This window comes from Nicotiana tabacum, chromosome 22 (genome assembly GCF_000715075.1).
Source record: "Nicotiana tabacum cultivar K326 chromosome 22, ASM71507v2, whole genome shotgun sequence".
Lineage (NCBI taxonomy): Eukaryota > Viridiplantae > Streptophyta > Magnoliopsida > Solanales > Solanaceae > Nicotiana > Nicotiana tabacum.
The window spans coordinates 26,620,758-26,692,846 of NC_134101.1; the positions used below are offsets into that span (position 1 = coordinate 26,620,758).

Below are 72,089 nucleotides of genomic sequence, written 5' to 3' on the forward strand. Positions count from 1 at the left end.
GGACTTGGACGTATGCTCAAAATCAAATTCAAAGGTCCCTAGCTCGAATTATCGCCATTTAACGGAAACTAGAAATCTAAAGGCTAGACTTTCAAAGTTTGACCACAAAATGACTTTTATTGATATCGGGCTCGGATTTCGATTCCAAAAGTTGGAATAGTTCCGTTATGTCATTTATGACTTGTGCGCCAAATTTGAAGTCATTCCGGATATGTTTAATATGTTTCGGCACGAGTTCTGTAAATTGAAAAGTTTAAAACTCAAAAGTTCGAATCGATGTGTGAATTGTAATTTCAACGTTGTTTGATGTGATTTGAGACCCAAAGTAAGTCCGTATTATATTACGAAACTTGTTGGTATATTCGGACGGGGGTCCCGAGTAACCCGAGTGTGATTCGAATCGAAATCTGATCAAATTTTGGACTTAAGCAAATTCTGGAATTTGCTGCTTCTGGTGTGTTCGCTTCTGCGAAGCCTTGGCCGTAGAAGCGGCTCCGCAGAAGCGTGAAGTCCATCACAGAAGTGGAAGCAGAAGAGCTAGGCAAGAAGCCGCAGAAGCGGAAAACTGGACGCTTCTGCGAGTCCGCAGAAGCGGACATTGCGTTCACAGAAGCGGAAGGCAACGCAGATGCGCATTTGCCATAGCAGAAGCGATTTTGCAGAAGCGAAAATGCCTCCTCAGATGCAAGGCTTCAGATGGCCAGTGCTTCTTCGCATAAGCGGCATTTTCAGATGCGGCCATTTCATCGTAGAAGCGAAAATTGACAGAAACATAAGGGATAAAAAATCAATCATTTTGCCATTTTTGTTTGAGTTTTAAAACCTCGGTTTTTGGGCGATATGAAGGAGTTTTTCATGACTTCGGACTGGGCAAGTGTTCATTATAATTTATTGATGATATTTCATAAGTCCATGTCTATATTCATCATTTATTTCGGATTTAGATGGAAGAAATTGGAAATTTTGTAAAACTTTTCAAAAACGAAAACTTAGGATTTGAAGGTCCATTTGACATCGGAATTTGATAATTTTTGTATGGTTGGACTAGGTTTGGAACGAGTGTTCGGATTTAGTGATTTTTTTAGATTTGAGACGTGGACCCCACTATTGATTTTTGTTTTAGATGAATTTTAGATTTTTAATTCGGAAAATTAGTAATTTCATATGGAATTAATTCCTAAGATTCGTATTAAATATATTGGATTGTCTGTGACTAGATTTGAAGCTTTCGAACACCAATTCACGAGGCAAAGGTTTATTGGAATCTTGCATTTGGTTGCGATGCGAGGTAAGTGTGGTGGTTAACATTGACTTGAGGGAATATGACCCTTGAATTATTGCTACGTGAATTTTATGTGTAACGACGTATAAGCGAGGTGACGAGAGCCTATACCTCATCAAATTGATTGTTTGCATATTTATCTGAAAATCATAAATTATTTTAAATCACGAATTAATTATTGTATTAATTATTTCTCTCATATTTCTTGTCCAATATTATGTCTTGAATTAATGCTATAATTGCTACATGCTTATTTGACTTATGTGTCTTAATTTCTACTTGACATTTAGCATATTAAATATTAAATTGCCTATTTTCTCTCTGATTTCCACAATTAATTGCTACTTGTCATTACTTGTTTCCAAAATAAATCATAATTTTTTAATGCATTGTTGCCTAATAATTTCTTATTAAATATGGTATTTATTGGAGTATTTTTACATTTAAGAATTTTTAAATTATATTGTTGGAGCGGGTTGCACGCCGCAACGGATTTATATTAAGTTTATATTGTTGGAGCGGGTTGCACGCCACAACAGATTTATTGAAAGTTTATGTTATTGGAGCGGGTTGCACGCCGCAACGAAATTAAATTGAAAGATTATATTGTTGGATCGGGTTGCACGCCGCAACAGAATTATTCTAAGTTTATATTATTGGAGCGGGTTGTACGCCGCAATAAAAATTAATTGAAGATTTATGGCTGCTGGATTGACTTTAATTATTGATATGATTTACCTGTCTAATCTCTATTCCTGTTATTATCATTATTATTGCGTACATGTTAATGTAAGCGATTTGCTTTAGCCTTGTCACTTCTTCGTCGAGATTAGGCTCGGCACTTACAGAGTATATGGGGTCGATTGTACTCATACTACACTATGCACTTCTTGTGTAGATACCGGAATTGGTCCCAGCGGCGTACTGTAGATTTGCTCGGATTCAACTATCAGAGGAGACTTGAGGTATAGTTGCACGACGTTCGTAGCTCTGAAGTCCCCTTCTATTTTATCTTAGTTGTACTTTCTTTCAGACAACTTTATTTTTATTCAGACCTATGTTTGTATTATTCTAGAAGCTCGTGCACTTGTGACTCCAAATCTGGGATGAGATTTAGACATCGTTATTATTTTAGTTTGTTCATTTAAATTCAAGTATTATTCTGGTTGATGGTTTCTTTACTATTTAATTTAGATGAATTGTTAAAAATGGTTTAAATTATTCTAACATTGGCTTGCCCAGCAAGTGAAATGTTAGCAAGTAAAATATTAGACGTCATCACGGTCTCGAAGGTAGGAATTTTGGGTCGTGACAGAATGTCTCGTACGAGAACTGTCTAACTTCATCTCCATTCTCTAGTTATATGAAAAATCAGAAATATTCAATAAAACGATTGTATTGCAATGTTAATGACGAATTAGTTCACCTTACATAAATTTTAGCCATCGATTCTATAATAGTAAGTACTCGTAGTTGATCAATTTTATTGACTAAATTTATGTATACTAAAAGACATATACATAGCACAAATTGTTTTTATAATTTTTATTCCATATAATTATTATAGAGAGGCTTCTTTCGCAGTTACCAACTTTTATACATGGACAGAGTTTAACTTTAATGCACTTGCAAGTTCTCCTTTCAAATCAAAGGGCCAAGGTCCAAGGATAACTTACTTTAATCAATATAGAAATAGGCGCCATATCTATTAGCATTAAGCTAAATACCAAAACATACAAGATCTTTTTGGTTTGTTACGTTGGTTTTGATAAGTACAACATTGAAAGTGAGAACTTAAACAAAGAACAAAAGAAGAATCAAACACATTTTCCCTTTTTACTCTTTCCTGAAAATTGATTAATTATTAATCTTAGCGAAAATTTATTCCTTGTATAGAAATTCAAAATTCACATTGCCGATGTATGTAACTAGTACTAGTAGGATTAAATCAAATATCAAATTGGGTCTAAAGTTAGATGGGTTGATAGCTAGATTGAGTTTAGTATTTCGCTACAAAACACTCATTCTATTAAGGGTGTACATATGACTAGTTGTATTATTAAGCGAGACAGAGTGGTTCAATTGAATTTAGACCATCAAAAGCGATAAGATCAATTTTGATAGTACAAAAAATAGAGAGTACACCAATATTTTTCTTCTTGTCATTATATCTAAAAGCAACATAATTAAGATTATGGGGTGGGTGGGGGGAATGGGGTCTTCATAGACTTCTAAATTCTAATTTTCTGAATGGTCATTATTGTCCGTGCGAAGTTGGCTTTTAGATGATGTAACACGTTAGAATTTAGAGTCCGCTTGGACATAAGGTTTTTTTTCATTTTTTTCGAAAATTTTTTACTTTTTTTTAAATCGGTCATAAATTTTTCAATTTTCACTTAAAGATAAATTTCAGAATTTTTAAAAAATTTGATCTCTATTTAATGATAAGGTAAACTCCAAATAAATCTCTTAAATATTTAGCCAAGAGTTCAATTTAGGCAAGACTTCAATAGGGGTGGACATCGGTCGGTTTAGTTCAGTTTTGTAGAATTTTGGTTCGGTTAATTCGATTTTCGGTTTGTGATTTTAATAACCAAAATCGAACCATAGTAACTTTGGTTCTGTTTTCGGTTTCAAGCCACAAAAATAGTACGAAACAACGAAAATAGATTACTTTTTGCAGCCGATGCAAGTGTTTCTACTGTCTTCAACTAACCCATATACGTATATATATCTTTAAAAAAATATGCATAAAATACGGAACAAATATTTTTGTTTATGTTGTTGTATCAAAGTTTATGTTGTGGTGTTGATGATAGTACAATTTGACACAGAAGAGAGAGCTAAAGTTAATGCCATTGGTGATGAAATCCGCCATTGTTATGCTCGTTTCCGCCACTACCAAAGGTTAATTTTTTTGATCTATTTCCCACTACCAAAGACCAACGAAGCAAGTAATAAATCGGCAAGCACAATAAAAATTCATATTTTTTTTTAAAAGAAATTGAAATGAAATGAAGCAAAAATTACATAACAGAAGAGAGAATTAGAAGCTTAGAGTAAGAAGAATGACTACGAAGAGCTATGCTTAGATAATTGAAACCCCTCATCTTATTTTCTTTTTCTCTTACCAAATTGTTTAAGATTTAACACTTTCTCGATATTTTCTAGCAAATCAGCTTAAAGCTATAGATCAAGTGAAGTGAGAATTTCAAGAATTATGTCAGATTTGTTATGGAAAGACTGTTAATTCCTGAGGATTGTAGGACGACAACTAAATAAGTTATGTTGCTCGAGAAGGGAATACATTTGGGGGAGGGGGGGGGGGGGGTTTATAATGAACTTGGTCCGTCCAGTTTTGTTTGATAAAGCAGTTACAATACTATTTATTTTTGAAAGCACTTTACGGGAACTCTACTGATAAGAACAAACGAAACAAAATCTTGTTGAGGTATGTAAGTAGCTCTAGATCCACTCTTTTAAATTCAGCGGCCGAACTAACAAAGATAAGGTCAAACTCTCAATAATTGAGGCTCATAAGAATACAAATGGGGGGGGGGGGGGGGAGCAGCACAAAAAAATGGACTCTGAAGTTTTAGGACCAAGTGCTAGATAATTTTGTACAAATTCCTTTTTTTAAATAATAGATTGGTTGTGGAATGCTTGTAATTTCTTGGTACTTGGTGAGAATTGTTAGATGGCAGATAGCTCTTCCCACTCTACATGCATTGGAAATGTTGGAAACTGATGTGTGTCAGTAGAAGTGTATTGATGAAATAAACAGTTAGCAGGGCAGGCCCTACCTTTTTAGGTGTTGATGTTATTTTCATCTCGTGGTGAGTTGGGTGTTTTGATAAAGTTTATCTCTCCCAACTCAAAACTGAGGGATGGGAAGTAAAGGAAAGTTATGAGGCTTTCTTTGCTTAAGTTTCCATTACAAGAACATTTTTTTTGTTCGTGTAGAAGGAGCAGTTAGAAGTTTCTTCTCATACCCAAAACTAAGGATATTACTAAAATCATTTCAAGTATTTACTGTTTAGTGATTGAAAGCTGAACAACCATTTTTAGTCACCATGCTGCCACTGCTGAGACAATACTGGAGCTGAGTGGTGAAAAGAAGTATCAAGTTGATTACTGTGCTTACGGAGTTGTTTCTGTTTGTTTCATTTCATTATGTTTCCAACAATTGATTGGGATATATCTTGAACTAGTATTTCTTTGGAGCTGGAAGTAATACCGAGAATTGAGATTACTTATGCAAAGCTGAGGGGAAGATACATTTCAAATTTGCGGTCTGTGCTATTTTTACGGCCGATGCAAGTGTTTTTACTGTCTTCAACTAACCCATATACGTATATATATATTTTTTTAAAAATATACTTAAAATACGGAACATATATTTTTCATTTATGTTGTTGTATCAAAATTTATGTTATGGTATTGATGATAGTACAATTTGACACGGAAGAGAGCTAAAGCTAATACCATTGGTGATGAAATCCGTCATTGTTATGCTCGTTTCCGTCACTATCAAAGGTTAATTTTTTTTGATCTATTTCCCACTACTAAAGACCAACAAAGCAAGTAATAAATCAGCAAGCACAATAAAAATTCATAATTTTTTTTAAGAAATTGAAATAAAATGAAGCAAAAATTACATGACAGAAGAGAGAAGCAGAAGCTTAGAGCAAGAAGAATGGCTACGAAGAGCTATGCTTAGATAATTGAAACCCCTCATCTTCTTTCCTTTTCCTCTTACCAAATTGTTTAAGATTTAACACCTCCTCAGTATTTTCTAGCAAATCAGCTTAAAGCTATGGATCAAGTGAAGTGAGTAGTGAAAACAAAGAATGTGAAAAACGAGTAGAAAATTCAGTTTTTCAGTTTAACCGAAAACCGAACAATTAAAGCCGACCACCGAACCGAACACCGAACTTTTTAAAACTATATACCGCAAACCGACCGAATAAAACGAAAAATCGAAACCGAATCGAAATTTTTGAATCGGCCGGTTTTTTCGGTTCAAGGACGAAGATGGTAGAGTATTGATGGAAGATGCCCAAATTAAGAGGAGATGGTAGACTTACTTTCATAAACTTCTGAATGAAAAAGGAGATCGGGATATTGTGCTAGGCGAATTGGAGCATTCCGAGAGTCACCGTGACTTTGGGTACTGCAGGCATATCGAGGTCGAGGAGGTCGTGGGAGCTATGCGTAAGATGAGTAGGGGCAGAGCGACCGGGCTAGACGAGATTCCGGTGAAATTTTGGAAGTGTGTGGGGAGAGCAGGTTTGGAGTGGTTGACTAGGTTGTTTAATATTATTTTTAAGGGGAAGAGGATGCCGGATGAGTGGAGGTGGAGTACGGTGGTTCCATTGTATAAGAACAAAGGTGATATCCAGAGTTATAACAATTATAGGGGTATCAAATTACTGAGTCATACCATGAAAGCGTGGGAGAGGGTGGTTGAAGCGAGGGTGAGGATGACAATGTCTGTATCCGACAACCAGTTCGGGTTCATGCCGGATCGTTCGACTACAGAAGCTATACACCTTGTTAGAAGGTTGGTGGAACTATACATAGAGAGGAAGAAGGATCTGCACATGGTGTTTATTGACCTAGAGAAAGCGTATGACAAGGTTGCTAGAGAAATTCTCTGGAGATGCCTGGAGGCAAAAGGTGTGTCGGTTCCCTACATTATGGCGATTAAGGACATGTATGATGGGGCTAAGACTCGGGTTAGGACAGTAGGAGGCGACTCTGAGTATTTTCTGGTTGTAATGGGGTTACACCAAGGTTCTGCGCTCAGTCCGTTCTTATTCGTCATGGTGATGGACGCGTTAACACACCATATTTAAGGGGATGTGCCATGGTGCATGCTATTCGCCGATGACATAGTTCTGATTGATGAGTCGCCAGCCGGTGTTAACGAGAAGCTGGAGGTTTGGAGACAGGCTCTTGAGTCTAAGGGTTTCAAGCTGAGCAGGACGAAGACGGAATACCTGGAGTGTAAGTTCAGCGCTGAGCCAGAGGAAGGGAGTGTGGATGTGAGGCTTGATTCGCAGGTCATCCCAAGTAGAGGCAGCTTCAAGTACCTTGGTTCGGTTATCCAGGGGGAGGGGAGATCGACGAGGATGTCACACACCGTATTGGGGTAGGATGGATGAAGTGGAGGTTAGCATCTGGAGTCCTGTGTGACAAGAGAGTGCCACCGATACTCAAAGGTAAGTTTTATAAAGCGGTGGTTAGACCGGCCATGATGTATGGGGCTGAGTGTTGGCCCGTTAAGAACTAACATATCCAGAAGATGAAAGTAGCAGAAATAAGAATATTGCGGTGGATGTACGGGCACACTAGGATAGATAAGATTAGGAATGATGATATCCGAGAGAAGGTGCATGTGGCTCTCATTGATGACAAGATACGGGAAGCGAGGCTTAGATGGTTCAGACATGTTCAGAGGAGAAGCCCAGATGCTCCGGTACGGAGGTGTGAGCAGCTGGTTATGGATGGCACGAGAAGAGGTAGAGGGCGACCTAAGAAGTATTGGGGAGAGGTGATCAGGCAGGATATGGCGAGGCTCCAGATTTTCGAGGACATGACACTTGATAGGAAAATGTGGAGGTCGAGTATTAAGGTTATAGGTTAGGAGGTAGTTGAGTCGTGCCTTACTTCGTACCATTGTGGGGCTAGCCATGTAAGATTTTTGTCTAAGATAGCTATTGGCAATGTTGTGACTTACTATTTCGCTTTTCAATGCATGTCCTATTTACTAGCTATCGCTTTTGCTTTGCATCCTTCTTCTAGATTTCATGGTGTTCCTGTTTTTCTTATGATAGTTGTGGTGATACTAATATTTACTAATATTGTCTCCCTTTGCTTTGCATCTTTCTTCTAGATTTTATGGTGTTCCTATTTATCCTATTATTGTTGTTGTGATACTAATATTATTTTCTTTTTGTCATTTTGTCTTTTTATTTTTTTTGAGTCGAGGGTCTTTCGGAAACAACCTCTCTACTCCTTCGGGGTAGGGGTAAGGTCTGCATATACACTACACTCCCCAGATCCCATTAGTGGGATTTTACTGGGTTGTTGTTGTTGTTGTTGGCCGGTTTTTTCGGTTCGGTCAGTATTATACCCACCCCTAGACTTCAATGCCTAAATTCTTCAAATGAATTAAAATTATATCTAAAATACTAAATTGGGTAAGGGGGATTTGCAGTCGTACCCTATATTTGTATCACCTTTTAACATGTACACTATATTTAAAAATTATTGATTTGGTAGCCAGCTCAAAAAAAATCTGTAATAATATGACAATTACACCCCTGACAAAAGATATAAAACCTGCATCACACACTAATCGCGTGATATGCAACCTCATTCGTGAAAAAAGATCTCCTCCTCTCCTCTCAACAGCTTTATCAAAAAACCAGAAACTTATCCAGATTCATCTTCAGAATCACACTTGCATGAAGTTGTTTCACGTTAAATCTAAAACTTCATGCTAATGTAGCATGAAGTTGTTTCATTTTGAAATTAAAACTTCATGCTAATATAGCATGAAGTTGTTTCACACTATAGCTAAAACTTCATGCTAATGCATGCTGAAATTATTTATCCTGCAGTCTACAGTTTTGTCATGAGTTTTATCCGAAACTTCAGTCTAAACATGCTGAAGTTATTTAGTTCATTTGCTAAAACTTCAGACTAAGCATGCTTAAGTTTTTTAGTTCATTTGCTAAAATTTCAGACTAAACATGCTTCAATTTTTTAGTTCATTTGCTAAAACTTCAGACTAAACATACTTAAGTTTTTTAGTTCATTTGCTAAAATTTCAGACTAAATATGCATAAGTTTTTGTCTTGCAGTATGTGATTTTTTAATAAGTTTTTGCTAATGCATGCCGAAGTTATTTAGTTCATTTGCTAAAACTCATACTAAATATGCTTAAATTTTTTAATTCATTTGTTAAAATATCAGACTAAATATGTTTAAGTTTTTTAGTTCATTTGCTAAAATTTCAGACTAAACATGCTTAAGTTTTTGTCTTGCAATATGTAATTTTCTAATGAGTTTTTGCTAATGCATGCTGAAGTTATTTAGTTCATTTGCTAAAACTTCATACCAAAACATGTTGAAGTTTTGTCCTGTAGTCTACAGTTTTAATTTGTCATGAATTTTATCCGAAACTTTAGTCTAAACAAACTGAAGTTTTTTAGTTAATTTTCTAAAATTTCAGACTAAACATGCTTAAGTTTTTATCTTATAGTATGTAATTTTCTAATGAGTTTTTTCTAATGCATGCTGAAGTTATTTAGTTCATTTGCTAAAAGTTCATACCAACACATGCTGAATTTTATCCTGCAGTCTACAGTTTTGTCAATAGTCTTTTATTAAAGAAGGACAAAATCGTCTTTTTAAAATACTTTTAACAAAAAAATTGGGTATGTATGCAAACGGAAAAACAAAACGGGTATAAGTTAAAAAAGGGCGACCAAATAGGGCGCCCCATGCAAAATGGTCAGAAATGCCCTTAACGTATTAGAAATGGCTCAAAAATACTCTCCTTCCACCTATGGGTTCAAATTTGCCCTTAATATTATTTTTAGGCTTAAAAATTCCCCTCTCTTAACGGAAAGATGACATGGCATTGATGAGCATTTTAATATTAAGGGCAAATTTGAACCCATAGGTGGAAGGAGGGCATTTCTGAGCCATTTCTAATACGTTAAGGGAATTTTTGACCCTTTTTTATTTTAATTAAACATGTAGCATTTATTTAGTCTGGAAAAAAGTGATTTGTTTTACTAAAAACTGAAAAAAATGAAAATATTTTTTTTCCAGTTTTTACAAAAAAACTGCTTTAAAAAAAGCTAAAAAATATTTTCTAAAATAATATTTTTGTAAAAACTGAAAAAAAACTGAAAAGCAATTTTCTAAAGCAATATTTTTGTAAAAGCTGAAAAAAAATATTTCCTATTCTTCTTCCTTCCTTGTTTGTCCATATGCTTTCTGAGTTCATTTTTTATTTATTTTAGTTCTTCTAATGAGTTAGTACATCAAAACTGAAATATTTTCGTTCTTTTCAGTTTTTAGTAAAAACAAATTCACTTTTTTCTAGACTAAATAAATGCTATATGTTTAATTAAAATGCCATTTTTTCAGAACTCAGAAAGCCAATCTATTCCTAAATAAATGCTACATGTTTAACTAAATAAATGCTACATTTTTTGAGACTAATGAATTTTTTTTAACTAAAAACTGAAAAAAAATAAAAATATTTCAGTTTTGATATACTGACTCATTAGAAGAACTAAAATATATATAAAAAATGAACTCAGAAAGCATATGGACAAACAAGGAAGGAAGAAGAAGAAGAACTATTTTTTTCAGCTTTTACAAAAATATTGCTTTAGAAAATTAATTTTCAGTTTTTTTTTTAATTTTTACAAAAATATTATTTTAGAAAATATTTTTCAGCTTTTTTTAAAGCAGTTATTTTGTAAAAACTAGAAAAAAAATATTTTTATTTTTTCAGTTTTTAGTAAAAAAAATTCACTTTTTTCCAGACTAAATAAATGCTACATGTTTAATTAAAATGACCATCAATGCCATATCATCTTTCCGTTAAGAGAGGAGCATTTTTAAGCCTAAAAAAATATTAAGGGTAAATTTGAACCCATAGGTGGAAGGAAGGCATTTTTGAGTCATTTCTAATACGTTAAGGGCATTTTTGACCCTTTTCCATTACAATATTGTTAATTATATATGGTCCTCCTGATTTATATCGGAAACACAACGAAAGTATAATAAATTATATAGAAAAGAACTAAGAATAACAAAAAGAGCCGAGGAAATTTCTAAAGAGTAACTAATTATTTTTGTAATTTCACAATTCTCAAAAACTCAGTATCACTCATGTCATACTAAAGCAATGAAAGAATTAATTTTTACGACCTCGTATTCCAACTTTGGAAATAAGGGAAAATCTCAGATGAAAATATTTATATTTCAGCGACCAAAAACAATGTAGTATCTTAAGATGCAAATTTAAATTCATAAAGCATAAAATATTTTAAAGTCAAAAGTTCTATTTAGGAAAATCTAGATGGGTCAAACAATGAAATAAAATAAAAATCAAGATAATCAGATTTAGATCCTAATCCTGGCAAGACTCTGAATTTTAATTTGACCCAGCCGTAAAAAGAAATTACACAAATGAAAAGATAAAAAAGAAACTTTATTAAAATGCACAACATAAGAAGAAAAATCTTCATTTTTTCCCCTACTTGTATATTATTTTAATCATTGTTATTTCCTCATATTTTTCAAATATATATATATATATATATATATATATATATATATATATATATATATATATATATATATATATATATAGAGAGAGAGAGATAAATTTTATGCACTTTTTCGGCAACCAAATATAAATAGTTTCTGATACGAGCTAAAAGTAAAAAATACCCAAAGATAAAAGTAATTGATGAGGAAATCGTCTCCACACTTTTGGGTGTAAGGAAAAATCTCAAAGGATAGATGATATTTTATTGATCTCTATTTAATGACAAGCTAAACTCCAAATAAATCTCTCAAATATTGAGCCAAGAGTTCAATTTAGGCAGGACTTCAATGCCTAAAATCTTCAGACGAATTAAATCGAATGAAGTAAAATCAAATCCAAATGTACTAAATTGGGTAAAGACTTTTAATTAGATGAAATGTACTATATTTAGACAATATTGTTAATTATATATGGTGCCCATAATTTAGACCGAAAACACAATAAAAGTAAAATAAAACATTTAGAAAAGAACTAAGAATAATTAAAAGAGCTAAGGAAATACTTAAAGAGTAATTAATTGTCTTGTAATTCCACAATTCTCAAGAACTCACTATTACTTGTCCTAAAGCAATGAAAGAATTAATTTTTACGACCACGTATTCCAACTTTGGAAATAAGGAATAATCTCAGATAGAAATATCTATCTAAATTTCAGTGACCAAAAACAATGTACAAGTATCTTAAGATACAAATTTAAATTCATAAAGTAGAAAATATTTTAAAGTCAAAGTTCTATTTAGGAAAACCTATATGAGTCAAACAATGAAATAAAATAAATATCAAGATAATCAGATCTAGATCCTAATCCTGGCACGAACTAAATTTTAATTTGACCCAACCATAACAAGAAATAACATAAATTAGCTAGAAGGAAAAAACAAGAAGAAACTTATTAAAATGTACTACTACAGAAGAAGAAGAAACTTCATTTCCCCCCTTACTTGTATACTATTTTTATGTAGCATATTTTTCTAAAAGGCTAAGCCAAACAATAAACAACATTCAACAAAGGAGAAATCAAAGTTCAGTGCCTATAAATACCATCTCTTGCCAAAGCTTTTCATCAAAACATCCAAGAGATTAATCTCTTTTTTCAACTAATTATCCCTAGAATGCTAAGCATGAAATTTCTTTCTCTCCTCTTCATTTGCATGGTGGCGGCGGCACCACCGGTTAAGGCGGAGCTAACATGCGACACGGTGTACAGCAACCTGCAACCATGCCTTACGTATGTGTTGTTTGGTTTTAGTTTGCCATCTGATTGCTGCGATGGGGTTAAATCCCTCATCGCTAGCGCAACAACCACCGCGGACCGCCAGATCGCGTGCTCGTGTGTGAAGAGTCTTGCCTCTCGTGCGACCGGAGATGAACTCAGTCGTGCCGCTGGGATCCCTGGAAAATGTGGTGCCAATGTTCCTTTTGATATTAGTCCAGATGTTGACTGCTCAAAAGTGAACTGAATTGTAGAGATTGATGAATAGAAAATAGTGACGTTGCTCTTTCTATATATAGCATATCAACTACATAAAGATAAAAACAGTGTTTTGCTTTTTTTTATGGTTTTTGTCTAAATTAAGGTGCTGCTCTTTCTATATATAGCATATCAACTACATAAAGATAAAAGCAGTGTTTTTTTTTTATTTATGGTTTTTGTCTAAATTAAGGTGCTTTGATCACCTCAAATTAATTATGTTATACTTATGTGTTTTAATTCCTAAAGTTGTATCAATGAGAATCATTACATTTTTTATCTCCATATAATTAAATAAATAATTTTAAGTTCGAACTTTAGGAACTTTAACTCTCCTAAAAGATCTTCTACAAAAAAAAATGACATCCTTTGGCCGTCAAATCATACACCACAAAAGTTTCTCTCTTTTTACTATAAATAGTTGTCTTGCCTCCCCCCTCCCACACCCCCCTACCCCGCTTTCCCCCCCCCCCCCCAAAATAAAAAGACGAAAAGAAGTAGGGAGAAGTTTGTGGTGGTCCCTAAATGTTGGTTGACTTTTCAATATAAGCTCAACTCTTCTAGTTTTGGTATATTGATTTACTCGGCATCTACATTTCTATACTTGTTATGTTGCTACTTAAATTGATTGCGTAAATTGTCCCAAACAATATTTTGTCTATAAAAAAAAGGCTTGTCATGTGATGACATTAAGGATGGAATTAAGGTGATTAAACTTTGCTAAATGAGTATTTAAACGTTTCCCAATAAAGTGTCACGTGTGCCTAAGGTTATTACATACTATCATCATAGATACTAATGTCCTAATAATGAACTAACGTAGTATCGGGCCATTTTTTGCAGTCGAGCTAACCAATATGATGACTTATCAAGTCCATTTACATTAGCAAGGATCGATAAAGATTCCGTTTGGATTGACTTATTTTAAGTGTTTTTAAGCCAAAATGCTTTTAAGTTATTTTGTAGTGTTTGAATAAAGTAAAAAAATACTTTTAAGCTAAAATAGTAAAAATAAGCCAAAAGCTAAAAACTAGAATTCTTAACTTATGACTTATGCTTAAAAATCGCTTAAAATAAGTCCATTCAAACGGAGTCAAAGCCCAATTGTTCATATGAGTGTTGTGGAAAAATTACACTCTCTTCAAGCTTAAGCCAGAAGAAAAAAATACCTTGATCCCAAATAAATAACGACTTTTTACCATAAATAGTTCTTGGATATTTACCAATTCAAATTAATTGAATTGATAATTTAAAATTAATAATGCGTAATAAGACGTGTATCCAGCCCTAGTTCAGATGTACCTCAAGACACAAGAAATAATACTTGTGTCAAACGTTTTCCTAGATGTTGGATTGTTAACGTTGAATTACTATAAATGAAATTATTGGTTGAGATATTCTTAGTTGCTTATGGATTAAAATTGATTAGTTGATAAAACGTGTAGGCAAATGCCAACGCTTTAAAGTTTAAACGTCAAATGCTATGACTCCCATTTTTTGATTCTATGTTCATCTTTTCATACTCTTATGGTTTGTTCCATTAGTTTTTCTACAAGATAATTAGTCGAGATGTTAGGTCTTGTCTTATTTGTAAAAAAAAAAATAGAGAGAAAGAAAAGTAAAATAAGTCATTACACTTCAAAGAGAACTTTATTTTTTAAAAGAAAAACAAAAGGTCACGTTGTTTTATATAATTTTCTATTTTAAATATTTATCCTTTTTTCTCAAGTTTTATAAATTTTAACAAGTAAAGAGTATAATTCTTGTGAGACGAAAAGAGATATACCCCATAACATTTGTGTTCACAATATATAATTATTGAGTTGAATTTCTATATTAATTGCTTATAAGACAATAATAGATTTGAACGAAAAATATAATTTTAGTCTATTGACAATATAGAGTTATTGAGCTTAAGTTCTATTATATACGATTTATAATTATTCATAATTATATTAATTAAGCACAATTATAAATAAATATTTATTTTAAAATGATTGATAATTTAATAATACTAAAAATTCACACTATATGAGTAACTTATATCATACGTAAGTTACATTTTCTACCTGTCAAGTAGTCAACCAAATCACCGCCTTTGTTAAGATCAGTCCCCACCTCAAAAAGCAACGCCTCAGAAATCCCCAATCTTTTCTCCTAAAACAGATCCCAAACCAATTGCATTCTATCCATCCCTAAATCTCTCTGTTTCCTCGCACACCCTACAATTTCCTCTTTTTCCCGCCCGTTAAAACCCTAAAAGAAACCTCTTTAATTTAAATAAAAACCCTAGATTCATCGAAATTGCACCACAGATCCCTAATTTTATAACAAATTTCTACATTGATTCATATATTTTGTTTCCGTACAGTTATGGTTGAGAATCAAAATGGAAGACAGTAAATTGATGTTTGATAATTGCAGAGAAAGTGAGAGCTCCAGTAATAGCAAGCCGCCGAACCCTCTTGCTGGTGGGCACCACCGTTTAGTGGCTTCTGCCACCAAGAGGTCCCTTGTTCGACACCCCTCTTTGGTAAATTGTCTACTTTAGCCTTTGCATTTATTGGATTTTTTAGTTTTTTAATTTAGTATAGTTGCAAAGTATTAATTTTTTTACTAGTTGGGATAAAGGCCTAGTTGTGTCGGTGCACTTTCCTTAGATCCGGTGTTAGAAAAACTTAATTTGTTGTAAAAAACTTAATTTCTTGAGTATTAGATGGAAATAGGTCTGAATAGAGCTCGTGGTCCAGGGGAGAATTTATACAAGGGGTTTCAAAAAAATACAACAATGTTTCACTAGGATTTGAATCTATGACCTGAAGCAATTTTGAACTCGCTCAGCCACTACACTAGATTTTTTTTTTTTTTTAGTCAGGGGGATTCAACCGTTTATATTTAACAAAGAAAACTCACTTTTTCTTTATTAGCTTAGTGTAATATTTCAAAGGAGGGGATTCAATTGCACCCCCTTACTCCTATTTAACTCCGCCCTTGAATAGAGCCTATGTAGCCGATCCTAACTAGTTTGGCATTGAGCTGTAGTCGTTATTGTTGTTGTTATAGTAAAGCTTATGCATCTTTTGGAGTGGTTTTAATAGATTATTTGTGCTAGTTGGCTTAGTGCATTAAACAAAGCAAAAGAAGTACTTCTCTATTGTTTTGTTCATTGGATATGTTATTATCATATGATTGCTTATATTTACAAATATTGGACATTTTCGTGGTAATCTGACTCTGCCCAATAAAGATAGCTGCCAAGTTAGAAAGGCTATCTTTATGTGTTTTAAAGCAATAGAAGCTGCTGTGTTCTTTGCAACTATCTCTTCTTGTAATCTGACAGTTTGTCATCTGACAGTTTGATTGTCTTATTGGGAAGATGTGTTCCAACCCTGTTTTATGGTTTCATAAGTAAAATGTTGAAATTTGGAATATACATGCATACGTTTTCAATATAACTAAAGAAAAAAAGTTGTTTAATGTTATGTTTTCTGGGAATTTTTATGGCTGTGGCGTCATGGTTGGAAGCAATGATGACTTTCTGCTGATTCAGTGAAGTGAATGATATTAATCCTTCTCTGATTTGAATAGCATCACCTAGGAGATGTAGTTTTCTGGTTTTGGGTTCTTCAGTGTTATTCTCTTTGAAGAGTATACCACTTTCATTAATTCTTATATGAATTTTATTCTTAGATCTACATGAAAAATCTTAATAGGATAGTATCTAAATTACTACAACAACAACAACAATGAGGTATGGGGGAGGGTAGTGTGTACGCAAACCTTACCCCTACCCCGAATGAGTAGAGAGGCTGTTTCCGAAAGACTCCCGACTCAAGAAAACAAAAAGACAAAAGGACAAAAGGAGACTATTAGTATCACCACAACAATCATAGGAAAAATAGGAACCCCATGAAATCCAGAAGAAAAATACAAAGCAAAAGCGATAGCTAGTAAATAGGTCCTGCACTGAAAAGCGAAATAGTAAGACACAACATTGCCACTAGCTATCTTAGACAAAAACCCTACCTGGCTAGTCCCACAATGGTACGAAGTAAGGCAAGACTCAGCTACCTCCTAACCTATAACCCTAATAGTCGACCTCCACATCTTCCTATCAAGTGTCATGTCCTCGGAAATCTGGAGCCTCGCCATATCCTGCTTGATCACCTCTCCCCAATACTTCTTAGGCCACCCTCTACCTCTTCTCGTGCCCTCCACAACCAGCCGCTCACACCTTCGTATCGGAGCATCTGGGCTTCTCCTCTGAACATATCCGAACCATCTAAGTCTCACTTCCCGCATCTTGTCATCAATGGGAGCCACGTGTACCTTCTCCCGAATATCATTATTCCTAATCTTATCTATCCTAGTGTGCCCGCACATCCACCTCAACATCCTCATTTCTGCTATTTTCATCTTCTGGATATGCGAGTTCTTAACGGGCCAACACTCATCCCTATACATTATGGCCGGTCTAACTACCGCTTTATAGAACATACCTTTGAGTATCGGTGGCACTCTCTTGTCATACAGGACTCCGGATGCTAACCTCCACTTCATCCATCCTACTCCAATACGGTGTGTGACATCTTCGCCGATCTCCCCTCCCCCTGGATAACCGAACCAAGGTACTTGAAGCTGCCTCTACTCGGGATGACCTGTGATTCAAGCCTCACATCCATGCCCACTTCCCCCGGCTCAGCGCTGAACTTACACTCCAGGTATTCCGTTTTCGTCCTGCTCAGCTTGAAACCATTAGACTCAAGTGCTTGTCTCCAAACCTCCAACCTCTCGTTAACACCGGCTCGCGACTCATCAATCAGAACTATGTCATCGGTGAATAGCATGCACCATGGCATCTCCCCTTGAATATGGTGTGTTAACGCGTCCAACACCAGGGCGAATAAGAACGGACTAAGCGCAAAACCGTGGTGTAACCCCATTACAACCGGAAAATGCTCAGAGTCGCCTCCTACTGTCCTAACCCGAGTCTTAGCCCCATCATACATGTCCTTAATCACCATAATATAGGGAACCGCCACACCTTTTGCCTCCATGCATCTCCAGAGAACTCTAGGAACCTTGTCATACGCTTTCTCTAGGTCAATAAACACCATGTGCAGATCCTTCTTCCTCTTTCTGTACAGTTCCACCAACCTCCTAACAAGGTGTATAGCTTCTGTTGTCGAACGACTCGGCATGAACCCGAACTGGTTGTCGGATACAGACACTGTCATCCTCACCCTCGCTTCAACCATCCTCTCCCACACTTTCATGGTACCCCTATAATTGTTACAACTCTGGATATCACCTTTGTTCTTATACAATGGAACCACCGTACTCCATCTCCACTCATCCGGCATCCTCTTCGCCTTAAAAATAACATTAAACAACCTAGTCAACCACTCCAAACCTGCTCTCCCCACACACTTCCAAAATTCCACCGGAATCTCGTCTGGCCCGGTCGCTCTGCCCCTACTCATGTTACGCATAGCTCCCACGACCTCCTCAACCTCGATACGCCTGCAATACCCAAAGTCACGGTGACTCTCGGAATATCTGAATTAATAGAAATTTAATATATCAACTATTGGATCAGTATATTTTATCTGTTTTATCAATCATGTTTTTTTTTCTGATCTATTTGTAAATTGTCTGGATATTATGATCTGTTACTTTTTATTTTTATATTACTTCGAATTAGTTCTGGCTGAACTTTCAGCATTTGTATGATCTGTGGTGATTTTGTATCTTCTTGATGTGTATTGAAGTTTTGAGTGGAGATTTACCAGGTGAGAACCAAGTTATCAGATGTTTCTCTTGAACCAAGAGCAGATACAGGTGATCATGCAACAGAGTACATTCCGTTACTTCGCTCAGGTGCTTGGGCGGACATTGGATCTCGGTCAAGCATGGAAGACGTGTATGTGTGCGCCGACAATTTTATGAACCACTATCGATCAACTAGTTCTAATGAAGGGAATCATGCCTTCTATGGGGTAATAATTTTCTCTGCTCTTGCTTCACAATTTCTGAGGAGTGATTAATTTAACTCCCCATATTTGGGAATAAATTATGTTCTAATTATTCAGCATTTAGCTGTTTACCGGTAAAAAAATAGTATTCTGCATTTGACAGGAAAGGCAATGCCTGTCTCTGCAGTTTCCCTGGTTCATTGAGCATTCTGCTAATTTTTTGTTATTTCCAGTTTTAATTCATATTCAGACCTATTCTTATTAGATACCTATATGTTGACTTGACTTGTTTGCATTTGCGCAGAATTTCTTTATGCATTTGCTTGTAGACTTGATGCATTTGTGCCAAGTTTCTTTATGCATTTGCTTGATATACTTTCAAATCATATTTTTCTGAAATGCAATATAGTCGTTTAGTGCTTCCCTACTGTCCTGCCGTTGTGTGTGTGAGAATTTCAAGAATTATGTAAGATTTGTTATGGAAAGACTGTTAATTCCTGAGGATTGTAGGACGACAACTAAGTAAGTTATGTTGTTCAAAAAGGGAATACTTGGGGGGGGGGGGGTAAACTTTTATTTGGCTCAAATTGTATGATGAACTTGGTCCGTTCAGTTTTGTTTGATAAAGCAGTTACAATTCTATTTATTTTGGAAAGCACTTTACGGGAACTCTACTGATAAGAACAAACAAAACAAAATCTTGTGGTTTCAGGTTTAAATGAACTTAATAATGCACCATCAGTTGCAGATGAATAAACCTAGGACGCTAAATTTTTAATCACAAGTCCAAATCCAGGGTGTGGGAGCAGCACAAACTTATTTGCCACCAAGAAAGTACGTAGAAAGTTGATGTTTGTTAGTGTTTACTTAATTCCTGGCACTATTTAGGTAGTAAAACACAAAAAACTGAATTCGCCTTTGACTGTTAAGTTTTACTTTTACACGTCGAATTGATAACAAAGAAATTCATAAGAAAGCGTAACTCATTATGACTTAAAATTAGCTGTCTATGCACTTTTATTCCACAATAAATTGATTTTAATGGTATGTAAGTAGCTCTAGATCCACTCTCTTAAAGTCAGTGGCCGAACTAACAAAGATAAGGTCAAACTCTCAATAATTGAGGTTCATAAGAATACAAATAGGGGGGGGGGAGCACCAAAAATGGGCTCTGAAGTTTCAGGACCAAGCGCTAGATTATTTTTTACAAATTCCTTTTTTTTCAATAATAAATTGGTTGTGGAATGCTTGTAATTTCTTGGTACTTGGTGAGAATTGTTAGATGGCAGATAGCTCTTCCCACTCTACATGCATTGGAAATGTTGGAAACTGATGTGTATCAGTAGAAGTGTATTGATGAAATAAACAATTAGCAGGGCAGGCCCTACATTTTTAGGTGTTGATGTTATTTTCATCTCGTGGTGAGTTGGGTGTTTTGATAAAGTTTATCTCTCCCAACTCAAAACTGAGGGATGGGAAGTAAAGGAAAGTTATGAGGCTTTCTTTGCTTAAGTTTACATTACAAGAACACTTTTTTTGTTCATGTAGAAGGAGCAGTTAGAAGTTTCTTCTCATACCCAAAACTAAGGATATTACTAAAATCATTTCAAGTATTTACTGTTTAGTGATTGAAAGCTGAACAGCCATTTTTAGTCACCATGCTGCCACTGCTGAGACAATACTGGAGCTGAGTGGTGAAAAGAAGTATCAAGTTGATTACTGTGTTTACAGAGTTGTCTACTTACCCTTTCTGTTTGTTTCATTTCATTATGTATCCAACAATTGATTGGGATATATCTTGAACTAGTATTTCTTTGGAGCTGGAAGTAATACCAAGAATTGAGATTACTTATGCAAGGCCGAGGGAAAGAGACATTTTAAATTTGCGGTCTGTGTTAGATATCTCAAATTAATTTCGAGTGCAGACCTTTTTTATTTGTTACCAGTCTCAAAAAAGTGCAGACCTCTTTTATGTTGCATTTTTGAAATGAAACTGAAGACTACTGGGTTCCAAGATCTAGCTTGTTTACAAATTGAGAGTCTTCTTGTTTTTGGGTAGTTTGTGCATGGATGAAGCATTTAAGACATTTTGCATATGCACAGATCTATGGTGGATTTAGGGGAAAAGTACGTTTGATGTATAAAACTCTACTTTTTGTTTCTATAAATGCAAGGTTTTCGATGGACATGGAGGAAAGCATGCAGCTGACTTTGCGTGCTACCACTTACCAAGGTTTATTGCGGAGGATGAAGACTTCCCAAGGCAGATTGATAGGGCAATTTCTTCTGCATTTTTGCAAACTGATACTGCTTTCGCAGAAGCCTGCACCTTGGATGCTGATCTTGCTTCTGGTACCACTGCTTTGGCAGCCCTTGTTATTGGAAGGTTCACTTGCTTTCTGTTGAAGGAACATTTAATCATCTTTTTTTTGCATTAAAATCGTTTGTGGCACTGTTTAATTTTTGTTGTTTTTCATTATTTTTGGATGGGGTCAGGCAAAATGGATTAAGACAGGTTCAGGTTGGGTTTGATTTGGAAGCAATTTGATATTAATTTGCAGGGATCCTGTGCTTTTTCAACTAGAACATCTGCACTATTCTCATATTTTTCTGTTTTTGATCGGTGGATACTTCTTTTTATAACTCATGTTCTGAGGCAATTTGCAGCTATGTTCAACATATACAATATGTTAGACCTTCCAATCTGAATTATATCTGCATGAGGTTCTCTATAGATGTCTTGTGGAAACCTCGTTCACTTCCTTATTGTTCGCGCACCGACCTCCTGCGAGTTGGCTAAAACTCATACTGATTTTTATGGCATTGGAACTTTGATTGAACATTACGTAAAATTTATTTAATTTGGGACTTGTATTTTTATGGTTTTGATACATTACGTGTTCCTTCCAGCTTGTTAGAGTGATGAATATGATAATAGTGCCACTAAGCTACCTTTTAGTAATATATCTCGCCGATGAGTTTATTGTACCATTTACATTCAATATTAGATTTCTCTGAGGAAGGTGTAATCTAATTTTCTCTAAAAGATGTATCTATCATTATGAAAACCATGACTTCTTGTTCATTTGCTGGCAGCATTGTCAGTAAATCCCCCCCCCCCCCTCCCCTTCCCCGCATGCTTTCATAGCCTATAGTGAAGAGGATTGCTTTTATATCTAATCTTTCTTTTGGTTTGATTGCTGATCCCTAAGCATCTCTTTTGCTTTGATATTTTGCATGGAAAGCAGTTCTCTGGTTGTGGCAAATGCTGGAGACTGCAGAGCTGTACTCTGTCGCCGTGCTAAAGCTATTGAGATGTCTAGAGATCACAAACCAGTTTGTTTGAGGGAAAAAGAACGCATTGAAGCTTCCGGAGGATATGTGGATGACGGTTACCTGAATGGACAACTCAATGTGGCTCGTGCTTTAGGAGATTGGCACCTGGAAGGACTAAAATCAATTGATGGTGGTCCCCTTAGTGGAGAACCCGAACTTATGAGCACCAGACTTACAGAAGAGGACGAGTTTCTCATAATAGGCTGTGATGGTATATGGGATGTCTTCATGAGCCAAAATGCTGTGGATTTCGCTCGTCGAAGGCTTCAAGAACACAATGATCCAGTGATGTGCAGCAAAGATATCGTTGACGAGGCTTTGAAAAGAAAGAGCGGGGACAATCTATCAGTGGTTGTGGTGTGTTTTAAGAAGCAGCCACCTCCTAACTTGGTTGCACCACGCGGAAGGGTGCATAGGAGCATTTCTGCAGAAGGTTTGAAGGAGTTGCAGAGTTTCTTGGATACCTTGAAAGATTAAGACGATATATCGTGGTCTTTTTGTTTTATTTTCTTTTAGTTTTTCGGTTATCGTAGGAGTTCTTTTCTTAGGTGTTAAAGATCCCTCCTCCGTTCTTTTTCCTCCAATTGTTGTTTCTAATTCTTGTAGTTTATGCTGAAATGGTTAGATGATGGGAGAGAATAACAAACCAACTGTAACATGCGGCTCTGTTCTCTGATTACCAACATTTTATGCGTTTTAGGTGGTTCTGGACCTTCTTGGTAATCTTGATTTATGATAATATTTCCATTAAGTTTCTCATTGAGTCTTGTTAGCAGTATTATCCAACTTAGATGCGGGGTTGCATTCAGCTGGTTACTATGGATTTTGAATGTCTTACGTTTACATGAAATCGTTAACTTAATTTCAGCTGTGGACCTGTGGTTCGAAAATAGTTTACTCCATATTTACTCGAGTTAGCTTCTAAGCTTCATTTTTGAATTTTGACTAATAATTTAGTCATCCATTTTCCCCTTTAGCTTCGATAGTTCTAAATTCTTTATGCTTTCGTATATGTAAACTTAAAATTAAAATCTCATTAAAGTAACACAGGAAACGTCAGAAGTTCTCTAATCGCTTTTTATAATTAGAGTTGTTGTTACAGAAGACATCAGGGAATGAAAGCGCGAAAAATCCTTTTTCTGTCTTCTCTTCACAAAGGAAGGAAGCATTAACAAATACCTCTTCTTCTTCCTTTGCCTGGGCATTTGGATCTATTAGCAGTGGAGGACGAACTTTAGGCTTTTAAGAGGGGGAATCTCGTTCTTCACCGGGTCATCGAGTGATTAGCCTGCTCAATTCATTTTTCCATTCGATGATCTTCTGGATCTCATCGAAAATGTTTGATGATTCTTGGGACTTCTTTGGCGACCGTGAAGTCACCGGATGAATTGTCGAATTTTAATTAGATTAATGGTGTGTTCCCATATCAACAACAATAACAACAGTATTATCCCACACCGTGGGGTCTGGGAAGAGTAATGTGTACGCTAACCTTACCCCTACTTTGTGAGGATAGCGAGACTATTTCCAATAGACCCTCGGCTCAGGAAAGTATAAGTACCACATTAATGAAAATAATGACAAGAAGGGACAATACCAAAAGCCCTATAAAAGCATAATAAAGACAACAAGATAGTAAGGTTATCAACAATGAAAGAAAACAACGGTTAGTCATAAAAACCTACTGCCAGCAGAAAGCGAGACTGCATGCCAATACTACTGTTATGAACACTCTATACTACCTACTCTACTACCCTAATACTCGACCTCCATACCTTCCTATCAAGGGTCATGTCCTCGGTCAGTTGAAGCTGCGCCATGTTTTGCCTAATCACTTCTCTCCACCTCTTCTTTGGCCTACCTCTACCTCTCCGTAGGCCCTCCAAAGTCAACCTCTCACACCTTATCACCGGGGCATCTGTGCTCCTCCCCTCACATGACCAAACCACCTAAAATATATTACTACTATTTATGTTCACATTAATAGATCATTACGTTAAACATTATTTATAACTTGTTGAGGTTGTTACTGATTATATTGCATCGTTTTGTTACTTTAAATATAATATTTATTTTGATTGTTATTTAAATTTTATTATATCCTATTATTAAATTTATTGTTATGTAACAATGAAAATATCCCTTTTATGTAACAACCGATTTGGTGTAGTCGCGTCGTTACCTTATTTTTTTCCTCATGTTGCCATGATTATAATTTTATATTACTCTCTATCTTACCTTTTTAAATAATTATTTTATCTCATGCTCTGTTTTTTCTTTATAATATTATAAGTTAATTTTTTAAATTATCGGTATATGACATTATGAAACGATAAAAAATAGTATAATTTATCTAAATAGTATGCTCATTAAATATAACGATACAATATGTAACAACCATCCGAGCAAACGGTTAATTATGTGAACTGTTTCATTCAAAAAAATTAAATTATTAGAGTTAGCACTTTTAATTCACATCACATCACAAATTCCCATCATTCAAACTTTTCTCAATTCCTAATCACTTTCTTCTTGTATATACAATTTGGACACATGCTGATCATCCATGGAGATGTACTTTTTATAATGAGGGAGATAGGCACTCACAAGTTATGCTTATCTTTTCCTGAGCCGAGGGTATATTAGAAACGACCTTTCTATACTCACAAGGTAGGGGTAAGGTTTGCGTATACAGTACCTTCTCCATACCTTACGGTATGAAATAAAACTGGGTATGTTATTGAGATAGGCACACTGTCATATAACATAAACGGCCATATGTACATAATCCCCGACTCTAAAAAATAGGTCCATATGTACCATAATCTTTGACTCTCAAAAATCGGAATGATTGTTTGTAGTCGAGTTTTTTTCTCAAAATATGATTTTTTGATAGAATTTCAAAAAATATACAAAATGCATGTGAAATGTGATCATCCGTCTTAAGTTAATTGAAATAGATAATGACATTAGGTTAAATCGCATTTCTGAAGTGTGAATCAAATTGAATAAATCGGATATGGAATGTGACTTCTAATGCGACTTGTAAATAGCATATCCCAAATGTGACTTATACAAATGCGACTTATAAATTGCATATACTAAATGCGATTTATAAATTGCTTGCCTACGTTTCATAAATCGCATCCTCCAAATGCGACTCATAAATAGCATACATTTAGATATGAGTCTTATAAACGCATTTCTTAATTGACGAATATAAGTCATAAAATGTGATGGTATACAGAGCTCTCTCTCTCATGATCTGCATTACTGCAAAAGGTTTACAGCAGAAATGGAAGTCTCTTCCGTACAAATGCTCTATACACATGTGACTTCCTCTGCCTCGAAACTGTAGCCTCTGCATTGCTACTCCAATTGCGGCTTTTGCCATTTCTTACAATTTATTAATTGAACTTCAGTTTCACTCTTCTTCTACTTGTGCAGCTCATTTTCTGCGCTGTTCAACGATGTCGCTTAGCTGATGATCTCTGCAGATTATCCATAAAATTGACTTCCTCTTCTCGATTTGGATGCCCGCTCGTTCGAATTTCAGGCGATTTCTCTCTATCTCTCTCTCGATTTTGTTGGTGTGTGTGTGTGTGTGAGAAAATGCGAGCAGAAACATGTATTGCTTGTTAAGTTGCAACGCCGTCTGTGTGCGTGCGTGTGTGTTCTGGTTCTTCGTTCAGAAATTCGTATCTGCGACTATGTATGTCATAATTCTGTATATGCATGTATATGATATAGAAGATGTGTCATCTGGAAGTGATTCATTTTGAATACGCATTGGCTAGTTTCCTCTGGATACGGAATTTACATTTGCATTCAACTTATATTTTCTCAATTCCAAAAATCAAGTCTATATAATCAAAAAACTATGTTTCAATCCGAAGCTAGATGAGGTCGCTATACAGATCCTGACCATTCTCCTCTTCGGTATTGAACAGGTTTGAGCTATTTTACCATGACCTTCAACCTACAGTGATGCTACTCCTTTCTCCGGGCTTGAGACTGGTTTTAGTTTGTGTAGCTCGCGTGGAAGAGCTAATTAACAACACAAAACTAGTTATATCTTTTGGTTGAGTACTCAAATAAGTATAAATTGGTCGGTGTGTTAACTTGACGACTGATTTGTCCATGCTAATCTGTCTAATTCACATTTTCAATGGTCCTATTGGTTAGAATAAGGAAATGAGATTGCATTTCTGAAATAAACTGCATATTGATTTGAACTGTTGATCGAGTGTTTTGTTAATATAGTTAGCAGAATCTATGAGGCCTAATCACTGAAATTTCTTACGAACAGTTTCTGATACTGGTGTTGGAAGCAAATTGGAGGAATACCAATGTTTGAAATATAGAAACGATGCTGTTCTGACTAATCAATGGGGTAAGCAATTGGCAATTACATGCTTGTTATTTTTTTACTCTATTTTCTAAGCTATATTCCTCAGAGAGTTTTACCTGATATGCATGTAACTTTGGTTTAAGTTTCAGTAGATACCTATCGTCTAAAACATATCTGTGTATCGTATATATGAAAGAAACAAGACCTCATACTTTTATTCATCATTGCATAGACAGTAGTTCCTGTGGTTCTTAAATGGTGCATGTGACATAAGCCATAACTCTGGACTTTATTCTGACCGACTAAAATGCTGATTAAAGCACAAGAAAAAGTCGCCTTTGTATTCCATTTCTTGGAATATGAAGCATAACTTCATGCAACTTGAAGTTACTAGGGGCATTATTCTTCAGTTTTGAGCCAACAGATTAGGGAGCTGAAAAGGAGGAGCATATGGTGGGATGAGATGAAAGAGATAGATAAATATGAGGATTCTAGTGGCAAAGCAACAAAGCATTTTAGCAAATGACCAGGTCACATAAATGCCTTTGTTTTACTCCCATGGCTGCCGGACAAGAAAACTGGAAAAGAACATAAAGAAGGAAAAAAAGTACTAACTAATATAAGAGTTCAATTTTTAATTATTCAGTTTCTGGAGGTTCACAGGTATTGCAACTAAAAATCATGCGTCTCTGCTTTTTGTGTTCTCCTGCCTGGAAGATACAATTGAAAGCCTTTCATAACTTCTCTTCTGCCACATGTGAGTTTGCTGATGATATAGTATCTTTTACATTGTAGATGGGATGATTTCTCTTGCAACTACAAGTAAGTCCAACCTTCTTGGTGAATAATTCTTTTGCTTAGTCAAATTTTATTGTTAGGACAAAAATTGGGAAATTTTGTTCTCCCTCTGTCCCAAATTAGTCATCACGCTTCTCTTCTCAAGAGTCAATTTGACTAATCTTCGAAGCTAAATTGAATTACATCAACTCAATATTTTACAATTAAAACTTAGATATTCAAAAACCATACGAAAAGTACTACAAGTTGCAATTTTTCTCTCTAAAATGTTGATCAAAGTTCACATAGTTTGACTACATCTTGGGACGGAGGGAGTATGTAGTATTTTTGGGAGTTTATTCATGATGTTGTCTGCACAAATTCCTCTAGCAAGTCCTATTATTTCCCTTGTCCTTTGAGGGATGTGATACTCAATGAACTTCACAAAGAGGAAGGTTAGGCAGCTTTCTAAAACTTGAGATATTTATAGGTCAAATTAATGCCACAATATTATCATTATTTCTATTCAAACAGTCTCAAAATCTTGAAATCTTTAACTTGGAAAAGAGGCATTACCACTAAAGCAAGTCCACATTTTCCTATGGGTAAATTGGGATCAGCTTTTTACTAAAAATGTCTCAATGCTAACTCTGCACTGAATCCTGCCTATTCATGTCTTGAATGATACAGTTCCCTAACCATTTACTTTTAATCAAAGAATACATGCTCATCCGTAACACCTTCTAAATATTAGCTAAAAAGTGGCATTGACGCAGTTTGACAGTAGATTGAACTTTATGTTGTTCTCCAACTTAAGCAATTCCAGTCAAGCTCACACAGCTTCTCTTTTAGCTTAGGGTGCTCATTATCTACTAGCAATAAACCGTTGATATTGCTTTGGAAGAATGATTTCTGGATAGTATTTATGATTCACATATATAGCATATTTCTTACTTTAACAATCTTACGTCTTACAAGTACATAAGTTGGAACTACTCCTATAATCTCATAGGATTGAGCATTGGTAGTTTAAATTGAGGGATGAAAATTGCAGGCATATCTGATAGTGAGATACACAACTTAAACTTAAATTTGAAAGAATCTAATTCTGCTGGGAGACTGACAAAGCTACCCTCAACTGCAAAGAATGGTGCCAAATTCAGGTATGCCATTTGCTGGGGTTCCATCCTTGTGATCCTACTCTTAAACTAGTTTTCTCTTGATTGTACCCATCTAGTCTTTCCCCTCTTCCTATGTTTCTGTTTTTCTGCACATGGTTAATTAGTTATACCTTGCAGCGGGACTGAAGTATCAGTATCAATATCCAAGAGCCTTGATGACTTATTGGCAGAGGTTACCTACTTTCTTCAGAAGGTTCAGTTTTCATGTTTATCAGCTCATTCTAGATATGATTTCTCAAATTCAAAGTAAATCTCTATTAACTCCAGTTTTTCATGGCTTTTTATGCAGATGATCCTTGTGAAGATTCCGGCAAGTTCATTTCTGTCCTTGATATGCTTTATAATTCGAATCAAATGCAACTATCTCCTCTATAGAGCCCTTTCATAGTTCTAAATGCAACTGTTTATTTTTGGAGGGGTTCACCATGTCAAAAAAAAAATCTGTCGTTATCAAATTCGCATTGAGATTTAAAATTTTTAAGTATATGTCTTTTTACCAAGTTCTTTGGACTTCTAATTATAATTAGGGAGTTATCTTTTTCCTTCTACTGTTTCCTAGGAAATAGCTAGGACCCCTACTTCTCTTGGCTGATAGTTTGTTTCTTCTTCCAGAAAGTTGTAATGGAATTCTTAGTTGGTGGCAATGATCCTTTGGGATCACATATTGAAAATCGTATTCTGGAAATTGAGGGAAGTTCTGCATATTCTCCTGTTGAAAGCATTAAATGCTTGGAAGTAGGATTCAAGGATTATGTTCGTAAGCGCTACACTGTCTTCTCAATTGGGTGAGTACTAGAGGGGTGCTAAGTTTTGTCTGATGAATGATGCATTCCTTCATCTACTTTTTGTTGAAGGGTGGAGATAATGTGTTAATAGGTCTTACTTCCACATATTGAATTCATAATTCTTAGGTGCTAAACTCAAAAAAATAAAAAGGCAGTACTTAGCAACTAAGTTGTTCGGCCATGGGTGCGGGTGTCCGACACGGGTGTGGATCTAGAGGTCGGATCCTTCGAAATGTAAATTCTAAGATTCGGAGATGCGGATCCTAGTACGGATACGGGTGCGGGAATCCAGCTAAAAATAATTCAAAAAACCAAAAAATACAAAAATATCTCTAAACTATGAGAAATTTTGTGGAATACTTATGTATAGCTTGTAAAGTGTATATTTCTTTTTTATTTTCAAGTTGTAGATAAGTAAGGATTGATTTCCTGGATAAAGTATGTTATTTTCTTCAAATTTACCCTAGTTTTGGTTATGATTTCGGGAATCAAATTGTATCTCGCCTCGAATTTTTCCGTCTGTCGTAGTCAAAGTACCCAAAAATATTTGACCAGATCCGGTACGGATCCCATACCCACACTAGTGTCGTGCCGACATGGGTGCGGCACCTAAATTGCCGTGTCGGGGCAACTTAGCTTAGCAATGCTATTTCTTGTTTCTTCGTTGTCCAATCTGACGTAGTTTCCCGACCTTTGTCATTCTTTGCTTTACATGGAGTATTACATCTACTATCTGTTAGTTTATAGATATGTATAGTATAGTCTTGTCCCACATTGGAAAATGAGTAATATCTCCTTGTAGTGTATAACTATAAATACGGACTTCTTGTATTGTATTTATCATATAACCTATTTTCTCTCGTGCTTTCTCACATGGTATCGGAGCATTAGTGAGAAATCCGTCGATGTGCATCATTCCAGCGACTTCCGGGAAGAAAGACCTCTTCGCCGTGCAATTTTCCGGCGACTTAGAAGGCTGTCCGCAAGAAAATCACTTTTTGTTGGTGTTGTGCAAAAACCAACACCACCACAAGACTCCTCAGGTTCCGGCGACCAAACCCCAGTCAACCCCACCGGAAAACTCACGTCCACGCGCCCTCACGCACATGGAAAAGAAATTTTTTTCCGGCAAAATCTGACCCACGCGCCGGCGCGTGAGCACTGTTCCGGCCAGATTTTGAAAAAGTTCCAGTTGAACAGTAGGATCGTCTGGTAATTTTGATCCTACCCTCACTGGTTTTTTTGCATTCCGACAACTTTGAGTTTTTCCGACTGCTACAGTAGATTCGGCGAGCTACAGTGTTTCCAGCGTGAACAGTGTTTCCGGCGCAGAACAATGTTCTGTTTTCCTGCTGTAAACAGTGTTTTTCAAGCTATTTCTCCAGAGTTCTCACAAGAGTTATTTATTTCCGCTATTTCAAGTTAACCCTACTACTACAAATTGTAGCGACATAGGAACCGATGTTTTTAATAGTCGGATGGTTTCTTTAGCAGATTATATTGAGTTTCTTTAGTACAAAGCATGCAAGCAGACATCTTCTGAGATAGTTTCTGTTGTTCAAACAGGTAATAGCGTGACTTGTTTCTCCCAATCCTCATCCTCTGAGTCTTGGATCATTGATTCAGGTGCATCAGATCATATTTCTGGTAACAAATCTCTTTTCACTACTATTTCGTATTCTCAATCTCTTCCAAAAGTCACAATGGCCAATGGGTCTCAAACCATGGCAACTGCAATAGGTCAAACAAGCTCACTTCCTTCCTTACCTTTAGATTCAGTCCTTTTTGTTCCCAATAGTCCTTTTAATCTCATAGCTGTTAGTCGCTTAGCCAAATTACTTAAATGCGCTGCTTTATTTCTTGATGACCATGTTTTTATACAGGAACGCAGTACAGGGCGGATCATTGGTACCGGACGTGAATCAAACGAACTTTATTATCTTATTCTTGCTAAATCACATGGACTCACATCTTGTCTTCCTTATACAACTTGTCCTGTTACTGATTTACCAGATTTATTACATAAACGGTTGGGACATCCCAGTTTGTCAAAACTTCAGAAAATGGTATCTGGTTTATCTCACTTGTCAGCTCTAAAGTGTGAGTCATGTCAGCTCGGTAAGCATACTCGCTCCCATTTCCCTCGGCGTCTTGATAATCGAGCAGAGTCACCTTTTACTTTAGTCCATTCAGATATTTGGGGTCCTAGTCGGGTCAGTTCCACCTTGGGATTCCGCTACTTTGTCAGTTTCATTGATGATTATTCAAGGTGCACTTGGATATTTTTGATAAAAAATCGATCTGAGCTGTTTTCTATTTTCCAGACCTTCCACGCTGAAATTCAAAATCAATTTGAGGTTTCTATTCGCACATTTCGTAGTGATAATGCCCGAGAGTATTTGTCTTCCCCATTTCATCAGTTTATGAAATCTCATGGGATTATTCATCAAACATTTAATCCGTACACATCTCAATAAAATGGGGTAGCTGAAAGAAAGAATAGACATCTTATTGAAACAGCTCGTACCCTACTCATACAATCTCATGCTCCGTTGCGTTTTATAGGGGATGCAGTTCTTACATCTTGCTATCTTATTAATCGTATGCCATCTTCAGCTATCCAGAACCAAGTTTCATTCTCTGTCATGTTTCCCCACTTACCTTTGTTTTCTCTTCCACCCCATATCTTTGGAAGCACTTGTTTTGTCCATAACCTTACTCCAGGAACAGATAAGTTAGCTCCTCGTGCTCTTAAGTGCGTATTTCTGGGTTTCTCGAGAACACAAAAGGGGTATCGATGCTACTCTCCTGACCTCCAGCGGTACCTTATGTCCGCTGATGTTACCTTCTTTGAAACCCAATCATACTTCACAGGTTCAGGTCATCACTTAGATATTTCTGAGGTACTACCAGTTTCATCTTTTGGAGATTCAGTCACTCCAGCTCCACCACCTACAACTCCAGTTGTAGCTCCACCACCTATAGCTCCAGTTGTAGCTCTACCACCTATAGCTCCAGTTCCACCACCTGCAGCTCCACCACTCTTGACTTATCATCGTCGTCCACATCCAGCATCAGGCCCAGGTGATTCACGCCCCGCATCAGATTCTGCACCTATTGCGGACTTGTCTCCTCTTAGTCAACCAGTTGCACTCCGCAAAGGTGTACGATCCACACTTAATCCTAATTCCCACTATGTCGGTTTAAGTTATCATCGCCTGTCGTCACCTCATTATGCTTTTATATCTTCTTTGTCCACTGTTTCTATCCCTAAGTCTACAAGTGAGGCACTATCTCATCCAGGATGGCGACATGCTATGATTGACGAGATGTCTGCTTTACATGAAAGTGGACACTTGGGAGCTTGTTCCTCTTCCTGCAGGTAAGTCTACTGTTGGTTGTCGTTGGGTTTATGCAGTCAAAGTCGGCCCGAATGGCTAGGTTGATCGGCTTAAGGCTCGTCTTGTTGCAAAAGGATATACTCAGATTTTTGGGCTTGATTATAGTGATACTTTCTCTCCCGTGGCTAAAGTAGCATCTGTTCGTCTCTTTTTGTCCATGACTACTGTATGTCATTGGCCTCTTTATCAGTTAGACATTAAGAATGCTTTTCTCCGCGGTGATCTTGAGGAAGAAGTTTATATGGAGCAACCACCTGGTTTTGTTGCTCAGGGGGAGTTTAATGGTTGTGTGTGCAGATTGCACAGGTCACTATATGGTTTGAAACAGTCCCCTCGAGCTTGGTTTGGTAAGTTCAGCACAATTATTCAGGAGTTCGGCATGACTCGTAGTGAGGCTGATCACTCTGTGTTTTATCGGCATTCTGCTCCTAATCTGTGTATTTATCTAGTGGTTTATGTTGATGATATTGTTATTACTGGCAATGATCAGGATGGTATTACTAATCTGAAGCAACATCTCTTTCAGCACTTCCAGACTAAGGATCTGGGCAGATTGGAGTATTTTCTAGGTATTGAGGTCGCTCAGTCTAGCTCAGGTATTGTTATTTCACAGCGGAAGTATGCCTTAGACATTCTTGAGGAGACTGGAATGATGGGTTGCGGACCTATTGACTCTCCTATGAATCCGAATGCTAAGCTTCTGCCTGGACAGGGGAGCCTCTTAGAGACCCTACGAGATATAGGAGGTTGGCTGGCAAATTGAATTACCTCATAGTGACTAGACCTGACATTTCTTTTCCGGTGAGTATTGTAAGTCAGTTTATGGATTCTCCATGTGATAGTCACTGGGATGCAGTTGTTCGCATTCTTCGGTATATAAAGTCAGCTCCAGGCAAAGGATTACTATTTGAGGATCGAGGACACGAGCAGATTGTTGGGTACACAGATGCTGATTGGGCAGGATCACCTTTTGATAGACGTTCTACGTCTGGATATTGTGTTCTAGTAGGAGGTAACTTGGTCTCGTGGAAGAGCAAGAAACAGAATGTAGTTGCTCGATCTAGCGCCGAAGCCGAATATCGGGTCATGGCTATGGCGACGTGTGAGTTAGTTTGGGTCAAGCAGTTGCTCAAGGAGTTAAAGTTCGGAGAAATCAGCAAGATGGAACTAGTGTGTGATAACCAAGCTGCTCTTCATATTGCGTCAAATCCGGTGTTCTATGAGAGGACTAAACACATTGAGATCGACTGTCACTTTGTCAGAGGAAAAATACTTTCAGAAGATATTGTTACAAAGTTTGTAAAGTTGAATGATCAACTAGCAGATATTTTCACTAAGTCTCTTACTGGTTCTCGTATTAGTTACATGTGTAACAAGCTCGGTACATATGATGTGTATGCACCGGCTTGAGGGGGAGTGTTAGTTTATAGATATGTATAGTGTAGTCTTGTCCCACATTGGAAGAGGAGTAATATCTCCTTGTAGTGTATAGCTATAAATAGGGACCTCTTGTATTGTATTTATCATCTAATATCATATAACCTATTTTCTCCCGTGCTTTCTCACACTATCTTTTAGGCCTTTCGTGCTGCAATTTCCCATTAAAAAGTGTAACATTTACAGTTCTTCCCTCTTTCTTGTGTAGTTTTGTCTGTATGTCTGACTGTTCATTAGGGTACTTTAGTGTGATGTAAAGTAGTTAATTCTTTTTCTAAAATGCATAATTTGAAGATTTTAGCTTCTTAAAGGACTGGTCTAGTCAAATAGTTTAGCTTGAGTGAAGATGGGGAAAAAAGAAGCTTGGGATGGAGTGGAGCAGGGGAGAAAAAATCAGGGTCAAATATAAAAGGGAATGCTAGAACTCAAGCCAGATAAGCAGAAGGAAGGAGTAGAGGCAATAAGACTGATCACATGTAGCATGCAGGAAGTAGCAACTCAAGGTCAAACTTTTTATAATCTGGTCGAGAATTCAATTCACTCTTTCTATATTTTGATGTAGGATGATTTAAGTTTCCTTGCATTATTTAGTTAAGATCTATTGGTGGTGCTAAACTAGAAATTGCGATGGCTCATATATGGATATTCCCCTTTGGAGATGCAACTGTCGTCCAGAGCAAAAAAAAGCTGCATTAAAACAATCTTATTATATTTAAAGCTGTAGTTTCATATTTCAGGGAAAATCTGAAGGTTGGAACTGGGGTTGCTAACTCTTCTGGAAGTTCTCAGGGCAATACCCAGGTGGTGGAAGCTGTGGTGATTATCAGTGAGCTGTCAGAACAATTCCCTTCTTCCTGCATCAGGGAACAAGACATGAAAACGGAGGTTTGCTTTTGGATTATTAATTGAAGAAAGCTCTTAAAATCATAAAAAATGTTCACATTCTAATATGTGCTTATTATTAACCATGTTGTTACCGAATGTTAGATAACAGTTTTCACCGTATACATGTCATGTTGCATATTCTTTCTAAACTTCTATTAACTTGTAAGTTGAGTTCATTTGTTGTCTTAGAACAAGTGGATCGTGAAATATCTCAGATCTGCATTATTAATGTCTGGAGTTTCAAATTTTCAGGGTTTTATATCACTATAATGAATCTCTTGTTTTTATATAAAGCATGGAACACAAGGTGAAGAACCCGTGCCTGTATGGTGTGTGGAAGCTGATATTTATGCATCTTTCCCTACATCATAGAGTAGAGAGATATTTATGTGAGTAATAACTGAAAGATATTTCGATTTTTTTATGGCCAGTAAGTGGACCTATTTCTTTGGGCCATCCTGATAACATTTGATTCGATAGGATTACATATACAGCAACAACAACTATGCCTCAATTCCAAGCAAGTCGGTTTGGCTATTCCATGACCTTGTAGCTCCTTTTAAGCTCATGCATATGATTAGATATGCGTTGAGCTTTAATGAAGAAATGAGGATTTATATAGTCGACCCTAACTAGTTCGGGACGGAAGCATAGAAGTTGAAAAGTGAGATTGTCCATAGTAATGTTGTACTCCCTCCGTTTCAATTTATGTGAACCCATTTGACTGGGCACGGAGTTTAAGAAAAGAGAATACTTTTGAACTTGTGGTGTAAAATGAGACACATATATTTTGTGTGGCTATAAATCATTGCATAAAGGTAAATTGTTTCCAAATAAGGAAAGAGGTCATTCTTTTTGGCATGGACTAAAAAGGAAATAGGTTCACATAAATTGAAACGGAGGGAGTAATAAAAAATAAAGTATTGTCTAAAATCTAATCTATTATGTATCTTTCCAATTTTATAGATGTCTCCAAGGGGACAAGTATTTTCTAAAATCTAGAGTATCCCATTGTGCACCAAACAGGATACATTAATTGTCCGATTTTACCTAGTGTAAACAAATGTGGCCTCTGGTATTAGCTTTAATTAAGTATTGCTTATTACACTTAAGAGGATATCAGAAGTTTTTGCTAAGTGAATCATAGAAGTTACAGGTTGGTTAAGTCCAAGGATTTCTAGTCCTTACAGTAGTTTCAACATATTCTGGAGGTGTGTTGGAAGTTCAACATAACAAAGACATGTTAAAAGGCACCGTGTGTACCTTAGCATCAATCTGTAGTTGTCGTATGGGTCAGGAAGATGATTGGTCAAAACTTAGTCTTCTAACATTGGTTGCAATGACAAAATATTTTAAGCAATTTTTTTAAAAATTTAGCTCCTTCTACCTGATTGATGAGATGCTGTTGAAGTTATTTAATTCATCTCTGAGCATTACTTGCTCGCCTTCTTTTAGTTGAGCCAGTATCTCGCCCTCCTTCATGTTTTCTTTTCAGAATAATAGTAGTTTGTTTCTGTTTCTTTGATTTGTATCTTTATGCCTGATTCCAGATCTTATATTTCAAGGACTTTGTACCTTGTTCTATTGCTCAGTCGTCCGTTGATGCATTCACAAGCATCAACTGGAAAAGTTATGGGTTGGCTCTACGAAGCATTGCAGATCATGATGGTTGTGTAATGCTGGAATGGGAGAACCTGCCACAATATTTTCACGTTCATATTGCCATCCATTGTTACCGTAGACAATATCCGTAAATTATACATATCCATGATAATTAACATGGTTATACAATCTTAGGCATTACCTTTAAACAGTGAGAAATTTCTTGCATCTGTGTTTTGCTTAACTTGCTTTCAAGGTGAAACAGTTGGTTGCACAAAACTGTCTACCTGATCGAAATCTTGCTAGAAAAGCTGTCAAGTGTGCTTTGGATGACTTAAAGGAAAATAATCAAGGGGTTCTCCTAAGTACACGTGCTCTTAAGGTAAATTTTTCTCGATCTTCTCTGCATTCAAAATGATCATTGGATTTTCTGGTTCCTGGTATTGGCTGAGCTATGAACAAATTAATCCCCCCATTTTATGATCTATTCTGCATTCTTATATGTCCATACCCAAGCATGAAGCAGAAAAAGTAGTTTGTATGATTTTCTTTTGATGTGGATTGTTAAAGGATTGGTTGTTAACCAGAGAGTATACGGTAATTCCATCTGACTAGGTAGTTCATATATTAAAGGAACTAGTCATGGTTTAGTCTTTTACATTCTTCATAAACCATCTGATATTAAAGGGATGACAGTTATTCAAACAGTTAATGAGAGCAGCGGCCGGAAAGGAGTATATTCTCACTGGGAATGAAAGCTTCCTAGAAAGAATTCTCCTGCTAACTGGGAGTTGCTTTTGAAGCATTATCTATTTAGCACTGCTGGCCAGTTTCTTGTCAGATATAGCTTTTTCATTAGCTGGAAGTGCATGTGCTTTCACGTTTTTACACTTTTTCAGCAACACACTTATTCAGTACACTTATATCTATGGTCAGAGGCGCATGTAAATATGCCAGTGGCTTATGTGTTTACACCCTCTATCCTAGACTTTAGCTATATAGTGGAACAGCTTTCAAAAAAAAATAGGCCATGTATATATATCTTTATATTAGTCCACTGCTACAACATAGTAGTAGGTGCAGTAGTCTTTTGCATGCATTAATTTTAATTATCATGCATCTTCGAGCTGAATATGATCCCCTTTAAAGTTGAAATGGTCAAAATCGATCTCAGTTTGCATCCACGCATATAACTTAGCTTCTAATTTGTTTTTCATCATAGATTTGTGATTATGCACCTGATCTTGCAAAAACTCTTGCTCGCCTGATCTTATCGTCAAATGACTTGAACTTCCAAGAAGAATGCTGTTCTCTTCTAGGAGTGCAGTCTGAAGAGGTTAACATGGATAATGTTGGAAATTGCATAAGGGATAAGATAGTTTCAGTCATCGGATTAAATGATCGTAACTCCCAGAAGCATAAAGATGCCCCAAGTTTCCTCTTTGAAGATGATTATTTCCGGAAAGAGGATTTCATGGACGAGGAATATCAATAAGATGAAGAAGCTTACAACTCTTTGGATCTATAGAAAGCTAGAAGCATTGTTACATATCCAACTATTAGTTACTACTTTGTCATGCCATATGGTTTATCACAATTCACAATCAATCTCTGCCATGCTATATTATTTTTATTGAGGGATAGACGGCTTCATATGACATGAGATTTTGTGAATTGATGTGAGAAATATATATTAACTAACTATAGTTAACTGATAATGATGACGTGAGAATGTGTTTTAACAAACTGTATATATAGTATAATTAAGTGAGAAAAGGGCATATGTTGAAGATATATGTCATGTATTTAGTGTAAAATACGAGTTTGACTAAAATACTACAACAACAACAAAACATACTCAATATATTTTCATAAGTGGGGTTCGGGAGGATAATGTATACCCAAATCCTACCCTACCTTGTGCAGGCAGAAAGGCTATTTTCGGAACAGAGTTTGACAAAAATGTTTCCCCATTAGAGTTAGTGAATTTTCACGAAAACAAACAAGGCCAACAAAAGACATGAATATTTTTCCTGTTGGAGAAAAAGATTTGTTGCTTTCATGCAGGCAAAATGAAACAGTTTCTCCAATGAATTTGGGATTTCGTGGCTCCATTGCTTGATTTTACTCCATCGAACAATGTTTCTTTAGTCCCCACACATAAGAAAAAGCTAAAGAATATGCCTTAGATAATGATGGTATAGCCAGCTTTAGGTAGAAACTATAAATAATAGGAGTAGTAATTAGCTACTGGCAAGCTAGCTAGCTCGTGCGGCATGCAACATAAATATCGCAGAAATGATTGAAGCAATAGAGAGCCAATCAATGCTGCTTCGGCAGGTGTAAAGCATTGAGATTTTATTTGGCTGTTGGAATAATATTTCTAATTTAGTATGATCTCGGTCTATATATAGGCGCACGCACAAAGTTGGGACCAGCCTCTCTGTACCAGCAAATAGGCAAAGACATTATTCAAACCTCCGTCATGATTTGATGATCAATTCAATTCTCTATTCCGCATTCAAACCTCCGTAAGGATTCGAACCACACGGAGATTTTTAATTCAGCCACGCTACTTGAACTGCTTTGAAATAACTCTCCTTTTCTTATGTAATTTAACAATAACATGTTTCTGGAAGAGCCGCGTGACTTTAATTTATCTCTTTGATGTTTGAACAAAGACCAATTCTTCCTTATATGTATACATAATCTAACGTAACGAAAGTGAAAGAAGAACTAATGATTTCCAGCGTGAGTGAATGTCAGGAATTCCAACTAGAATTGTTGTTAGATCTATTGCCTGACTTAAGGATCTTAGGGTAGGGTATCCAGGGACAGCTCAAGCACATATGGGGCCTAAAGCCAAAATTTAATATGAGGCATCAATTTTAAAAGAAAGTTATAGGATATATTTTTATTTGAAGTCTATTCTTCTAACCTTTTGAGATATAAAGTTGTTAATAAGTTATTTTATAATCGATTTTTTCTAATAATTCTTGCTCGATTGATAATATAGCCAACCTATCTAATCTTTCTTGAGATATTGTTGATCTTAGATAAGATTTTACATAGCAATATAAGTATAGAACTATTGGAAGCTTAAAAGTATTGTTGAACACTTGAACTAGTGAAATCTTGGAGAAAGAAGTGAGTAAGAATATCAAAGAGAAACACAAAAAATATGTAGGGTTTTTTGAAATATGAAAGATATTGGAAAAAAAAAGAAAGAAAGACTGCCTTAGACAAATTAAGGAAGAGAGAGCAAATTTTTAATGAAGGAGTAAAAAATAAAAAACCAAAAGTTATGAAAATTATTCATCTACACATTTTAAGTAAGTCAAAGTATTATTTTATTTATATATCTAAAAATTATTCTTTCCTTTATATTAAAAACTCTAATTTTGTATTAAAAATACTAAATATTATTTTTTAAATACCTATGAACCTATTATTTAAAAAAATGGCCCCTAAATTTGGGGGCCTAAGTCAGACGCATTACTCCACGTAAGGTTGGAGCCGGCCCTGAGGGTAACCTCAGGTGGAAAGGGCAAGAGGTAGCTTTTTGTCAGTCAATAAGTAATGTAGGCGTCGATGACTAATTGAATGCAGAAGTTTTTTTGCACCAAATATATAAAGCATTAATTTACACCAAATAGATTAAATAATTCTCCCTCACATTCATATGTGTCTCATTAGCTTCCACTCTATACCATTACATGCTACCTATATCTATATATGAAATATCTACTCTTTACTCTGGAAATGATTTTACTGTGTGTAATTGAATTTAAACAAAAAAGAGCCTAAGGAAAAAAAACGAATGAAACAAAAAAAAAATGTATGATATGAAGTATGACCCTGCTACTAACAATAGGTAATGCGCTATACTGTGGGAAGTATATAAAGAACAGAAAAGAGAGATCTGATTGATCGTAGGATCATATATGAGAGAGTATATTCTCCAAATTGCACTCTTCTGAAATCCAGTCTGTAAAATCATCATCATAATACCGTACACCAAAATAGGAGGGAGTCTACGCGGTAAAATTGTCTGCGTGTGATCTATAGGTCACAAGTACGAGCCGCGAAAACAACCACTAATGCGTGCGTTAGGGTATACTGCATGCATCATAGCCCTAAGGGTATGTCCCTTCTCATAACCCTACGTAAATGCGGAATGTTTTGTGCATCTAGTTTTTTTTTTTTTTTTTTTTGTAATACAGTAGACCAATAAACATTAGTATTCCACTTGGATCCAACAATGGGGTCATCTTCTTTGAGAATCACTCAATGCAATCAGGCACTTAGCATTGTTCCCATTCATGAATAGAGAAAATTTCCTACTACTTGTTTTGCAGCTGTTCTTTCTAACATGATCAATGATTTCTGTCAAGAAACAACTCTGGTAATTTATTTCCATTTTCTTATTACAACAACAACATAACTAGTATTAATTCATACTGTGGGGTCTGAGAGAGATTAAGTGTGTACGCAGACTTTACCCCTACCTTATGAGGATAGAGAGGTTGTTTTCAATAGATCCTCGACTTAGGAAAGCATAAGCACTATATTAATGAAAATATAGACAAGAAGCGATAGTACCAAAAAGCCATATAAAAGCAGAATAAAAACAACAAGAAAGTAAAGTGATCAATAATAAAAAACAACATTAGTCACAAAAACCTAGTACCAACAGAAAACGAGACCCGATAGCAATACTATTGTTATCAATTACTGGAGCACGTTGGCTGAAAAAAGGGCTAAAGAAAAATCTTTTGAATGATCACTAAAGATCCGTATCTAAGATGAGAAGCCCTAGTTGTCGTTTGATAGGGTGAGCTAGCTAGGGTTTTCTCCATTTCAAGAACCTTACCAACAAAAACATCATGTTAAAGTTAGAAAAAGGGAAAAAGGAAACATAAATTTAAAAAAAAAGGGAAAACAAAGAAGATTACAAAGTTTTTTTTGTTTTTTGTTTTTTTGCATTGTATAAAGTATGTTGTTTAATGAGTTATATAGTGATTATTAGTTTTCTTCGACTCCGTCCCATAAAAGTTATATATTGTTTAATATATAGTTAAATAAATAAAAGTATGCTTTCCGTTAACATTAATTTTTGGATGAAATAGTCGTACAGTACTCTAACTTGGTATTAAAATAAACAAACTGATGAGTTCAAGTTTCACAATTATCCATTATAGAATAGAATTCTCGCATACTTGAATTGACCTATAAAAAGGAATAACACCCTCAAATGATCATCGGTGTATTGAAAATATAGTTAAGTAAATAAAATATGTTCCCTCTAGTAACTTAAATTTTTTAATAAGATGTTCAAATAGTTCAACGTTTACAATTGCATCTTAGATGTAGTACGAGAAAAAGACAAAAGTAACAAACTACATAAATATATTACTCCCTCTGTCCTAATTTATGTAATGCATTTTTCTTTTTAGGATGTCACGGAAAGAATAATATTGTTCTATATTAAGAAATAATTTAATTTTAAATTTTTTAATTTATTTTTGTTGAGATGATTTATATCCATGCAAATATCTACGACTTTTTTTAGACAATAAGTTTTAATTTTTTTTTATTCCTTAAATTTCATTTCCAGTCAAAGTGTATCACATAAAATGGATAAGAGGGAATATTCATATAATTATTACTACTATTTACTACTAATATACACCACGTATCTTCTTGACTAAAATAGGGTTTGACATTTGAATAGTCAAACTGAAAAATATGACAAAAAAATTACACATAAATGTATGAACTGGAGTGATAGATCTCTAATGTTTCCAATGGAAGATAGAGAACATCGTCCAATTTCCAATATTCAAAGCTAAGTAAATGACCTAAAAATACACCTTCTTTTTCTTGTACTTTGCCATCGGGATGGCAGGTAGAATTAACTTGTAAAAGATACGATGAGAATATAAACAATTACTATATTGTTTTTGTTCTTTTACTAATATAAACAATTAGTACTATATTTTTTTGTTCTTTTATTTAAAAAGAAATGCTTGACAAATAATTTGACATAAAACAAACTGCTACATCGTTTAAAAACATCTCTTTTTACAAATTTTATTTGATAAACTATGCGTTTAGAAATAAACATTGGCCTAACAGACTCCTACTTCTTTATCTCCTCATCTAGTACTTCTATAAAAGGAAATAAATAAGTAAAAGGAAATCAAGTTCTAATATAGGCAAATCTATCCCGCTACTTATATTCAAATAATTCTCTTTGACGTCACCAACTTTAGACTTGTAGTACGAATACTTCAAAATAGAAAGGAATTCTAAAGTTATTTTATGAAAAGAAGGAGAATATTTTATTTATACCATCACACGCAGCCATTAGATTTTTGCATTGGTGTTTGCGTGATGCGACTTCTTTAAATCCATCCAACGGGCCAAATAGTGTCTAAATTACTCCGTCCGTATCGTATTATCAGTCATTTAGTTGTCTCAAATTATTTGTCATTTTAGAAATTTAAGATAAAATTAATTTTTTTTTCTTTTTACCCTTAATAATAATTATTCTTGAAAACTACAAATACCTCAATTATCAATAACTTTGTTCAAATACCAATAAAAAAAGATTAAATGTTAAGACATGAATAAGAGTAAATTAGTCAAAATCCCATCCTAATTAATTTTGTCAAAAGCGTGTATAAGAGAATCATGTTATATAATTTGAAATGGAGGGAGTAATTCGTATGTATTGTGAGTTGTGACTATCTAACAAGTAGGAGTATTAAATAAATAATTTTTAAAAAATAATATTATATAAGTGCTCTTAAAATAATAGTAAAAAATATAAATATTTTTCATATTTGTTTGTACATATATTCATTATGTATGTTATATACAAAAATTATACAACTTTTATACATTATTTTGGCTGTCGAATGTAAATAATTTCTGGTGCGGGCTAAAAGTAATAATACCCAATAAGTTTGCTCAGTCAAGTACTCCATATAACATTCAACATTTTTTATTGATTTAATTTTTAACTCTGATTTCTAATTTCTGTGTGGTTATTATAGAATCAATTTTTTTTCAACATTATTTGCAAAATAATGTTGCTTCACTGTATTAACTCCAACTTGAAATATATAATTCAAGTTGAAAATTTTATATAAGAAGTATTTCAGGTGAAAAAATAATTTTCACTTACATAATTCAACATTTATTTAACAAACAAATTAAGGAAAAATATATAAGTTACCTCTTGAACTATGGACCAAATCTCTGTTACACATTTTTTGCGGACTAATATTACCTTACACACTTAACCTTTCTAAAGTGTAGCTAAGACACACCTTTTTGTCTACGTGGCTAGCGCGTGATTTACAAACAAAATAAGGCTTCTGAACAATAAAAATATTTATATTTAGTGTTTTATATGAACGGTTCAAATCTAATAAAATTTATCCAATAGTTAAAAATAATTTTTATCCCTTTTTCAGTTTCTTTATTTTTTTTATTTTTCTAAAATAACCCACCCATTTGCCCACCACCAGACTCTTCCACCATGGTTAAACCAAAAGAGTTTCTGAGCTAAATCGATTTTACTAACCGAATTGGAAGTGAACACAATATTTTAAGCTTAGTTATTGAGGGATTTGGACCCGATACTGTGGCAATTCCTCTTGCGAGGTCGGAGCTATAAATTAAAAGCGATGAATACAGAAGAAATTCCTCCTGCCATGGCCAACACTTAAAGTTGAAATAATTCACATAGTAGTGAGTAAAGATTCATAGAAATAAAAGAAGCATAGAAAGGAAGAAGAAGAAGAGGAGGCAATCATTTGAGAGAATAGAGATTAGCCAAAATGAATGAGAAGATTTCGTTTGTTAGAAGTTTGTAGAAATTATATTTCATTGTTCCTTTTATACACGTTTCATTAATAGTGTATTCAGACTTTTAACTAACTTCTAACACTAAGCTTAACTAACTCTCTAACAACTTCAATATATAATGACAATTATACCCTTTGTATTATTTAATACTCCCCCTCAAGTTAGGTGGTGGAAAAATATTGAACACACCTAACTTGGATTTTAGGTACTAATGTTAAACTCTGGTTAGTCCCTTTGTAAGAATATCCACATGTTGATCAGTTGTTGAGATGTACTTTGTAGTAATAAGCCCTTGTTGAATTCTTTCTCTCATGAAATGACAATCGATTTTAATGTATTTGGTCCTTTCATGATAGACTGGATTTGTAGCTATTTGCATAGCTGCTTTGCTGTCACTATAAATATCAATAGGCAACTTAATTTGAATATCAACTTCTTTTAACAGTCCATGAAGCCAAATTAGCTAAGCTACTGATGTTGCTAGACTTCTATATTCAGCTTCTGCAGAACTTCGAGAAACAATAGTTTGTTTCTTTGACTTTCACGATACCAACGAGTCACCTAACTTGATTAAGAAGCATGTGACAGATTTTTTGGTCAAAGGGCATGCAACTCAGTGTGATGACCCGCCATGTCACCATGCCACATAGGCACCATTTGGCATATATTAAAGTCATGTGAAAGCTTACATAGGAGGAAGGCTAGCATTTGTGAGAAGATTCTAGAAAAGTATGGACATTTCCTTTGGAAGACCCTAGATCCCTATGGATTTGCTAGGAAAGTCCTTGGAATCTTCTAGGCTTGTAAAGAATTCTAGAGAAAACCCTTACCTTGTAAATTTTAAGGACTTGTGTAACAATTAATATTTACACATTAAACTCTAGGAGACTAGTATATAAAGGGGGCCATTCATTTGTAATTCACCAAGCAAACAATTCAAATTCTCTATAATACAAACCTTCCTTTAACAATTCTCTTGTGTTCTTTCAAACATTCTCTTAGCGATCTTGAGTGTAGTAAGACTGATTTGGCATAGCAAGAACGTGAGAAAGTTGTGCAAGATCGTAAGTGAGTTGTCAAGTGCGTTGTGCAAGATCGTAAGTGAGTTGTCAAGTGCCGCACATGTACTTAATTAACGACTAAGGATGTGACACCAGACTGCATCACATAATGTAGTGATAGTATTAATCTGAGTACTAGATAATAAGATTCCTTGACCTAGATGAATCTTAATGTACTTGACAATTCTCAAGGCAACTTCCATATCTGAATTTTTGGGCTGTTGAAGAAATTGACTAAGTGTTTGAACCCCAAAGGCTATGTCAGGTCTAGTTACAGTTAAATATAGAAGTTTTTCTATCAGTATCTGAAAGAAAGTTTGATCAACCAATGGAACACTGTCTTCTGAGTCTTTTGTTTGTCCAACATGGTCATCATACTGTTTTGAAGTTAGCTTGACATTATTGTCAATAGGAGTTAATGTTGGTTTTGCTGCAGCAAGTCCAACCTCTGAAATTAGCTCCAAGACATATTTCCTTTGATGCATAGTGATTCCTCTATGTGATCTAGCAAACTCAATACCTATGAAATATTTTAACTCCCCTAGGTCTTTCATTTTGAAGGCATTCTGCAGTGATGTTTTTGTTTCCTCAATAAGTTGTAGACTGTCTCCTGTGATTAGCAAATCATGTGCATACACTAAGATGATAGTGATTCCTCCAGCAGTCTTCTTAATGAATAGTGAATGATCAAATTGACTTTGTTTGAAGTTGAATTTCTTTAGAGCCTCACACAATTTTGTATTCCATTATCTAGGAGCTTGTTTAAGCCCATACAAGGATTTAATGAGCTTGCATACTTTATTCTTCCATGGCTTCTAAATCCTTGAGGCAACTTGATAAGTGAGGATTTTGGCTACTTATTAGCGCCTTTTAGCTTACGGTTTAGTCCAAAAGTATTTAATTGTATTCATGAAAACTAATGAAATATGCTTAATTGTAGGAATATTGAAAGATAAACCCCCGAGATGAAATCCAACTCAATAAGGAGTAATATGAACTAAAGACATAAAAAGTACAAAAACTCATAAGTGCGGATCGCCGAATTCCATCTACAGCCGCATGTTATAAAGGAAATTCCATCAGAGATTGGTGCAAAGTGCGGCAATTGTGCGGCCGTAGAAGAAGAGCTATGCGACCACAAATACAATTGTGCGGACCGCAGAAGAGCCAGGTGCAGCCGCAGTTACAATTCTGCGGTCCGCGGAAGGAACGCATTGCGGCTGCGGTTCAAAATAATGCGGCCGCAGTTTTCCAATCCTGTCAAGCTGATGAAAAGTGCGGACCACACATGGAATTGTGCCTCCAAAAGGGCATTTTTGTCAAAAATTTATATCCATGTATAAATAGACAAGTTTCACATTTTTAGGTCAACTTTTGACATCAGCTGCTATAGTAGCCGTTTTCTTTTACTCTTTTTAGTACTTTTTCATATTTTGAGCTAATTGAACATAGATTTTATCATTTTAATTAGCAATATGAGTTTAATTATCATTTCTTCTTCTATTTCTTCCATCTGAAGCATGAGTACTAGATTTTCACTAGGGTTGTAACCCAACCCTAGTGTGTAAACTTAATAGGTGTTTGATTTAATGCTTGTTTATGGTTGGGTGTTTATTATTTAGCCTTGTTCTTGCTTTTATTTGTAGAATTAATAGTTGAAAATATTAGTTCATGCCTATTTGACTTGGTCTCTACTTGAGAAAGAGAGACTTAGTCTAGGAAAACTTGTCTAACAAGAATTTGGGTCAATCGAGAAATTGACAATATCAATTAAAGGGTTGAACCTAGAGATAGTAACAACACGACTTGAGCTTTTTATCAACCTTTTTGTTCAATACCCATTTGGACTTGAAAAGGCTAAACTGGGCAAAATCACTCTCTGACCGAGAGGTATTGAGTTGGTAATTGAGTGTTGATAACTATAATACACTCCGACCAATAAAATAAGATTTAAAGTTTATATCCCATTAGGCAAACACCTAGGTGAAGGTCATAGCCCTAGGCCTTTTACAACATTTGTAAAACAACAAAAACAATTTCCTATTTTATTCATTAAATTACAATCGTAGTTTAAATTAGACTTTAAAACAACCCAATTTTGTGGAAGTGAAAATTTAGATATACAAACTCACACGCTACGATATATACTACTAACTCCCACACATATAGCTCCCTGCGAAATTCGACCCCGACTCTTGTTGGGTATTATTATTGCATCGACCGTTTTCATAACCTCGAATTGATGTGTGAAATTGGACGAGATCAATTTTTGGCATCGTTGCCGGGGACATTCCATTTGATATGTTGGTAGACTTGCACCACCCAGGCCCAACTCCTACAACACCTACAACACCAGCTGGCATGTCTGAGGAGCCAGAAACCGCTGCTGACACTGCTGCTGCAGTCCGTCAGATGTTCACCAACCCAGCCACTCCCGGACTTGAGGATGATGAGATCCAATTGGATGAGGCTGAGGTCGGTGCCACTGCTTGGGACACAGAGATGGCCACAGAGCCATAGAGAGTTTTCCTCACTCTCACCCTTCTCTTACTCTTATGTTGTTAAGCATTGGGGACAATGCTTATTTTTATTCGGGGGGTGGGGGGTGGGGGTTGGGGGAGAGTTTCTTTGACACATTCTGATGATTGTGTGTTTTGATAACTATGAGACATTTGTCCTGTAATTAACTAATTACTATTTTCTTCCTCTTTCTCATTATGTATATATTCGCTTTTATCTCTCATTATATATATTCGTTTAGCTTTCAATAGTTATTTTGTTTTATAGCTTTTTTATCTTTATGTTTGTCTTCTTTTTGAATTAGTAACTTCTTTTTTTGATTTAATAGCTTCTTTTTATGTCTTCGTGGATAATAAGACGTTGGTTTTCTTAATGCCACGGTTCTTTCCAAAGGTGATTTTTGTATGAACCGGGTGGCTCTTCCCAACGACGAATACGCCGGCGTGATAACCTTCTTAAGAGATTGAGTCCATTTTTGGTGTTTAAGCAATAATAGTAGTAGTAATAAATAAAAAGACCTAATTGAGTCATACTAGAAGAGTCAAACATGCGTCACTTGGTACCAATACACTTAACTGCATGCCTATGGTAAAAAACAAAGTTTTTTCAAAGAAATAGCTCTAGTTAGTGACCTTGTGACTCTTGTGTTGACTTAGACTATCATCGAGTGGTTTAATCGAACCATAGTCATTTTTAATCTTGAATATAGTCATTGTGGGCCCTCGACTCTATCTTTTTTAACAATCCAGCTGCGTGAAAGGTGAGATGTCGTTGTTGGAAGTCCAAGTACCCTTGCTAATGGTCTAGAACTTGCCCTGAATGTGTTCTAGGAGAACTTTTAAGTTTTGCTTGGCTTGAGAAGCGATTGTAGGATCTCCTTGTCCCGCTTGAAGTTTTCTATTGCCCACCAATGTTGTTATCCCTAGTCAACCCATGTAAGCCTAAAACCTTTCTCATTTGATAACCATGTTACAAGTCTTTACCCATTTTGTCGTGACCCTCTCTTGGCACTCGAGCTTTCCTTAACACTATTGTGAAATAATTGGATAAAAACGTAAGTTTCGTGGAGAGGCGAGGAACTTGAAAAACAAGGAAAGGAAAAAAGAGAAAGAACAAAAAAAAATGCAAAAAGAAAGTGAATAAGTTGAAGAGCTGAAGGGATTCAAAGAAAAGTAATGATACAAAGTATGGAAAAATCAAAGAAGGAGAAAATAAATGTCACGATCAAGAAAGAGTGATGTTAAGTCTCTCTAGTTCCCCCAAGGAAAAGAAAATGCCTCAAAGAGTTGGCAAAACATGATCCGAGAAAAGAAAATGGAGTGCTTAAGGAAAGATGAACTCGTTCTATCATAACATATCCCACCTTAGTCCAAAATCCTTCATTGTATTCCGAAAAAGCCCTACGTGATTTCAAGCCGAGTGAGCTTACATTAGTGGTGATCTACACGAGGGGCAAGCCTATGGTACTTAAAGGTGTACTTGCGATATTCTTTTGAGAGAGGTGAGTGAACCTTTCGCAAATCTTTGGATTGAGTGCTAAATTATTAAATGAGATAGGCAAACGGAGAGTAGAGGAAGAGGAGTTTGGGATTCACAATGACCTATATAAAAGAACAAGCTTCCTTGATGAATAAAGTCAACTCTTGATGCTCAAGTGTCACATTAGAACTATTTGTGCTTAAAAGTTTAACTTGTTACCTTGTTGATAATTCATAAGTGATGTGGGTAATTGTTGGTCCCAATTGATGTGTGAGTGACTCACTTTGATTTGGTGGAATGGCTCTTAACTTGTGGAGGTGTGAACCACTTTATTTGCTTGAGGACAAGCAAAAACTCAAGTTTGGGGGAGTTGTGGCTCTATATAGATTTCATCAAATAAATCACCTTGAAGAAAAATATTATACACATCCATTTGGTGTATATGCCAGTTCTTTGAAGATGCAACACTTAATATTGTTCTTACTGTAACCATTTTCACCACTGGTGAGAATGTTTCTTAATAATCAATCCTTTCTTTTTGACTATATCCTTTGGCTACTAATCTAGCTTTAAACCTCTCAACATCACCTGAAGTTTTGTATATGATTTTGTAAATTCACTTGCAGCCAATAGGTTTCTTACCTCTAGTAATGTTACAATATCCCATGTATGATTGTTCTCAACGGCTTTTATCTCTTCACTCATAGCTTCTATCCATTTGGGATCCAGGATAGCTTTAGAATAATTGGTAGGTTCAGCAATTGATGAAGTTGCAACTACATATGCTTGATCCTTAGGAGTTAGTTTGTCATAACTTATATATTGATCTAGTGCATAAGGCACATTTTGATGAATATTTAAAGATACAAAATCTTTTATCCAGACAGGAGGATGGTTACCTCTGCAGGACTTTCTAAGCTCAGGTTGCTGTTGATTCTGAGTTTCTGTAGATATCTGAGAAGACTCAGGTTGCTGCTGATTTTGAACTTCTGTAGTTATTTGAGTAGGCTCTTCATGAGCAATATGATCATTTAGTTCAGTGTACATGTAGTCTACTAGTATGTCTGCATATTTTTCTTCCCTTATGTCTTGATTTGCATTGGATTCTGCTTTTTCAATTCTGTCTGACTGACTATTGCTTGTGGTAATTCTAATAGAATTTCAAAAGATGTTTCACTGTTGTCAAACAATACTCCTGTTTTTTGATGTATTATCCACAAACACAGGCTTTGAAATACTTTCTTTATTGGCAAATGGAAATATATCTTCTCTAAAAATGACATCTCTTCTAACAAAGAAAGATTGATTAGAAAGATCATATATGATATAATCTTTTTGGACTTCTGAATAGCCCATGTGGACAGATAGTCTTGCTCTAGGCATTAACTTATCATGTTCCTGGATAATTTTTGCAAAACATAGGCAGCCTAACACTCTAAGGTGTTGTATATAAGGTTTTCTTTTATGTAATTTCTCAAATGGAGACATATTTCCAATAACTGAACTAGGCATTCTATTTATCAGATAAACTGCCGCCAATATGCAATATTCCCAGAACTTGATAGGTATTTGAGCTTGAAATCTGATAGCTCTTGTAACTTTCAGTATATGTCCGTGCTTTCTCTTAGCAACTCTATTTTACTGAGGGATATAAACACAGGTTCTTTGGTGTATAACACCCAAGGTTCTGAATAGATTTTTACATACAGAGTTTACAAACTCTGTTCCATTATCTGTTCTGATGGTTTTTATTATCTTCTCAAATTGAGTTTTGACATAGTTAAAAAAGTGCTGAATTGACACACACACATCAGACTTTTGCTTTAGCAGAAACACCCATGTCATTCTGGAAAAATCATCTACAATAGTCAAGAAGTATATGTTTCCATCCAAAGTAGCTATTTTATATGGCCCCCACAAATCTACATGTATTAGATCAAAACAACTTCTATTCTGAATACTACTTGTAGGAACATGCAGTCTAGTTTGTTTGGAACAAGGACAAACTGTGCACTTATTTATTCTACTCTTGATAGTTTCTAAATCTACTTGAATCAACTTCTTTAAAACTTGTATAGATACATGACCACTTCTTCTATGCCACAACACTACATCTGTTTTTTCAGTTTCAATTGTCTCATTACTTCTTGCAGTTAGTGCCTCTATTTTCTCCTTTTCTCTTATATCAGTACATAGTAGATAAAGTCCACCATCTTCCTTACCAATCCCCTTCACCTTCCCAGTGAAGATCTCCCGAAATACTCAAAAATCATGGAAGAATGTTGCTGAGCACTACATTTCTTTGATTAGTTTAGAGAGTGACAGTAGATTATATTTGAATTGAGAAACATAAAACACATTTATTATCATGTTGCTTTCTAATATTCAGTTGGACCCTGTGTGAGTGACTACTGTAATGTCACCATTAGGTAACAAGATTTTCTTTGGATTTTCTTTTTCAGCAACTGTTTCTTTCTTTAATAAGTTGACATCAGAAACCATGTGATTTGTAGCCCATGTATCTATAATCCATTGTCTAATACAGTCAGTAACATGTAAATCTGTGTCAATACCTGCTATATTTGTTGCTGAGGTAGTGTTATTTGGTACAATATTTTTGTTCAGCAACTGAAAAATCTGCTCATATAGGCTCTTTGTAATTGCATAATTTCCCAGCTGACTCATAGGATTCTTAGTGGTTAAGTTGTTAGAACCACTTCCAGTAATTTATTCCTTCATATTTGTATTTCTTCCATAGTTAAATGCAGACCCTTGTTGGTGATCTTGTCAGTTGAACTGTACACAGAAATACCATTTTATGTTAGAAGGTTGACATTATAAGTTGCATTTGTGTTTGTACTCCCATTTCCTTTTTTTTTGTTCTTGAACTCTACAGGGTATCCAACTATCTTGTAGCAGTTTTCTTTGCTATGTCCCTTCATCTTACAGAATTCACAGTATGTATCATTATAATTTCTTCTAAATCTTTGATTTTGATTTTGATTTTGATTTCCTCTAGCATTAGAGTACATTGCAGCTTCAAAACTTCCCATTTGGTCTGTTAGATAAGCTCCCAAAATTCTTGTGATAGCAGGAATAGGTTTTTGTCCCTCATCACTCACAATTAAGGCATATGTCTGATTAATAGTAAGAGTGAGACCTCTTATTAGAATCTCAATCCTAACTTGAGAATATGAATCGTTCAATCCCATCATGAACTGATACAACTTTAATTTCTGCAAGTAACTCACAAATTCCCTTGATTTTGGGCAATCACACCCACGTGCTGGCACCAAGCCTTCAAATTCTTCCCATAGATTCTTCAGTTTTGAAAAATACACAGAAACCGAAGCTGTACCTTGTGATAGAGTAGCTATTTCCTTATGTAGATTGAAAGTTCTTGAGCCATCCACTTTGTTAAACTTTCAGCAAGATCTTCCTAGACCACTTGTGGACTAGATGCGTACATGATTCCTCCAACTTTTGCCACAGAATTCATGATCCAAGAAAGCACGATCACATTCACTTTTTTCCAATGATTCCACATAATTTCTGAAAATCTTTCTTTCTTCCATGTGCTATTAACCATACCAAGCTTGTTTCTCCCTAACAAGGCAACTCGCATAGACCTAAACCAAATAGAGTAGTTTTCAATCCTAGTCAATTGAAATGATATGATCTGAATTCCACTCACATCTACAGGAGACAGAAATAGAGGATGATTATAATCAATCCCATTAGCTTGGTTTACTTGATTCCTTGTAGATTGAGTTGTACGTTCAGTAGTGAATTGAGTTCCTGGATTTTGACCCAGCGAGTCATCAGTTATCACCATTTTTTCCTTGCTAATTCAAGATTTGAACAGATCTGATACTAATTTTAGTAGAGAAAGAACATAGAGATATGAACTGATAGCTAGGATCGATATATAAGCTATGAATTTTTAGCTAGTGAGCTCTGATACCATAAAATAATTCACATAATAGTGAGTAAAAATTTAGAAAAATAAAGGACACAGAGAAAAGAAGAAGAAGAAGAAGAAGAAGAAGAAGAGGAGGCAATCGTTTGAGAGAATAAAGATTAGCCAAAATGAATGAGATGATTTCATTTCTTAGAAGTTTGTAGAAATTACATTTCATTGTTCCCTTCATACACGTTTCATTAACAGTGTATTCCGACTTTTAACTAACTTCTGACATTAAGCTTAACTAACTCTCTAACAACTTTAATATACAATGACATTTATACACTTTATATTATTTAATAAAAGCACCATCACTTTTTACTTTTCCTTTATTTTTTTTCCTGTAGCAAAGCGCTAGGCCGAATAAAAAGATCTTTTCTTGAACTCATGAAAGGGTGTCCATTTTTTCGCATTTTCAACTTGAAATAGAGGAGGAATGAAGTCGACGTGGGGGAGAGGGGTTTGTTTTCTTTTTTTTTTTCTTTCTTTTTTTCTTTTAAAAATATTATCAATTGGGGTGTAAATTTAGTATTTTTCTTTGAGTGGGGACACATGTCACGATTTTATTGGTGCGTGATATCACACATATTTTAAAAAAAGTGGTGTGTCTTAGCTACACTTTAGAAATGTTAAGTGTGTAAGATAATTCTTGTTCGTAAAAAGTGTGTAATATGAATTTGGTCCATAAATCACAGGGTAACTTATGTATTTTGTCAACGAATTAATATTTATAAAAATATAATTTGAACTTCCTTTTCCTATAAAACTTTTCCATTCTTAGCAACAAAAAATAAGTTAGAGAAAACAAAATAATCTAAAGTCTGTTACCACGTGTCCTTTGCACTAGTGACTAGACTATCAAATCGAAAAAATCAGTAAATTTTAATTCATTAACTAGATATCATCTCAGGTGATCACTATCACCGTCAATCTTTGGAAATTCTATTCCACGTGGCACTATGGTGGGACCCATTTTGAGTACACGTCATGCTGATTGGAAAATGGGGCCAAAGGGGAAAGCTAGTGATAGATCTGTCAGTTAGTATGGCACGTGACTAGCAGTAGGTGACGGTTCAATGAGGTCACGTGACATCAATTCCCCAACTCTAATTTCGTGCGGTCAGGTACGTGACGGTAAAAACTAAAATTTGGGCTAACGCAATTAATATTTTCACCTTTTTAGTCTCTAAAAGTGAAATGTAAAGGAAAAATAACTAAACTTCACTTGTGATATTTCTGGAAAAGCCATAAACTATAACATCACTTCTGGTTGGGAGTAGTAGAAAAAGTAATTTTCATATAAAATTAAATAGTACTCCGTATTGTTTATGCAATAATATGTTTTCTTTTACACATAACAACTTAGAAAGACTCATATAATTTTGGGTTTTTATTTTTCTTTTTCACGTTAAGTTTTATGTTTATTTATGCGAGATAAAATGTGAAGTAGAAATATAAAATAAAAATTTCTGAATTAAAATAATTAAATGACTAGAATAACCTTTCATGCAGTAATCAATATTCTATTTGTGAAATAAATGAAAACATATTCAAAATATACAATTTATAATACTTATCATACAAATAAACATTCAATAGAAAATAATTCCTGTATTATATATAATCTTTGAATTTTAATTTTACATTATTAATCCCTGCATTACTTGTTTCTAAACTAGACGAGGCTAAGTTATTTTCACTATATAGAAAATTAGAAAGGGAGAAGGGGAGCTCTGGAGCATTGTAAAGTTATTTATGTGTGACCTATAGGTCAAGAGTTCAAACCACTAATGCTCGCATCGTGGTAGACTACCTACATCATATCTGTTGGGGTATGACCTTTTTTCGGACCTTCCATAAATGCATGATGCTTCATGCACCAAGCTGCCCTTGTTAAGGTCGCTACTTAACAAGCGATCTTGATAGCCACTGACGTACTAAAAAGTTACGTATTGTAGCTTAGCTTTGTGCAGTGAGTTGTCCTTTTTAGAGAATTAGAAAGCGGTTAGTCTTTTATTTGGATTTTTCTTCGAGGGGAGAGAGTAGATCAGATAACCTATTGAAAGTGCACCATTTTATCTGCTATGTATATCACCGCAACTTTTGATTAGATATTATGATATTAAATGGGTTCTGAGCAGCTCAGGGAAGGAGAATTGACACACAATTACCATGATACATATATAGAAGGTCGAACTGAAGGTTAAGCGTATAGGAAGTAGGTCGTCAATGTCGTATCACTAGAGGTCTAATTAGAGTAAGTCAATGGTCATATATTTTGAAGATGTTAAAAAGCAGAACTTGACGATCCGTAATTTCCGATAAGAGTTAACCGGCAATTTCAAACCAAAGAATTTTTTTTTTAAGACAAAGAAATTACTCATTCTCTTGAGTTTGTGATCTTAATCTCTAATTAGCTAGGACTTGAAACTCGTAATGGTGTTGAAAGTTGAAGTCGTGGAATTAAGGTAAGCCGTCTATATCACACTCCTAGAGGATCCGTCTATACCACACTCCTAGAAGATGCTTCCCTTTAATTTTCCGAATCATGCGTAAATACAAAATGATTTACGTATCGTACTGCCGTTTACTATCTCTGTGTTATTGTTTTTGAAGTGATCTTATGATTCTTTTCAGCTTAGAGCTCAAGAGAGCTAATTCTCATGTTAGGAAAACTAGGAAGTTTAATTTAATGATTGTATAACGTTTTCACAATATCACTACTTTACAAGATACAATTGTTAATATGTAAGAGACCCAAATTCCTTCCAAAGTAGAGAAGACGATTAAGTTGATAATACGCAAAATTTTTAGCTGTATTAACTCATCATAACATTTCGATGCACAATGTGCATTCATCAGTTAAATAAGCTCGTTGTTCGTCTTATATGGTCTAAATTATCTTACGTAGGCCTTTAAATAAGTATGTTATTCTATAGGTGTAGACAATGAATATTGAATGCATTAAAAGTGGATGCGATTGATTTTACTATCTGGGATGTGGAATTAATGTTTAATAAATGATTATTGAAGGTGTATCAAGGGACGTCACTACAAAAAAACATGCATTTACCTAGGGACAAATTATTCATTGAAACGCTACCAACTAGTTGTACCATAGTCTTAGCTCGATCTTAATATAGAGAATTGTGAGTTGTTCTCTGATTTGGGTTGAACGAATGAGTAAAATTAACAACTCTCACGTGTTAAACGAAAAAATATTCAATGATTTCCATATAATAGGTCACGAAAGTTCAAGTCGAGAATCAGCTACTGATGCTTGCGTTAAGGTTAACTATTTACATTAGGGGTGTACAAAGAAAACCGACAAACATCACCAACCCGATAATCCGAGTCAAATCGGAAAAAAAAATCCGACCATGGTTTGGTGTTGGAAAAAAAAACTCGACCATAATTGGTTTGGTTTGGTTTTAACTAAAGAAAGTTAAACCGAAACCAAACCAACCCGACATTACATATATAGAAATTTTAGATATATTTAATATATAAATATACTTATTGTGATGTAATTTATAAATATTTCTTAAACTTTTTCATAATTTTATCTTTTAAGGTATTATTTCAAGGTTGAACTTAGAACTTTTGAATGTTCCAATACGTTTTATAGCCATTAATATTAGTAACTCAAATAATGCTAACAAAAGCCTAAACCAAAATCAAATCAATACTAATGCTAATAAAAGACATTCAATTTAATACTAGGAATGACAATGTATTGAATATCTATTTTTTGTTTTGAAATAATTTAGATAAAATTGCATAACCTATTTTTATTTTTCTTTAGCATTTAATCATATAATTAATACTCCCTTATTAGTCTACTTATTTTAGCATGACTTAGTAATTTTAGATTATGTTTATTTTTATTATGGTTTTTTAATTAGCAATATTTGTATTACGTGATTTTATTAACTTTATTGTTGAATATTTTAGGATATTGCCATGACACATCTCATATTTTGTATTATTTTCTTGGAAAATACCTTATATAGTTGTATCTTACTAGGATTAAAGAAATATTTGGAGCACAAGTTATATGTTTTGTGCTACGAAGATTTTATCGGAGAAAAAACCCGAATAACTCGAAAACCCGAGAAAACCGAGATTGAAAAACCCGAGTTTATTGGTTTGGTTTGGTCTTTAGATTTAATAACCCGACATAATTAGTTTGGTTTGATAATTGCAAAATGCGAACCAACCAGACCTATGTACACCCCTAATTTTAACTGCATATATATTCCAAAAAATAATTGCAATCGCAGAACATATATGTAGTACAATAATTAATTTTTTAAAGTAAAAAAAGAGTATTGAGAGTTAATTTGAAAAAGAGTAGATATTACTTACAAGTGTATGTTACGTAAGATACATGTGAAAACCATTGAGATTAATTTAAATTTTCAGAAAAAATATTTAATGTATTTAACAACTATCAGTCAACTGTCATTTTCTAGCATAAACTGGTCAGTTTCATAAAAGAACAGATAAGTCAAAATATTTTAAATTTTAAAAAATCAAACATAGAGATAAATCAATGATGAGTTGAAGCACGCTCTTTAAAAGAAAATGTAGTATAATAAGATGATAAACGCTAGTGATCCCAAATTTCCTTATTCTTAACTATAGATTTACAAACGGCTATAGAATTAAATCAATTAATTCTATATAATTTAATTTCTTGGTAAAAGTAAAAAAGACAAAATAAAGAAAGACTTTTCGTGAAAAATTATGTTTAATTCTCTGAATATATAATAGTATGTTCACTACCGTTAATCAAATAGTCCTATAAAGTTTATATACCAATGTAAATACATATTTTAAAACTAAACCTACATTAAAATAATATGCAGCTCCCTTTTTTCTTTTAGATTTTTTCCTATCCCAAGAATGATCAAACCCCTAAATCCTTTCCAAACACGAGTCATTTATAGATTTTTTTTTCATAAACAAATGTTTTATCTTATAACAACAACAACAACAAATTCAGTGAAATTTGATACGTGGAATCTGAAAAGGTAATGTGTACTCAGACCTTACCCCTACCTTATAAAGGGAGAGAGATTATTTTCGATAAAACCCTCGGTATTAGCTTGTTGTAGCGTTGAATATATATTTTCTATTTTTTGTTTTTTTGCAAAAAGATCGTCAAGGTATCCTAGCTAATTTGGGACTCATTTAGCAAAATAATTTCGTTGTAGACTTGGATTGTTCAATGACATTCCATTTCAGAATTTTTAGGTTATCAAAAATAGGACTTTGGTCTTTCCTTAAATTATTCAAAATTATGTTTTTTAATAGTGATTCTTCCTGTTTGTATATTAATTACTACTCACGCTAGCTTCAAATTAAATACAAAAGGATTTTTAAACACAGCACATATAGGATTCGATATTTTCCTGAATGAAGTGTAGCAATAAATTTGACCCGTTTATTTATCCATGGGATAATGTTAACAATTTGATTCTAACAATGATAGAGGACCAAATTTATTTATGATTCCATAATTATTTCAGTATTTTTTTTTACCAAAATAACCAATTGATTTATGGTAAGCTTAATCAATGTTACGATTATTTTGGTCTATCAATTTTGTATTCATACTTTGATTGATAGATAGATAGATAGATAGATAGATATATAGATAGATAGATAGATAGATATAGATTATTATTCTTTTGGTAAAAGGAAACAATTAAGAGTGAATGGCAAACGTTAAACATAAAAGATTGCTATTAAAAAGGTTTGAAACTTTAAATTCGAAAATTAAATTTTACAAAATTATTATTCGTTTGGATTGAATATTCTTGCAAATGATTGAGAATATCCTTTGAAGTTTATATCTCAATTTTAAGGAAATTTATTGATGATTCGAGTTAGCTTTTGTTGGAAATTCAGATTGTAACTCGAAGAAGAAGACATAAATAAATTGTATATATTTTGATGATGGGTGTACAAACGGTATACAAAATATATACAACTAAATAATTTTATACAAGTTGTGTATAAGTTGTATGTTAAATATAGCTTTTTGACCAGATTCTGTCCCAAATTCTTTTATGTATAAGTTGTATGTAAATTGAAGCTTTTGAGCATATTCATTTTAACAAAAAATTGTATTCAAGCTGTATAATAATTGTAGCTTTTTACCGAATTTGTATCTATTTTATAAAAAAAAACTTTAGTTATTTCCTGTAAATAAGAGAATCTACAAAAAATTACTTCTTGTAAATAGGAAAATCTACTTGCTATAGAAAAAACTTTAAAATTTTGTATATATACGAAAAATATTTTATCTTTGAAACATGCATTCGATTAAATTTGACATTACAAGTATTAAGCTTCAATTTAAATTTGCAAAAACATGAAAAGAAAGATATAATTCACTATCTTATTCCACCATCAAGCGCGTGAAAATAAGAAATCTTTACACAATTTAATTACCTAAAAGATATCTATAAATAATCCTTCAAAGAAAGTAAAATTTATAATATTAAAAAAAAATAAGTAACTTGCTACAACAGATAAAGAAGACCTAAAAGTGAAAAAAATATTACACCATTGATGAATATGAGTTAAGCTCTTTTTGAAATTAGTAGTTCTAGTCTCAGGTTACATACTTTGAGAGTGTATCTATATCAATGAGTACATAATTTTTAAAAATTACGTAAATATTATTAAATATTGTATTTTAGTTATTGAACAAATATAAAAAAAAAATATAACTGCCTAAAAATGATGGCTGTTAATCTCATTAGGCTAACTAAATAAACAAAACTCATATTCCACAGAATTGCAGAAGTCTTTATATGTCTTATTATGATTTATGAGGTGTGGAATATCTTTTGAAATTATTATTATCTTTGTCAGTAAATACTATAATCAAATAACAGAAAAAATACTCTTACCATAGTTGCTCAAAGATAATAAAACAAACTGAAGAATTTGAATCTTTTAATCTTTTAGAATTTTGTGAGTGAAATAAACAATGTGTTTGAGTTATTGAACAAATATTAAAGAAAACAAATATAAGTTCCTAAACATAATGAATTACTAGTATTAGAACCCGCGCGATGCGCGGATAATATTAAAAAATATATGATGATCTTAGAGCACATTATATCGTATTGTTTAACCAAATTTTAATTGCTATGTTAATTTTTAATGCATGTGCGAAATAATCTCTATGAAATAAAGGATATGAGTCGTAGTCATCAAATAACTTATTTGCTCCCTGCTTTTTCTTTATTAAATTATCAAGTGAAATACTTTTACTGTGATATTTTATTAGTTTTCACATTTACTATTTATTTATAATTAAAATAATGTAATAATTAATATTGTCTAGCTCGAAAAGAATAACATCGGGGTTGGGCCCCACCACTCTGAACCACGTCTCTGGGAAGGCCTCTAACTCGCTGGCCTTCATCTCTAACGGCTTGACCTTCACCTCTAACGGTCTGACCTCCACCTCTGGCTGCCTGACCCCTTTCCTCTGGCTGGCTGAGCGGGCGGTGAAGCGATCGATGTCGGAACCATTGCACGAGAATCCTGTTGTTGTGTGATGCCCGGTGCCCGAGGAAAAAACCTAGTAATATGCCTCAAATCACCACAAGTATAACAAGCCCTCAGCTGCTGTGACTGCTGATCATGGAACTAACCCTTTCGACCTGGTAACCACCCTGAAAACTCTGGAGCGGAGGTGCACTAATAGGAGCTAATGGTGAACTATAGGCTAGCTGGTCGGGATGAGACACATAAGGGTCGCGACTACCAGAAGCACTGTGAGACGTCTGGAGCGATGACTGAAACAACCTGGGAGGATGGCCTCTACCAAACGTACCCCTGTCGCCAGATGAGGCACCACTCCCACCAAAAAGACGAGGCCTCTTATCAGACCCCTGTCCCCTCTCCTGAGCAAGTACCATCTCGATCTGTCTAGCAACATTTGCCCCCGTCTGCAAGGAAATATCGCCCCTTGATAGTGTAGGTGAGTTCATCAATAAATCTCCTCACCCTCTTCCTCTCAGTAGGAAGCAAGATAAGGGCATGACGAGCTAGATCCACAAAACGAGTCTTGTACTGAGTAACGGTCATACTGCTCTGCCGGAGACGCTCAAACTGCTTGCGGTAATCCTCTCTTAGTATGACAGGGAAGAATTTTTCTAGAAATAGATGTGAGAATTGGTCCCAAGTAAGTGCAGGCGACCCAGCTGGTCTGGTCAATATATAATCTCTCCACCACCTTTTGGCAGAATCCGTCATCTAAAACACAGCAAAATCGACTTCATTGGTCTCCACTATACCTATGTTCTGCAGTACCTCATGGCAGTGGTCAAGATAATCATGTGAGTCCTCAGAAGGTGCACCACTGAAGTAAACTGGAAAGAGCTTGGTAAACTTGTCCAATCTCAATAAAGCCTCAGAAGACATGGCGGGCCTATCACCGGCCTGTGCCGTAACAACCGGCTGAACTGCTCTAACCAGCGGGGCTACTGGAGTATGATACTGGGGAGCCATATGCTCCGGAGTGTGAGTAGCGGGAGTCTTTGCACCCCCCAACCTGAGAGATGGCGGGTGCTAGCGGAAAGTACCGGCTTGGGCCACACTCTCCATAACGCCCACCAAATAGACTAGAGCGTCCTGAAGCACTGGAGTAGCTATGAACCCCTACGGGACCTGAGCTGGTCCAATATGTACAGTCTGAGCTGGAACCTCCTCATCAAAATCCACCTGAGGCTCTATTGGTGGTGCTGTTGCTCGAGCTCTAGGTTGAGCTCTGCCTCGGCCTCTGGCGCGATCTCGGCTTCGACCCCTGCCCCTCGTAGGAGCTGCCACTGGGGGCTCCAGATGCTGTCCAGCTGAAGATGTTGTACGTGTTCTCGCCATCTGCGAGAGAACAAGAATAGAAGAGTTCAATTATCATTGATAGAATAAAATCGCACGACATAGAAGAATAGAAGTGATATTGTTTCTAAACTCCATAGCCTCTGGAAGATAAGTACATACGTCTCCATACAGATCCTCTAGACTCTACTAAGCCTGCTCATAACTCGTGAGACCTAGGCAACCTAATGCTATGATACCAACTGTCACGACCCGAAATTCTCATCTTCGGGCCCGTGATGGTGCCTAACATTTCACTCGCTAAGCAAGCCAACGTTAGAGAAATTCTTAAACCAATTTCTTAAAACAGTTCAAATAAATAAACCAATTAAACTGAGATGAAACTAAAATAAAGTACGAAGTAGCATAATAACCAGCATATCTAAATACAACCCACATCTGGAGTCACAAGTACACGAGCTTCTAGAGGTTCTACAAGTAGAGTCCGAAATAAATACAATTGTTTCAAATGAAATGAACAGTAAATAAGGGAAGAGGAAGGGGACTTCAAGGTCTGCGGATGCCAACAGATCTACTTCAACTCTCCAAATATGCCAATCCGAGCTAATGCGCCTCATGTATAGCTGGGACCAGTACCAAAATCTGAACAACAAGTGCAGCGTGTAGTATGAGTACAACTGACCCAATGTACTCCGTAAGTGTCGAGCCTAACCTCGACGAGGTAGTGACGAGCCTATGACAGGACACCCACATAATTAAACCTGTACAAACGAAGGTATACGTGCAACATAATAACAAATAGAGATTAAACATGTACAATTGGGAGAGGACATGCGAAATAGGGTACAAGATACGGTAACTACAACAAGAAATGACAACATAAGAGAGTCAACTAAACTATCAACTAATGAAAACGGATAAACATAATGAATAAAGATGGCAAGGCATCACCCATCGTGCTTTTACTCCCAACCTCACCATGAAATAATAATAATGGCACGGCATCACCCTTCGTGCTTTTATTTTAACCTTTTCATGAAACCATAAATATGGCCCGACATCACCCTTCATGCTTTAACTCTCTTTCTCACTATGTATTAATCAGTAAATGAAGCAATAAATGACACGGCATTACCCTTCATGGTTTAACACTCTCCCTTACCATGTAGCAATGAATATAAATATTTGAGAGATAGAATAAGCAAGAATAAACTTTACGTCAATAACGGTTCCAAATTACCGAACCTCAACTTCCAAAAATACTCAATCATCATGAATAGTTCATAAATGCGGAAATAACGATCAATTACGTAATAAACTAGTCTAAGCATGGATATCATAATCAAAGAAGACAATAAATTACAAGAAAACAAGTCCCACCCGCATGCTTTAACCCAACAACAATGCATAGGTACTCGTCACCTCACATATACATTGTACCTACACATTTAAAAACGTAACAAATAGGCAAATAAGCCCTAATCCCTCAAGTCAAGGTTAATCACGACACTTACCTCGCTTCGCAATTGACTCAAAATCCAACTACGACCTTGCCTTTTGAACAAGCCTCCGAACTAATCAAATCTAGTAAATTATTAATCAAACAATTCAAAATAAGCCTTGGGAACTACCCATGAATGAAAGAGGTTCAATTTCGGTCATTATTGAAAAAGTCAACAAAAAAGTAACCCCGGGCCCGCTGGGTCAAAACCCAAAATTCGGATCAAAATCCGATTACCCATTTACCCTCGAGCCCGGTTATGTAATTACTTTCGAAATCCGACCTCAATTTGAGGTCTAAATTTCAATTTTACAAAAATTCTCAATCCTACCCAAATTCCCAATTTCCACCATTAAAATCCTAGGTTTAATGATGAAAACTTATGAAATGCAATGGGTAAATGAAAGAAAGTAGACTAAGGTCACTTACCAATGAATTGAGGAAGGAAGACTCTTGGGAAAATTGCCTCTATGGTTTCTAGGGTTGAGAATTTGAAAGAATGAGCAAAATCCCGTCTATCTCAGTTTTTAACCAGTTGCGGATGTCGTTATTGTGATATTTTGTTCGCAATTGCGAACATCGCAATTGCGAGAAGAGGTCACAAATGTGAACTCCTCTCAGAAACCCAGTCATCGCAAATACGAGGTTTTTGGTGGCAAATGCGAACCCCTAGCACTCGCAAATGCGGACCACCTCTTCGCAGATGCGAAGATTGCTAAGGACCATGCTAAGTTGCAAATGCGATTCTGCCTTCGCATAAGAGGAAATGGCAAGTTCGCAAATGCGGATTTTTACCTATCCTCAAGTCTGCCCGTGCTCGCAAATGCGAGGCAAATCTCGCAAATGCGAGACCTACACCAGAACACTAAATTTACCCCATAGCCTATCCGAAACTCACCCAAGTCCTTGGGGCTCCAAACAAAACATGCACACAAGTCCTAAAACATCATACGAACTCGTTTGCACGATCAAAATATAAAAATAACATCTAAAACTAGGAATCAGACACCAAAATGAATGAAATTTTCAATGAAACTTAAGAATTTTTATTTTAACAACCGAACGTCTGAATCACGTCAAATCAACTTCGTTTTGCACCAAATTTTGCATACAAGTCATAAATATAGTAATGAACCTATACCAAGTTCTGAAACTAGAATCTGGACCTGGTAGCAATAAAGTCAAACTTTGGTCAAATTCATAAATTCTCTATACCTTTAAACTTCTAATTTTTAGCAAATTGCGATAACACGAGTTAGAGACCTCCGAATTCGATTCCGGGCATACGCCCAAGTCTCAAATCATGATACGGACTCACTGGGACCATCAAAATACGAACCCGAGTCCGTTTGTTCAAACTGTTGACCGAAATCAACTTAAATAAATTTCTAAGGCACAAATTCACATTTTAAATAATTTTTCACATAAAATCCTTGCAGAAAAAGACACGAACTGCGTACGTAAATCTAGGAAGGTTAAAAGGAGTTATTTGAGGTTTCAAAATACAGAATTAAGGGTTAAAACTCTAGATGACTTATTGGGTCATCACAAGCCCGTAGAAAAATATTGATAAATAACAATATGAAGTCTTAAATACCTAATATTGAATTATAAAAAATAATGTAATACTAAATTAAAATTATACTAAGCTATAATTTATTGGAATGAATATAAATAGAAAGAAAAATGATAATGACAACTTCTTTTGAATACCTTTTGTCTTATGTTACTTTCTTATTGTTTCAACTTAGCATTTTTAGCAATTTGACTTTTAATACTATATTATAATGGATTTTGCTCTATTTTCTTAATTCTTTCACGGCTTATGCTCTTTTTGTGAGAGTAAAATCATGTACCTTAAGAGTTTTATCAGCTTGACAAATAATTGTACTTGCACAATGATTTTGCAACATAGTTGAATTGAAATTTTTATAATTTTTTTGGTAATTTAAATTTTTATTATCAGAAAAAATATGTACAAGTATAACGGAAACCCTTCACTATTATTCTATAAATGGACATGCAGCCCCAACTATAGAAGGTCTTGGTAAACTAATCAACACCAAATCTAATGAAATACAAGAAAACTATCTACGGATAGAAGTTTAGATTCTGTAGTCTATTCACTAAGTTGGATTTCAAACTCCCTCCTCAATGGACCTCTTGAATTATTAATTTGACCATGTCCTCACTTTTCATCTTCTGAATAGGAAAAGTTCTCCAATTCCTCTCTTGCCATAAGTGGTATACAATGCACGTTAGTAGCATTCTGTATATGGCTGCTGATGATCTCATACCTGATGCAAACTGTGTAGCCCCACTGATCTCCCCAGTCCATCCTTTAATATCTCTGTTTATTCTAGCCCATTATAGTAGTTTCTTCCATATAGCCGCTTAGTAGTTGCATTCGAAAAATAAGTGTTCATGATCCTCGTCAGCTCCTTCACACAAGGAGAAAATTGGATTGGTTAAGATACCCCATTTGATAAGCCTATCCCTGGTGTATAGCCTACCATGTATGGCTATGTATACGATAAAGATCCATTTAGGGCAGCTATCATTGCTATACAATAGTTTCCTCCATGCAACCTTTGGAAATTCTCCCCTAAGTTTGTTGTATATGTCTTTGATGGAATAACAATCTGCAGCCATCACCTCTTCCACTCTAATATTTGCTTCAATTAGGTACTTGGCAGCACCTAGAATCTTTTGAGTTAGCCATGATGCTTGCTTAGCTTTGACAGTCCATGCTTCTCCTTGCTTTATATAGTATGTGTGCATCCATTGTATCCATAATCGATCCTTTTTTTTGCACAAGTTCCATAGGTGTTTAAGAATTGCTGCTCTATTCCATGCAATAATATCAGTAATATTCATTCCACCTACAGTCTTAGTCCAACAGAGTTGCTTCCAGGCTACCAGTGCCTTCTTGCTGCTTTCAACTTTCCTTGTCCATAAGAATCTCTTGCAAATAGTTTCAATCTTCATCATGATTGTGTTTTGGCAGTGGAAAGATCTGTGACTAAAAGGATTGAATAACAATCATAACACTCTTGATCAATTGTAATCTTCCTACATAAGATAGGAATTTTGCTGTCCAATGATGAACCTTTGCCAACATCTTATCTAACAGGTGTTGACATTGAGTCACTGATAATATTTTTGTACCTAATGGTACTCCAAGGTATCTGAAAGGGAGAGACCCCATGGAGAACCCCAGCCTATGCAAAATTTGATGTTGTATGTCTATTGGCACCCCTCCAAAATATATACAACTTTTCTCTTGATTTGCAATCAAACCAGATGAGTTGGAAAACTAGTGAAAGCAATCATATAACATTTTTGTAGACACTAGGTCACTCCTACAAAATAGGAGTAGATAATTTGCAAAACTTAGTTGTACTATGTTTAACTTCTCATATCTGGCAATCTCCTTGTCTGACTCCTCGTTTAGCATCAAAAGGAACTACTGGTTTGCCATTAATCATAATGGATTAGGACACTGTGGTGACACAACTCATAATCTATTTGAGGAACTGGGATGGTATATTAATCTATTATTGTGAGGATATGTTCAAGAAACACCCATTCCAGGGAATCATATGCCTTCTACATGTCTATATTGATCATACATCTGGGTGAAGTTCCTTTCCTTCCATAGCCTTTCATAAGTTCATGTCCTAGTAAGATGTTTTCATTCAACATACTTCCTGGTACAAAAGATGCATGGCTCTTATCAATCAAATAGTCCATCACTAGTTGCAGTCGACTTGTTAGCATCTTAGATATGAGCTTATAAAGAATAATGCAATATGAGATAGGTCAATACTGTTTGATTGAAGCTGGGTTCTTCACTTTAGGAATCAGGGTGACTGAGGTGCTGTTAACTGGTTTGTACATTTTGTTCCCATTGAAGAAGTTTAGGACTGCTGCTGTTACATCCTCCCCAATTATAGTCCATGCTTTCTTGTAAAAGTATGCATTAAAAATATCTCCCCCTAGAGCCTTTGAGTCATCAATCCCCTGCAGTGATTTGAACATATCATCACTAGTGAAAGGTGAGATTAGTTGTAGCTGTTGATTTCTTGTTAAGACCGGTCCTTTCCTCATCACAGTGGGATCAATCGCAGGCAGGCTACTAGATGAAATCCTTAGAAATCTCTTGTAAAAGCCCACTATTTCTTGCTCGATGCCTACTGTAGTTCTTATTATATTTGCATCTTCAGCTGTGAGGAGCCTGATCTGATTTTGTGAGGTTCTTCCTTTCATGCTGGCAAAGAATAAAGTTGTGTTAGAATCCCCCAGTTTAAGCCACTGTACCCTTGACCTCTTCTTGAAGATACTTTCCTTTATCATACTCCATTTCTCAAGCTTTTGTCTAATAGCTTTTGCAGCTTCACACATATTAACATTTGAGGTGGTGTTTCTCATTTGTGCTTGAATGGTTGCCAACTCCTCTCTCATCTTTTTAACCTTTGTAGTTGTATCTGCAAACTCTTTTCTATTCTAGCCTTTTAAAGCAGATTTCATAATCTTTAAATTTTGCCAAATACCTTTCATATCAACACTCTTGTTTTGCCATCCTTCTTGTACCAATTGACCAAAATTTGGATGTTCAGCTAAACAATTGTAAAATTTAAAAGGCTTTTCATGTTATCCATTGTTACTTCCAGCTCTATACTTAGGGGAGAATGGTCTGAGAAGTAAGGAACAATCACTTGGACTTGAATATGAGGCATATCCATCATCTATTGAGCATTTATTAGAGCCCTATCAATCCTGCTATACACATGGCTATTGGTCCATGTATAAGATTTTCCTACAGTTAGCAATTCAGTTATTCTGCAATCTTCTATAAAATCGCCGAAGTCTTTAACTTCATTATCCTGAATTGTAGTTCCATTGACTCTGTCATCCATATCCTTTATTGCATTGAAATCCCTCATAATTAGCGAAGGCATGTTCATATGTTCCTTCAACTCATTTAAAGCAGCCCACAAATCATATCTATGAGCAATTGTGTGAAGCCCATACACAACAGTGAAAGCAAACTGATTGGTAAAAATAATACTTTGTACTAGCCCATGTATGAATTGTATGTGACTCTGTAGAGTCGTGAACATATTACTATTATGATCCCACACAATCCACATTATCCCTCTGCCATTTGATAAAACATTTGATCACTATTTCTAACTAATTGCAACCTTATTTATTATATCTTTTACTTTAGTATCTTGAACTCTATGTTCAATAATTGCTATTATCTTATTCACCTCTAAGAACACCTTCATCTCCCTTTGCTTATATACTTTATTGAAACCCCTCATATTCTTTGTAGCTATCTTTATAATGAAATGGGTTGGTGGGGAACCTCTTATGTACCTTAATTAGTACTCCTTTGTCCTTCAACAACATCAACCCAACTTGTATGATCAGCCTGTGTTCTACTCTTAAAGGAGAGAAATCATTGGTAGTGACAAGAGAATATTATTGTGGACTGGGATGGTTAGCTTGCAGACCTCTTCCACTATATTTTTGCCATGGTTCTTTGTCATTATCATGTGTTTGTGGCTCATGTTGCTGAGGTTGGGTTGCCTGTTTGGCCTTAACCTCATCATTCTGCTTGAGTTGCCCTCTTGCTATGCATTGTACTGTTGGCTTTTGGGTCTTTGCTTGTTGCATATTGGCTCCAGTCTTGTAAGTTCTGTCTTGTTGATTTGGTAATACAACCTTTTGTTTTGTTGACCATCCTTCTACATTACCAATTGTGGTTCAGCAACTTCTTGCGTGATAATAAAATCATGCCCAACCATAAGGCATTTGTGGCAGTACTGTGGCACCCAATCATACTCTACCACATGTTCAAATTCTTTCCCCGGTGGATCCTGCACTATAATACATTTTGGCAATTCCTTTGAAATATCCATTTCAATTAGAACCCTAGCATAGGAGATTCTAGTTGTACTAGATATACAATCATCAGCATATATAGGGCAACCCAAACCACTAGCAATTCTGCTCAATGTAATCTTACCCCAATAATTCAGAGGCAAGTTTGGAAAACTCACCCACTGTGGTATGGTCTTCAACACCTCATCATAAAAATTGAAATCAGCAGACCACGATTTGAGGATAATTAGCTCATTACCTATAGTGTGTGTCCCTGAATACAATACTTTATTTTTATCCTCCATGGTATTGAACGGAATGACAAAATATCCCTCGTTGTGATAGTATACTTTTGGTTTAGCAGCAAAGTTCCATTGGGAAGCTATGAACCTTTACATAGTTCCAATTGATGGGGAGGCGCCAATGACATACAATGTAATTACCTTTTGCCATTTCTCTGTTTCAACCTCCATGGCCTCTTGTTGCAATTAAAACTTTTTAACTCCATTCTTAATCATTGGAGGAATAAAGACCAGGTCTATTCCCCTTGTAGCCATCATGTTGCCAGCAAACAGGTTAACCCATGATTTTTCTGCCTTCCCATTAGTTAGACATGCCTTCCTCTGTTTCAGTAGATTATCACCTTGTTGCTCCTTGCCCTGTTGCTCCTCCTCTGCAATTGATTTGTTCATGCTAGCAATAGCCCTTTGAGAGGGGATTTAGTCTATCATCTTAGGCTTCTCAATTGTTTTTGTTACTGTTCGTTATACAGTAAGCAATGGAACAATGTTACCCCCGGGATAACTAATCCAATTAGTCCCCACCTTAGCTTTAGGCGTTAAGTTCAGGACACTGGTACTGATTTTGCTCGAATTTACTGGTGAATTCAACTTCGTGATACTTGATCCTCCTGAATTAGACATTATCGATTTTTTTTCTTTTTCGCTAATTAGGGTTTCAGTCGACGACAAAGCCCTTCCTTGTCTTCACTGCGATTTCCTGACACTATGAAGTCAGCTAGTTGAACCTTCGTTACATTCCGTTTTGGTCATCCTCGCCCCATTTTCGGTCAGCGTTGTTTAGCAGGCCGCGCTTAACGTACGCCGAGAAAAAGAGGAGAGAGAAACTTTTATATAATTAAAAATATTATTCATGAAAAATACAATAGATTTTTTTTTTTTTTGCATTTTTATCAATTCAAAGACTTAATTATTTGTTGAGATTTCATGCTTTTATGATAATATAAAAGATATAAATTATAATCGAACTTTTCTCCTACTCAAACAATTTATTCTTCTCTTATCAATTTGTGCAATATTAAAAATGATATTTAATAATTTATAATAAATATTTAATTAGGTACAAAGCCTCTTGCTTTTAATAGTAACAATATATAGAAACACATTGTTAGAATTATAGGTTCCCTAATAAGAAGAATGAATGTCATCGTATTTCCATAGAATTTGCCACAGAACTCGTTTTAGTTAGTGGATTCGCAAATAAATATTATGCATATTTAATGAATTTTCTAATACAAATATAGTATTTATATAAAAGTGACTTAGTTCATCTCGTACCTAAAAGGCTAGCTCCGCCTCCAAAGACAAAGGTTTTGTATTTAATTAATGTATACGGATATTATGAAGTTTGACCATGTTTTTTTTAAGTTGTCAAGTTACATAATTATAAGTATTTTAGCGATTATATTGATTATTTTATACTCTTTTATAGAACCAACCATTAACCTCGACACCATATACAACTTTTATACTACATACTAGATTATTTAAAAATCAATTATAAGTAATTGTTAATAGTGAAGTATGAATTTATTACTCGAATAAGTTATTAAGTAGCATCCTACAATTGATTAAACTGCGTTATTAATGCAAAAAAATAATTAAAATCATGTTTATATAATTCTTTTATCATTTTTAGGTTACTGATTCATGGTTATACTTACCTTTTTAATGGATTTACCAATTCACTCAAAATATTCTATTAAATTACTTTTCAATAAAACTTTGTCGTCAATGTCTAAAATAAAATTCCATAAATTATTCATTAGCTTTTTAGAAGAGAG

At 35.2% G+C, this 72,089-nt stretch overlaps 3 protein-coding genes across 3 annotated transcripts; 2 read left to right on the plus strand and 1 right to left on the minus strand.

Annotated features, from left to right (window-relative positions):
- Nucleotides 1-15,195: 15,195 nt before the first annotated feature.
- On the plus strand, nucleotides 15,196-23,184 carry LOC107821517 (putative protein phosphatase 2C 22). The gene is made up of 4 exons (XM_075243033.1): nucleotides 15,196-15,649; nucleotides 18,909-19,115; nucleotides 21,266-21,477; nucleotides 22,340-23,184. The coding sequence occupies exons 1-4, from the start codon at nucleotides 15,506-15,508 to the stop codon at nucleotides 22,902-22,904; spliced, it is 1,128 nt and encodes a 375-aa protein (XP_075099134.1). The 5' UTR covers nucleotides 15,196-15,505; the 3' UTR covers nucleotides 22,905-23,184.
- A 2,428-nt stretch (nucleotides 23,185-25,612) lies between these two features.
- LOC107787609 (type 2 DNA topoisomerase 6 subunit B-like) lies at nucleotides 25,613-38,592 on the plus strand. Its single transcript, XM_075242748.1, has 12 exons — nucleotides 25,613-25,758; nucleotides 25,875-25,983; nucleotides 26,737-26,820; nucleotides 27,574-27,600; nucleotides 28,610-28,718; nucleotides 28,854-28,929; nucleotides 29,026-29,046; nucleotides 29,307-29,521; nucleotides 35,097-35,244; nucleotides 36,795-36,987; nucleotides 37,101-37,228; nucleotides 38,069-38,592. The coding sequence occupies exons 1-12, from the start codon at nucleotides 25,723-25,725 to the stop codon at nucleotides 38,339-38,341; spliced, it is 1,419 nt and encodes a 472-aa protein (XP_075098849.1). The 5' UTR covers nucleotides 25,613-25,722; the 3' UTR covers nucleotides 38,342-38,592.
- Nucleotides 38,593-45,856: 7,264 nt separating this feature from the next.
- On the minus strand, nucleotides 45,857-52,469 carry LOC107787605 (uncharacterized). The gene is made up of 5 exons (XM_016609198.2): nucleotides 52,197-52,469; nucleotides 51,492-52,019; nucleotides 51,007-51,182; nucleotides 50,427-50,934; nucleotides 45,857-46,450 (listed from the first exon to the last, which is right to left on the minus strand). The coding sequence occupies exons 1-5, from the start codon at nucleotides 52,467-52,469 to the stop codon at nucleotides 45,857-45,859; spliced, it is 2,079 nt and encodes a 692-aa protein (XP_016464684.2).
- Between the last annotated feature and the right edge of the window lie 19,620 nt (nucleotides 52,470-72,089).

Coding starts and splice junctions, on each gene's coding strand:
- LOC107821517 (XM_075243033.1), top strand. CDS start 15,506: ATGGAAGACAGTAAATTGATGTTTGATAATTGCAGAGAAAGTGAGAGC. Junction 15,650..18,908: donor TTGTTCGACACCCCTCTTTG/GTAAATTGTCTA, acceptor GAGATTTACCAG/GTGAGAACCAAGTTATCAGA. Junction 19,116..21,265: donor GGAATCATGCCTTCTATGGG/GTAATAATTTTC, acceptor TATAAATGCAAG/GTTTTCGATGGACATGGAGG.
- LOC107787609 (XM_075242748.1), top strand. CDS start 25,723: ATGGAAGTCTCTTCCGTACAAATGCTCTATACACAT. Junction 26,821..27,573: donor TGTTCTGACTAATCAATGGG/GTAAGCAATTGG, acceptor TTTACATTGTAG/ATGGGATGATTTCTCTTGCA. Junction 37,229..38,068: donor TAAGTACACGTGCTCTTAAG/GTAAATTTTTCT, acceptor TTTTCATCATAG/ATTTGTGATTATGCACCTGA.
- LOC107787605 (XM_016609198.2), bottom strand. CDS start 52,469: ATGAGTCAGCTGGGAAATTATGCAATTACAAAGAGCCTATATGAGCAG. Junction 52,020..52,196: donor TACCTAATGGTGACATTACA/GTAGTCACTCAC, acceptor TTCACTGGGAAG/GTGAAGGGGATTGGTAAGGA. Junction 50,935..51,006: donor GAAAGTATTTCAAAGCCTGT/GTTTGTGGATAA, acceptor AAATTCTATTAG/AATTACCACAAGCAATAGTC.